Source organism: Bactrocera dorsalis, chromosome 2 (assembly GCF_023373825.1).
Source record: "Bactrocera dorsalis isolate Fly_Bdor chromosome 2, ASM2337382v1, whole genome shotgun sequence".
NCBI classification, from domain to species: domain Eukaryota; kingdom Metazoa; phylum Arthropoda; class Insecta; order Diptera; family Tephritidae; genus Bactrocera; species Bactrocera dorsalis.
The window spans coordinates 16,963,135-17,013,765 of NC_064304.1; the positions used below are offsets into that span (position 1 = coordinate 16,963,135).

At 38.0% G+C, this 50,631-nt stretch overlaps 1 long non-coding RNA gene across 1 annotated transcript; it reads right to left on the reverse strand.

Moving 5' to 3' along the window:
- Positions 1–5,852: 5,852 nt before the first annotated feature.
- Positions 5,853–6,491, reverse strand: LOC125776184 (uncharacterized). Its single transcript, XR_007421472.1, has 2 exons — positions 6,114–6,491; positions 5,853–6,057 (listed from the first exon to the last, which is right to left on the reverse strand). It is a non-coding gene; the product is annotated as an uncharacterized LOC125776184 (long non-coding RNA).
- Between the last annotated feature and the right edge of the window lie 44,140 nt (positions 6,492–50,631).

Sequence of the window (50,631 nt, forward strand, 5' to 3'; positions counted from 1 at the left end):
GGCAACATGGATGCTATACGACGCGACCTGCACAATTCCTTAGAATATCGACTCATAAGCCTTTGTTCATAAGTTTAAAATTCTTAATTTATCCTTCAAATTCTATTTCATCCTTCAAACTAATCCTTCTTGAACACAATACCCTTATGTCAACGTTTTTCCAATCCTCGAAAACAAATGTTACAGTAAAATTTCCGGAATAGCCTTCAATGCGCATAGTGATTCACGTATAATGTCTTCAATTGACTCAAAACGGTTTCTCCGAAGCGGCCGTTTGAGTTTGCTGAATAGCCAGAAGTCACACGGAGCTAAATCAGGCAAATACGATGCACGAAATTGGTTGAAAACTTGGCGAAAACTCACGAAGAATCAACGCAGTATGCGACGGTGCATTATCTTCGCATAACACTGAATTATTACTCGTTTTTATTTTGTTTGAGGTTAGAAATTTAATAAAGCCTACAGCTAAATTTTTATATTGAGGGATGCCACTTGTTTCAAAAATATGAAAAAACAAGTAAGGTTAAGTTCGGGTGCATCCGAACATTTTATACTTTTCTAACCTACTGGACCTGAGGACCGAAATCCAAGCATGTTTTATACACCAGGTTGTTCAATAAGAGAAGGCGTTACTACTAGCCCAAATTTTCTTTTGGTTTTGTTGGTACACTCTACATATGAACGTAAGTGAAGTTGCATTTCAGTCCGTCATTTCATTCTTTGTTTAGAAGCCATTTAGTGTTACCGTGTCACAGTATTTTTTTACAGTCGAAAAAATTTAATATGGTGCAGCAATAAAATTCTTATTTTTGGAAGGTGTAGCAACAAAAGAAATTCACGACCGAATGTTAAAATTGTTTAACGATTGTTCACCTAGAATAAAAACAGTAGAAATATGGGTTGCTGAATTTAAACGTGGTCGTACAAGCCTTGAAGACGATCCACTTGAAGGACGTCCAAAAAGCGCATCTACACCAGAAATCATAGCCAAAATACAGGATATGGTTTTGGAAGATCGTCGATTGACTGAGAGAGATTTAGTATAGGCTCTACACATCTCATTAAGCATATTTTAAGTGAAATTTTGGGTTCCAGAAAGCTGTGTGCACAATGGGTGTTAGATTCACTAACAATGAATCAAAAACACATTCGAATGCGACTTTCTCAGCAATATTTATAGCGTTTTAATCACTATAGATGAGACTTGGGTCTATCACCATGATCCTGAATCAAGACAAACTCTAAAGAATGGTGTGAACCTGGTTGTTCCGCTTCGAAACGAGTTCGTTTTCGAAAATTGGCCAAAAAGGTTATGGCATCAGTTTCTTGGGTTGCGAGGGCAAATTTGTTTGCGGGTTACTTGTAAACTCCTATAATAATTAATTCTAAATATTGTTGTAACCTTTTGGGCCAGTTGAAGAAAAAAAATCATGAGAAAAGACTCGGTTTGCCAAATAAAAAATTATTTTTCATCAGAAAAATGCACCGTGTCACAAGAGCATTTTGACACACATGCGTGGCAAGCGCTTTTCATCAAATGAAGAGGTCATAACGGCTTTAGAAGCGTAATTTGCAGACCTTCCGGATTCTCACTTCAGGGATGGGATCCACAGATTGGAGGATCGTTGGGGCAAGTGTATTAATGTTCAGGGAGATTATACTGAATAATAAAGTGCACATTGAACCATAAAATTGTGTTTTTATTATCAAACGACAAAACTTATTGAACAACCTGGTATAGTAATATTTTCAACAGGATCATCATTTCAGTTTTTCCACAAAAATCATACATATTCTGAAATGTGGTAAGTCAGCATGGCATGAAAATTAGAATCGTGAAGTGAGACGAGTCAACGGTGGTAACTTAAGTGGTTACATGGATTTACGGGTATTCGTATTTTTTATTGTCTTATTAAATTCTACATCACCTCTCGAATATTGTCCTAAATTCAAGTTCATCCGAGTAATAGTTTCGCAGATACAACTTTGAGAACTTGTGCGAAATTGTGCTTTTGAAGTCGGTTGGTCAGATTTCTCGAGAACTACTCAACCGATCTTCATTTTACACAGTTCTTTGAGATGCAGTTATTTTTTTTTTTCTTCGTGCAAGTTCTAGGTTTAGGTTTTAACTAAATAACGTTTTTTTCACTTTAGATGATCTTGTCAGGAGTTATCCTGTTAACGCGAGCGCATCTTTTTTACTAGGGGTTACCGGAAATGGCATCGAAATAGCCGAATTTAAAAATATTTTTTTTTCCAAACCTTTCAAAATTTCTTTGTTAACATTCTAAAAAAATATTGAAATTTTATATGAGAAAAAAAATGTTGAAGAATGGCTATTGCGTACTCGAGAAATCCATGTAATCCCTTAAAATTTTTTTCCAAAAAAGAAACCAAGTTTCTTAAAGAGAAGGCGGTGAGAATTGGCGAAAAAGGAAGTATGTGCACGATTTAGTTTATTATAAACATATTAAATGTTTTAAAGAGGCGCTTAGTAACTCATAAAAAGGAAATATATATTTTTTTACTCGTATTTGAGGTTAAGCTTAACAACATAACAAACTGGTGGGGATTAATGAGTTGGGAAAAGGTCGTTGCAAAAATTCGCTTGTTATTGAGCAATCAGCCTGCAATATGCGGTGAGCAAATCTCTTTCATTCCGAAGCGTCAGCATGGAGCCTAGTTAAGCCTTACACATACGGAGCGAAGTTGCGCACACACCCACACATAATATGAAGGCATGAATTTATGGGGAAGTGAGCTAAAAGTTTAAAGTGGATGAGAAGATGAACGAACAAACAGACGAATGAGTTTGCCATTATCTTATCAAGCCGAAATATCTGCGTAGAGACATTAACATTTTTTTACTGCAATCTCAATGTGTGATGTGATGAATGTGCCAGACTAACAGGCATTTGCCGAGGGGCTAAACGTGCAGCCGCACATACATATGTATAAGTGTGTGCGTGGGTGTTGTGTATGTGAAATTTTACATCTACGTGCTTTGTGGCTTTAAAACGTTTAAGGGATTTTATGTGTGTTTAAAATGCTTTAGTACTCCGAGCATCTCATTAAAATGCACTCATCTTGGCAATTTCAGACAGGCTTGTTTATACGTGTGTCTGTGCGCTGTTTGCACGCTTTGTGAGTCGGCATAGACGAATGCTGGTCTTACTTGATATCTTTATGTATAGATGTTGGAATTTAGTACGCACAACAAGGCACACACACGCACAAGCCCACACGGTTTGCGTGTGTATACAGCAAATTTAATATGGCAGACAGGCAAACGCACCTGAAAAAGAATTCCCTCTAAGCTGATAAACAAAGATGCGTGCAAAATGACACACACACTCATACATAAATATTTTTGAATGTACGTAGCGCTGTTGTATGTCATATATGCATGTATGTATATTTAGGTATATCAAGCAAGTAAAAACAACACAAGATTTCCAACACCTTTCCGTTGGGCAGCAAGGCAGCAACGCGTGTTCCTTAATAACTTTATTTGCTGCCCTTCAACGCCTACAAAAACACAAGCAAATACATGCGCACACATGTAAATAAGACGAAATAAAAATATTATAAATAACAGAAGTGATTACGCCGCAAAATTTCGCTTCGTTTTCAAAAATGAGTGTAGCGTTTGCATATAGCTAAAAACACGCTTCACCAAAGTTGTCGAGTAATCACCGAAGGGGAACACAAAAAACGTGGGAAAGGCATGCAGAAAGCTGGTCAAAGGCTGTGCCTGGTGTTGTGCGTTGCTTGGTGATACACGTGGCGCGATGTTAAACGCCGAAAAATTGCTTTGTTATGATTCAGGTGGAACGTGTCACACACTTGTATACACATATGTATGTATAATAATGGCATTTGCAAGTTGCTGATTGAGCAAAACCAAGACCAAGACCATAATACATATTTCACAGCAATCTGCAAGAGGTAGAATAAGTCAAATGGCTGAGAATATACAAAAAAAAAAACAAAAATATAGAAATGAAGTCATCAATGAATTTTGGTTATTTTCCTATGGCTATATAGTAAGCTTGTGTTATAACTCTGATTATTTTGCTTAAATTTTAAGCTTTGGACTGACTGGCTGATACAGAATTAAATAATTTCGTTCCCTTCTGTATAAATAATCATGCAGCTTTACTACTTTTATAATGCTATGTATAATGGTGGGATCTTTCCCGGCTGATTTCTAAATTTTTACAACAATAAAAATAACTATTTCATATTCAGTTTTAAACTTCAATACCTCACAGAAGCTAACTAAATTCTTTTTGTAGAAACAAAATCTATTTCTCTAATCGAAAGCATTATCTACACCCAAAATTATAAAATATTTTAAATGTGTTTTCGCCATGCTGACTTTATTACTTTCAGCGAAATGCCATTTGTTCATATATTTCCCCACACAAACACTTTTCCTCCGCATTGTTTTACCACACGCTGCTTTATGACTTTCACAATAAAAGCCACTCAATGAACCGTAATATCATTCATGCGCATACAACGGCCTACAGGGCGTATGAGTAATAATTGCATTTCCTGCAAATCATTCAAACCGCACTTTGCGGACGCAATGTGGACTCAAGCGTATAGGTAACAGTAGCCGAAAGGTATCCGAAGCAGACCAATAAATCTAAGCTCCAACCGATGCGTATGATATATGTATGCTCTATGTGCTGTATGTGAGATATTTTTAATATTCCTCGAATCTTCGATGCGAGCAAATATAGTATGAGTGCGCCTCATGAAGCCTCGGGGGTTGGCTAGCTTGCTGTGATTTGTACATTTTTCGGCGTTACTTATAAACAATATTATTATTCCTATTATTAATAATAATAACAACAACAAAATATATTTCTTTATTGATATTGAGATTTATGTGAAAACGACAATGGGGGGTAGTGCAGGTGGCGGTGGTCGTGGTAGTCAACAGACAGTAGCGGCGAAAGCGTGACACAACAATGCAGTTCATGGCAACGCACACATCCTAACAACAATGATTTACGCACTTTGTGGGCAAAATGCTGACTCAGCCGCAAGGAGATGCCAAAGAAAATGTGCGAAAATATTGGTAATTTTGCCAATACACACACACTCAAATACACAAATACATAGATGAAACACATGAAATAGACACCCACATATGTAAATATATATTTACCAGATCGTTATGGGCGACAGCAGCCGAAAGGAAGGAATAGCTTCGAAATTAATTACCTTTTTTGTCTGTAATGTTGCCGTTGTTGTTGGTGAGTGGCGCTTTTGAGTGGTTTGTGGCGCAATTCTGCAGTGCACATTATATGCCGAGTATTGGTTACTTTATGTAACATTGTTTCAATTTCGCAAATGAAATGTTGCCACGCGCCGCGAATTTTTCTTCTTCAATACACACAAAAGAGGTTTTAAAATGCAGTTAGGTGTGCCGCTACACGCAGGCATCGCAGCGGCGAAAACTAGCACTGAAAGGAAATTATGTGATGTATGGAAGCAGGGAATTTAATTTCCGTTAGAAAATGTACACCCCTATCACGCATTTCGACTTGGATTGAAATTTTCTCCGTTTGGCGACTTTGGTATCATGCGTTCCGTTCCCGTTCAGTTCAACTTCGAAATTTACAATTCTGCCTATCATGCATTTCGATCGTAGCTCCGTTTTGCTAAGTTGCAATTTTGTTGGCGGAGAACTTTTTGTGTTTTTATTTTGCTGAGAAAATTTTATTATTTGCGTGTTTTTTTTTTAATTTTCTAAAAATGTAAGTAAAACTTGTATTTAAGAGTTGTAAAACACACGATATTTCCAGTTTTAGTGATGTTTTTTGATATGCTTTCAGGTCAAAAACAACAACACCAGAGCAATATGGAAAATTGGCAGATATGATGGAGAGTAAGCTAGATATAGCCAACGGTTTCCACCAGCGTCCTAAGGAAGATGTGCAGGCTTTTTGGAAAGAGGTAGCATCAAATTTACTTGCCGTCGTTTCTTCCGCAAACGTATCTAGGACATGCGTCCTTATTCAGACGAAAGTTTTTCTGAATCTAAATAAGTAAACAAATTGTAAGAAAAATGTCTACTTTCACGTGCAATTACTTACAGCCCGTCATTCATCTGGAAGGGATCGCACATATCTCGTAATCTTCTTCTTTCAATTCTCATCCCAGCATTCTGAGATGCGCTGCTCTCCTCTTCAACCAGTAATATCGCCGCGGATAAAGATTCCATAGTTACGTTTAATAAAAATAATAACAATATAAAAATTTTACTTTTATTTATTTTCTTTGAACAGCAGTAATTTGTGCATTTTTGCTTTGTTATGTTCCAGTTTCACATATTTCAAAGCAAACAGCTGATTTCGAAAGAGTTATAGCTCTTCCTCTTCTTCTTTCAATCCAATCGTAACGCATGATACCTAATTTCGACTCCGGCGGAGCGTAGAGCGGGAACGTAATCGAAATGCATGATAGGGGTGGTAAACTGGAAATATTGGGTATCTCTAAAAATTTGAAACTATGTATTTGTAAATGAAACTGAGTATGACGTGTTTTACAAAAACATTCGAGTCATTACTTTCAAATTAAAGCAACTCAAGTGTGCGAGCAGAAAATATTTGAAATGAAGTATCTAAACAATACATCAGTTCATTTTGGTTGATAGGTGCCAGGTCTAAACATTGTTCTGCTGATACGAAGTACCTCAATTCCATTTTTTTCAATTTCGGTAGACTCTTTTCTTTTGATGCAATGCTTTTGCGAAGACTAACTGTGCGAAAGCATTCTACAGAAGCTAAAAAGCACCAAACGAAGTACCAAATTTCCAAATCTTTAGTCCTCAGAAGTGTATGTAAGTAACAAGTAGAAGATAAGGCTGAACAACGAACCATGCAGTCAAAAATCATATTCGTCAAAAAAAATAAGTGCATCAGTTTCCAACTGAAATAACCTGGCTAAAAAGGAATTAATAGAGAACTTATATAATCTTTGTCTGGAAAGTTAGTTTGGAAAGAGAACACTGAGTCAATAGGAAAATAAACGAATCGAAATCTTATAATCTGTATCTTGAAAGATCTTTATTCGTAAAACATTTGATTTCCTGTATGAAAAAAACTTAATATGCGTTTACGCTCACTTGTGAAATATTATACATCTGTTCTTAATCATAAACTCGACATCTTATAAAACCCTATACTTGAGAATACCTAACTTGAGCTGTTCTTATTATCGAAATTCGACATTATCATTACCAGAAAATTTTCTTTAGTTTCTGAAATAGAAAAAAGAAAAAACGTTAACTTCTGTTGGGCCGAAGCTGAAATACTCTTCATAAATAAAACAAGATTTCTTACAACAACTTGATATTGATCGACTTGTTTGTATCTGAATAATTCCTTCGGATATTGCACCGGGAAAATTCATTAGAAACTTAATATACCATAGATTGTCCATATATCCAAAACAAGTGGAAAAATTGATCGGATGTTCAGCAGCAAAGATCCGTAATGCAATAACGTATACAAATTAACAAGAAAACAGAGATCACAGGAAGATTTCTTCAGACGTTACCGAGCGAAATGCTGTCAGGTTTGCAAAAACTAGACCAATAATGATAGCTGTAAGGTTCCGGGACGAATTTAATTTAGTGTGTGGTGTTCATATTGTGCGAAAAAGGTTACAATATCATAATTTGTATGCTCGCATCTCTCGTAAGGGGAATCGCGTGGAACGATATCTTAGATTTGCATATAAGCATCAAATCAGGCCAATAGAAAAATGTAGGAACATTCTTTAGACTGAAAATTCGAAGGTTATTTTTTGTGGCAGGAAAGGGTTTGAAAGTATGTGTGATGTGCTCCTAATATAGAGTATAACCCACGATATACCACGAACGCTTTAAAAAAATATTTGGTCAGGTATAATGCTATAGGAATGTTTCTTGTACAGAGGCTTGGCTCGATCTATCGAATTGAAGGTATTTTATGGATCAGCACGCATATGCCAAGACTCTGCAAAATGGTATGCTTTCATTTACAGAAGATAATTCGCTCCTAAAGTTGGGGTTTCACTAGGATAATGATCCAAAATATACTGGTAGACAGCACAGAAATCGTTTTGAGTCAATGGAATTAGGTTTATGGAGCAGTCAGCTCTACCTGAAACATCGGATTAAATGGCCAAATGTGTTTGGAAGGCTACCTCTAAAAACAACAACGAGCGGTTGTCGGTAATAAAGAATGTATTGCGAACTATCTCCGAACAGGTGCGAAACACCTGTGGAGTCTATTAAGAAACGTTGCGTAGTTGTAAAAATTAAGAATAAAAAAAGGGAAAAAAATGTTTAAACTAGAGGTCGCAAAGAACCACTATCTTCAATACTCTGATGCACTTGTCGACAAATGTAGACAAATTTAATTTTTAATATAAAATTTAATTTCCTTTCCAAAATTGTTTAATAAAAAAGTTCTCATCTTTCAGATTAAATTTTTTTATTTTATTATCTAAAAACCTTGTGCGTCTTATTTAAATCGAATTCTTACGAGAAAAAAATCCTTTAGAAAATTTTCCAAATTGAATTTTCTGGCAAACTTAGTCAAGTTAAATACTTTGAGAAGACCATATATTGCCTTTGGCTAATCTATAAAATAGGCCAATTTAATTTAAGCTTGATCTTTTTATAGCAGATTTTAGTAAACGGCTTGTTAACAACAAAAGCTTATGCAAAGTCAAGAGTTGACTGCTTCAAGCGACATAACTCCAAAATCCTTACATGAAAATTTTTAATAAAACCAAAAATCTTTTAGTTTAGATTAAATCTATTCCCAGAAACAATTTATTAAATGCCATAAAAATGTATGATACACATATTTATGCAAACTATATATATGCATATGTATTTGCTTGTGAAAATATGCCTATGTGCATAAAAATGCTTTTAAAATTTAATTGTTACATGAGCTCACATGTCTTTTTGCAGCACATTGTTCTACACAAAAATTCCGCCCAAAAATGCCATATGGCTTTCTATAAAATCCGAAAGCAGAAAGAAAACTGGAAATGAATAGTATTGATGAATCGGCATTTTTGGTTCATGAAATGTTAAATAAACGAAGAATTAAAATAAATGCGGTATTTTAGGCAAACTGTAAAGGCCGAAACAAAGCAGAGCTTAAAATTAAATTACACGCCAGCATTGTTTGGCAACTACCTACAAGCGCATGCACACACACACATATATACATATATGTATGTACACTTGCGGGTTGTAATACGTGCGAGCATCTGCTTCTTGCAGCCAGTGCTCCAGTTGCTGCTACGCCTGCTGCGCCAGCTGTTTTCATCAATCAACATATCAATACTCGTAATTTTCAATAGTTTTGAAAACTTGATTAGAATTTCCATGCTGCGTCGGTGAAATTTAATTATAAAGCAGTTTGCCTGTCTACACATGTGTTTGTGTGCGGGTGTGTGTATATGTGTGCGTGTCTGTTGCGAAACAAAACAGCTGCAAACACGTTAGACATGCTGTTACATCGTCAACTTGCCTGGACACTTATACATAATTTAGCACGTAAGCTTGCATGTGTGTGTGTGAGTAAGAGTTTGGGTGTGTGTATTTGCTTGCGGGTCTTAAGTTCGACTCAGTTGTATTGTTTACCAAATCTGTATGTCTTAATTGAATCAACAATAAACCGAGAAGCAGCAGCATAACTAAGCATCTGAGTGTGTGGGAGTGTTATGGCATATGTGTGGGAGAGTGTTAAAGTCTATGTGAGTGTGTGTTCCAGTCTGTTTGTGTGGTTGCGTGTTGCTGCGTCTGTGCAAGCAATCATCCATATCGGTTGTCGTGTGTGGTTGAATGGCCAAAAGCCCAAACGTCAATTGCCGTGCAATCAATGGGAAAAGTTCAAGTAATGCTTAGGAAATGCTGTCCGAAAATTGTTATGTAAATATTATTTATTTGCTTGTTGCAAATGAAAGTGAAAAGTGTAGATTATGCAAACAACATAAGTAAACATTAATATATAAACAACCAGCAAATGTTTATGAATCATATTTATGTGCGTGTGTGTGTGTGAGCAAATGCAAATTCAATTAGATTTTGAAAAGTCTTAATTATGATTGAGGAGAAAAACAAAAGTGTTAAAATTCATTTGTTATATTTCAAGTAAATTTATGTATTTTCAATAAATTATAATTGCATGCAGTGCGGATGGTCGCATAATACAATGAAACAAAAATACAAATAAGTGCAATTTTGTCACGCAAATGTGCAAAATAAATATAATTTGTAATTGACGAGTTACCAGTGTGGAATTATAATGAAGAATAAAGCTTTTAAATTGGATTATTTGCATTAATCTCCGAAAATGTTTATGTATATGCACACATACTTTATTAGATAACATCTGCTATGATTAAAACATTGTTGAAAAAAAAATAAACAAAAGATTTCAGAATTAGTTTCCAAGCGTAATAGTTTCGATGTTATAGAATTATAATACTAAAGTGCAGCCAACATATGATTTTTCGGAATTGTTAGATATTTATTTCGAGAGTTCATAAATATGCTTCTATTTAGTTGCCAATTGTTTAATATTGTATTAGGTTAGGTTAATCTAGTAGGCCAATAAGTCACGCATAGACCAGTTTTGGTCCTTTGCGATACCAGATGCAGTTCAATTGCTAGGGTCAGGAGGAGTAGTCATTATTAAAGTTGCCTGCGCTTGACGCGAACTTTAATTGACTCTGCGACCTGATTATCGAAAACTCCTCCACTGTACCATACACCACATGCTTACAGCGTAGTCTTGCCAAAGCGGAACAGGCGCACAAGAGATGCTCCACTGTTTCTCTGGTGCCCTGTTCTAGACATTTCCTGTAATCTTCTCGATCTGTCAGATCTGTCATCCCCATCCTGCGGCCGTGTGATGCCTCCAGACAGTGACCAGTTAGTATTCTGATCATCTTCCTACAGTCGTCTATCGAGTGCCAATAGGAATTTTGTGTACTTCCGATCTATATGACTTTTGCAGTTTTGTATCCAGGTGCTATTTTTATCGGGTTTTAATTTTCTTTTCATATATTAAGTTTACGGATGTTAGCACTACACCACCAGGGCCAAGTCCGCGGTTTTCATCATAGCAAAGGCCTCAGCTTGAAATATGCTGCAGTGCTCTGGCAACTTAAAGGGTTGCCTTTTGCCTAACTCTGGACAGTATATTCCCGCATCAACTCCATCGTTCTTTTTCGAACTATCCGTATAGATCTTTAGAGTTTTGCACGTAGCTAACATACCTTTACGCCAGCCATCTTTTTCTACGTTTAATTTGGTTTTCAATAGGTGAATTTCCGTACGTCTGTCCGTCCGTACGTCTGTCCATCATACTACTGCACCGTAGAGCAGAATTGGTCTTGCAAAGCTGTATAGCACCAGTGCATGAGAGAGCTCCTAGGTTGTGCTGTGCATCTGCCTACACAGATATAAAGCATTGCTATTTTTTCTCACTCTTTCTTTCACGTTGTACTTCCACAGCAGTTTGATGTCGAAGACTACCCCAAGGTACTTGGTGCGGTCCTTGAGAGAGAGTTGCGTCCCATTTATCAAAGGGAAGGGAAAATCCATGGTGGAATTTTGTATTTTCTTGTGAACATAAGCAGATCCGTTTTCTACTTGTTCACCCCATATCCGATCACGATGATCAATTCTGGACTGTCTTGAGAGTGGTGGTCATAATACTGCTAATGGTCTGTAGACACCTATCCGTTTTTAAGATGGCAATATAATTCGCATATGCCACTATCTTAGGGGTTTTGCCTTCCAAGTTCTTAAGCAGTTTATTTACCGTTAATATCCATAGAAGCGGTCAATTTTAGCGTCGCTCCATTCTGCTCTTATCAGTAGGGACGTTGTTGAATGCTCCAGAAATGTCCAGGAATGCTTTGAGAGCGTATTCCTTATATTCTAGAGCCCTTTTGATGTTAAATACCAGTGTGTGGAGTGCGGTCTCTACTGATCTGCTCTTCGTATATGCGGGCAGCGCCTTGGACAAATTTCTAGGAGGCGTTGCGGACCTAAGGTGCGTGCCCAGGATTTTCTCTAGCGTTGTCTGCAGAAAGGAAGTTAAGCTTATTTTTTTAGTAGGGTTCTTTCTACCTGCCTTCGATATGAGAACTACCCTATCCCCTCTCCATGAGTGTGGCACATAGTTAAACTCCATGTATCTTCTAAAAATCGCTTTTAGCCATGGCACGGATGGACAGAGCGCATTCTATAGCATTGCAGGAATAATTCTGTCCGTACCAAGGGATTTGTATGGCTCGAATGAGTGAGTTGCATATCCATCTTATACCTCGTTAGTCTTTTTAAGTCTACTATAAAAATTTTTCCAAAAGTATTCTTTCTGTATACTTGTACATATGGGGAGGGCTAAATAGACTATGCCTGTCACGCTGATCATTTGTATATGTATATACCCTATTTTACAAGGTCTCTCATGTTTTCTTTTGAGTGTTACATACCCTAGGGAGTATAAACGCAGAGACTTCAGATATACATTTCTCGAATCGAAATGCAAGTGAAGCGCTAAATTTCAATTTGTGCAAAAAGGGAAGAAAGCCATAGAATCGGTGAAAGCTGATCTTTGTTTACTCGAATTTCGGTTCAAATCGACCAACGGGTTGTAATCAAAAATGAAAATAACTTCAAAAAGATGGAGAATTTTAGAGTCAATGCACAAAGTAAAAACTATCAGCAACGCCGGAGAAATACCACGCTTTTATAACGGAGTTGTTACCGTGAAATGGCAGTAAGGCTTTTGTGCAAGAAAACGGTGCAATCAATACAACAACATTGTTGGGAAAACACCGTTATCTGTGCGTGAAAACTCACAGAAACAAGTTACGTAACCGTAGGTAACGGCATTCGCGCACAAACAACACCAACAAAGCATAACCCTTGCTGCAAAATATGGTAATGTCAGGAGCGTTTACAAATAGTGCGAGTCGCCGCGGCCAGGAGCAGTTGAAAGGCCTCTGCCAAGTCGGCGCCAAGTGTGTGCGTGCCGTATGCAGTGACGGCGCGGCTGCGAATGCTCAAGCGGCGGCTGTGCGGCGAGCGCGGTTGCGACTGCGGTGTTAACGGTGGCGGCAGCAAAGATTGTATCTATTTACGTGCGAGTATCAAATTAATATGAGTGCGAATGCTACACTTTTTCCGGAAGTATTTTTTGCGCCACGCGGTTATGTTGCAGGCTGCGCTCAGCGGGCAAACCAAGAATGAAAAAAAAGAAAACAAACAACAACACTAGCAACAACATTGTAGGACTATGTAGCATTCATGCAGCTGGAATGGCAGCTGTAAAAACGCTAACAAATTGCAAATGTGTTTTTTTATCAGCGCGAACAGGCGAACAAATAAGTGCGGGGGCGGGTGGTGGTAGGTAGTTTGTAAATTTGAAAGCAACATGGAACATATCGCAAAGAAGATGCAAAACAGAAAAACAATATTTACAATTTGCGTGGCGCTGATGGTCGCTGGTGCGGAAGTGACTCGCTGGGAAGAGTATTGCAAGTCGAAAGTTGCAATATTCACCGTAACCAGTGGCATGCAACATGGTTGCGCACAGTGTTGGCTTGCAACGCTTGAATGCAACGAAGTTATGATTTTCAAAACTTATCAAATTAATGGCATTTGGAATGTTGTGCCACAGTTGTTTCTTAATTATTCGTAGCGCATACCGCATAGATGGATTATTTGTCGATTTTAGAGGCATTGCAATGCATTGGCAAACAATTCGATTTGTTAGAAGGTGAAAATTGAAAAAGATCTTATAAAATACACATAGTGCTCGAAATTTAAAAGTAGTCAAATAGTTGAAGCGAGCATAAATGGTTAGGAGAAGGATACTTTTAGCATTACTTTATATAAAAATTGAGAATTATAATGCCTAGGGATGCTTCTTCTTCTCTTTTACTGTCGTTTCTTCTTTTCCAATGCGGAGCCAATTAGAAATTTCAAGCGTAGCTAGGTCCTTCTCCACCTGGTCTTTCCAACGGAGTGAAGGTCTTCCTCTTCTTCTGCTTCTTCCGGCGAGTACTACATCGAATATTTGCAGAGCTAGAGTGCCTTCAAGTAGGGCCACCGTGTTTCTTTGACCTCTTCCTCTTTGACAAGTTACGTCCCATAAAATCTTTAGCCTCATCGCGTAAGTACGAGAGAGAGAGTGTTCAGTTAAGATGCTTATAATTGCGGTGATTGAGCTCGCGCGAAGCCCATAGATTCAGCTCATTCCCATTCCGATGGAATTTGGGTAGGGCTGCCTTGCAAGTTCATTTTTCGACGATTTCACTACGGCCAAGCACCCAGGCAAGTTCAGTATAGAAGTCGCTACTGCTATTGAGGCCATGAACTCTTTGACTGGCTATGACCTCAAGGTCAGCGAGCTCCAGGTTTGCAGAGCAGCTCTGCTATCGGAGTGGATACATACCTCACTAAAAGAAAGTTTCGGAGAAGTGCATCTGTTTCTGCCTTGGTCCCTGCCATTTCTGTGTGGAAGACACTACAATGGCCTAGCAGTCTGAAACAAGAGTTGATGGAAGGCTCCCAATAGAAGATTTCTTCTCCAACCTTCCTCTTGAATTTCGATCTATGCGCGAAAAAGCTCGCTGCGTTTCTTCTTCAGCGACTCCATACAGATGCCATGCAAATGAAGAGAGAGAATTTTGGAATATCACTGTCTTGGGTGTTTAATTTGTCCAGTTTCCTGGCATTGGTAATTTAAAAGAAAATCATACAAAATTCCGCTTATCTTAGTGGTTTTCTCACAACGAAAGAAATATCGTAAAGTCTTTGAGTTTAACGTTACATTGCGTTTTCATACACCAATAAGTCCTTAAGATGAACAATAGCTCTAAAAGAGTTATATCCTCTTTCGAGTAAACGCACAAAGGTCTTTCACTCTGATGAACTCCAGAATCCTGCTGGCCGATGTGATCACTATTTGTATATATACATCGAGGAGACTTGATCCGACGTCCAAGGATTGCTGTGCAGTCTTTTTAAAGAAGTATGTAGTTATAGTTACAAAGCGGAAGATGGAAAATTCCTGGGGACAATGGCATTGTATTTTAATCTATATTATTAAAATTTTTTTTTCGTTATTATGTTAACCGAAGACACTCTCGAGTTGCCATTTGAATTTCAGAACAAAATCGAAGGCCTCTTAACTCAGGAGCTGAGTTGTTTTGGTATTGAAGGGTATATATTCAAGGTCAATGAACAACTCGATCTTCGAAGTTAAAGTTGGAAGCCCAAAAAAATATGGATCCACGTTCTAGAATTATGAGAACGCTGCAGCTGATAAGACCAAGGAAATTGTTATATTTTCACGTTTCGGTTCGGACTTAGAGAAGATAAAGAGTGTTTTTAGGTCTTGAAATATGCAGTCTGAGTTTTTTCATTGAATCTAGCCTTGATTCAAATTGCAAACCTCTAGTCAAAATTTGAAAACGTCCCACTGTGCGAACCTATGACACCACCGGCAACAAATTCATCAATAATAATCAAAACGCAAACACTCATATAAATTTTAGAGTCGACAGTCTGGTGGACAAGGAAATCACCCACGATTCACCAACCGTGCGCGTGTAGCTTACCGATATAACACAGAGACACATATGTATGTGTATATGGTATAGGTTGGTGTGCGAACCTGAATCTTGTTTACAATCAATGGCTAAAGGGCACTTGACTTAGCTAAACGGGGAGAGAAAAGTATGAAACAAAATTTAGAAAACCACTTCCGCATCTGCGGCCATCAATGCCAATGTGATTTCAAGTGTAAATATCTACATAAGTACGAGCATATATACACCGCTGCATGCTACAAAAGGCTACGTAGTCTCTCCATTTAGGTGTATTTTCACTTTTCTCGGGTCCTTCCATGGAAGCGCGCGGACGTAGTGAAGCGGCAAGGTAGGCGAAAAATAATCACAACTCCGCTGCGAGCTTCGCCACTTGAAAAGTTATTGTAACACACAAGCGCGAAACTCCCATAAACCATTCAACAACAACATTCCGTTAAATGCTGTTTGAGTCTTGAAGCGCAGAGCGGCGAAACAACTTCCGCGCTATACTTTCAACCTTTCGGGTCCATTACGGCGACGCCACGTCAAATGAATATTAACGATACAACTATAAATACCGAAACTATGCATACAACAACAACAAAACTTTTTGCACAACAACAATCCTTTCGCACAACAACAAGAACAGTGCACTGCCAGTTGTAACGCTCAACTAAAAGCGTCTAAAATATTATATTTCCAAAAGCTGCTGCACATTCTCAACTCACCACTTCCGGCAAGAAGCGCTTTCTTCCAGCTTCGCCCTTCCTCCTACCAAAATTCACACATACACTCTCAGCTGACAGGAGTAAAGTGCGCTAAGCTGCCGACGATCACCGCCAAACACTCATACAAACTCCCACCAATTGCTTTCCGCTCTTCTCTCTTCCACCCACGCTGTGTGTGTGTGTGTTTGTGCGTTTTCGTTTCCTGTCATTGCGCACACCGCTGTTTTCTTTTCCAATTTCGCTGTCTGTCCAAAACTTGAGAACATAAAACAAACATTGACACTGGCTGGCTGGCTGGTCACCGCTTGCCGCTGACGTCCCGCATCGTTAAACTTCCACTAAACTTGTAAAGTTAAGTACACTCATGCCGTTAGAACGACCCCGCGCCTTCGTTCCGCGATCCACTTGCTGCCGTTACGTTGAAATTCACACCTCTTCATGTCGCGGCCGCAGCAGACGTGAGTGGAAATGCGGCGAACGCTTGAAAGGGTTTAAATGCATCAAGGCGCACAACAATAACGATTGCAAGGAGCTGCAAGAAAGGTTGAGAAATTGTGCAGTCGGTCTGGATAATCCCCATGCGTCTCTATTACCATTGATCAATGTGATGAACCGCAGCAAACTTCTGGTGGCGCACCGAGCGAAAGTAGTACAAAGAGTATCTAGAAGAAGAAAATAATGAAGCAAAAGTCGGTAAAGAATTCAAGTTGCTATGAGTTGTGTATAAATAAAAATGATTTGGTGTAACTTTCACGCTGCCGCTTGGATCTCTGCAGTTCAGCAGAGGTGCTTGACTAACAAACTTTGCAACGCTTTGGCGAAAGACCAAAAAAATTCGGCGCTCAGAGAGCAGTTTTAAGGTAGCATTGATATAATTTTGTGAAAATCTCAGCTTTCGGAAGCTGAAGATTTGTTTTTGGAGTACTTAAAACATGTGTGTTGTTTAGAAAAAGATACTAAATACAACAACAGTGATTGAGTTTCAAAACCAAAAAATGTTCGATTTCTTCCTTAGCTTACCTTCCAACGGATGTTGTTGGCTACCCAGAGGATACGTGGTCTAAAACCGCAAGTCGTGAACTGCTTTAGCCATATATAAAATAATAATTTCGGGTCATTCCCAAGTGTATGATGCTCGCAGAACTTTTCTCATGACGTGAACTTCTACACGTGACTCCATCTTTCGACTTGGTTTTTTGATTTAGGAAAGATCTGTGACACTCAAAAATATTTGTGTCAAGTAGTCTGGTAATTTATATCTTGAAATCATTTTTACGTTAGGTTAAGTTATTGTAGCTGATCATAAATTGGAAATCACACTAAGAGAGTTAAGAATAATGTGATATTGGTGGCTATAAATGCTGAATCTAAGTTATTATATATTGGTCTTAGCCCAGAGAGAGTTAGTTCTAATGGATACAAAAAGCTCTCAGAATCATATGATCGGGGTAATACTAGCTATTTTGAAGTTTATACAGGGTTTGTCCGGAAAGTAATTGGACTTAGTCGATTTAAAAGAATTTATTGAACCAATCGTTACAATTCTTTAAAATCTTTGAAAATAGGTTGTCAGCGTTAAGCATTGAAGCCGGCACGGAAGGCATTCTACGGAATAGGCTTTAGGGCCGAGGTGCATGCTGCTTGGAACCCCTCTGTCATCTCAAAATGCTTGTCTTTCATCGGCCTTTCTAGGCTATAGTGCGGCTGCAAGAGAATTGGGATGCCGGCCTTGGTTAGATGGCTGTTTACAAGAAAGGTGGTATACGCCAGGGCGTTGTCGTGGTGTAACTTCCAATCGGCTGCGATGTCTTGTCGGACCCGATTGACCCTTCGTATGAGTCTCTTGAGGACTTTCCGTTGAATTTGGCGTTGACGCTTTGTCCAGAAAGAACAAATTTATGGTGAATGATGCCTTTGATGTCAAAAAAGCCAATGGGCATTGTTTTCACTCTGGATTTCGTCATTCTTCCCTTTTTTTGGGCGAGGAGACGACGGAATGTGAAACTAGGAAGATTGTCTATTTATCTCGGGATCATACTTAAAGATTCATGACTCGTCACCTGTGAACCACTCGGTTGTAACTTGCTGCCGTGTGAATGCGAGTGCAGGCTTAGTCAATCAAAACTCATAATATTTTTCAAATTCCAATTTTGATGTGAAATGAAGTATTCCTACATATACATTTTTTTGTTCAATAAAATTTCCAAGGGTTAAGTGAAATATTGGTATTTTCGTGAACAATTTGTCTTTTACTGTGTGTGTATATTTATTTTTCTCCAAATTCCTTCAGTCGGTTTTGAGTTGGCCTCAGAGCTCTGGTCAGCAGCAATTGCATTTCAACATTTCCAGCAATTTTGATTTGCTTCACTTAAATCTTTGGCTTCGACAATTCTTGTCTCCTTGGGCATATAAGAATATACAACTGTATATATGTATACGTATGTATATATATTTGCGTTATTTTTTCACTTGGAGCTTGTTTGCCTAAATGCGAATATTCATCAGCAACTGCATAAATATTCCAATTAAAATCTATCTTGCGGTTATTGTCTTTTAATGTGAGTGTGAATATTGGATATGTTAATTTGTAGAGGTGTGCCTCGTGGGCGTGTCCCTAGCCCAGCATGCGGGCATACACTTTACACGGTACGCAAACAAATAACAAACAACAATGGGCTTATGTGAATTTATCCATTCGTATATTGACTTACATATATACATATGTATGTATGTATGTATGTTTGTTTAAATGCTTGTGTATATAGTAGGCAATATTGAACTTAATATCTGCCAAAATATGCCACATATTTGAGGTGCAGACGAAGGCTAGGCTAAAATTTATTTTGTACATTTCTTCTTTGATATATGAACATTTATTTTATGGTATATTGCTAGTAAAGTAAAAGGTACAACAATAGAGATCAATCGAGAGTTCAGTCGAAACAAAATTCAGTATCGAAGAGTTTCGAGTTTCGCTTTAAGCTTCAATGAGATGCTACAAAGTCAACCTATGAGGCCAATAGTTGAATTATAATTAACGACAAAACGACCTGAATCTATCATAAATCTGCTTAGGTGTTTTTTTCTATTTTCGCTATTTCCAAGGAAACTAGAAATCCGAGGTGCTTTTGCCTTAATCTGGCAACAGCGAGACATTCGAGAAGCAAATGTTGAAATTCTTTCATCTAATCTTCTTCCAAACAGCTGGCATAATGTTAAATTTTACCACGTTAGTCCCGGTTGGACAGTATCTACTTCGAACTACTACGACTATTGAAATGTGGGCCTTGCTGAGAGCGAAGAGCTTCCTAGATCTCTTCCGATTTACCCTAGGGCAGAAGAACCTTGCCGCTGCACAGCTACTGGTTGTTGATCAACGCCTGCTGAAGAGTCCAGTAGTAAACCTCAAGAAGCCAACAGAGCTCTTACTCGTTCACAATCCGCAGGTACTGAGACTAAAGTACTTGCTAACCCAGCAGCTTTGCAGTTTCCTGCAATAAAAAAACATTTGGGTACCGCTGTGGGCAGGCACCCAAACCAGTCTAATCGTAAAATAGCTCAATGCTAGACATAAGGAGCCCAGATATCTTCTCACTAGCCTTGTGTGCTCAGTCTGCGAACTCAAGACTGATATCGCCAGCGCATAAAGCGATCATTGTGAACGAGTCTTTGAACAAAAATTCAACAAATATCATCGAATAACCACCGTTTTTTCCAGTTATGGGCCCGTGTGACTTTTTCCTGTTTCCAAAACTCAACCACTGCGTGGAATCCGTTTTGAGAGCATTGAAGCCATCAAAACTAATTCGCAACGAGAACTGAAGGATTGATTGGATTGTTCGTTGGAAGAACTGTATTGCCTCAGAAAGGGCCTAATTTGAAGGAGATATAATCATAAATTTAGATGATTGATAAATTGTTTGTGTTTTAGTTCAAATTTCCGTGTACTTATTTGACAGAATATAAGTCTAATTGGAGCTGATGGAAAATATGTCACAAATATTTTATTATTTCTGAAGAATTGCTCCTTTGGAGCTCAGGAAAGCTACGCCTTTTGAACAATACTTTCAAAACCCTAAATGACATATACATGATGTTACCACATTTTATATTCTAGAATAACCTATTGAAACTCCCATTAACTGCCCATCAAATGGTAAATACACAAACTCACTAATATATGTATGTATTTATGTAAATCTACGAGTCAAAATATGTGCGTTTGAGTTCATTTGCAGTTGAAGAAGATTACTTAGCATTAATATTTCCCAAATGGTATATGCAACAGCAACACACATCACACAGTATCAGTGAGCGAGCATTTGATATAGTATCTCTGTCTGTATGTATATGTTGTACACATATACGTTTATAAATGCACGTGTCTGCAGTTGGCAATTAGTTTTTACCAAAGTTATTATGCGGAGATTTGCATTGGAAAGTCTCAATTTTAGTTAAGGTTTTGCCGACTTTGCAAACTTGCGTGTTAAAACGAAACAAATAATGCTGCAGCACAGGCATATACATATATGCGCATGCATGTATGTGTGTAGTATGAGCAATGCATTGGCCAAGTTATGTGAACATTAAATTTTTATTTATTTGCAAACCAAACAAACAAACTGAGAAAAACACAAAACTTGGTCGGAGTTCATTTTGGACAAATTTTATTTTCATATTTGCCGAAATAGGCGCTTAATTAATTTCCCAATGACATAAGTCCGTTTTATTCTGACAGATTACATTCTTCGGTTTTATATAGGTTTGCGATGAAAGTTTAGCTTAGTTTTTGAGCTTTTTTTCCTCAAGCTGCCTAAATTGCAAGGATTAAGAAATCTCAGAGATATTTGTCCGATTTACCGTTATCTTGGAAGCATGCCCCGCATCATCCTGAATTAAGTATTTGGTGACGGTGAGATTGACGTTGATCTTATAATGATTCCTAACATAGTACTGAGTTTAGTTTTTGTTAAAAGTACTAGCTTACTGGCCTAAAGAAGATTCTCGATATCTCTAAATAATTTTGGTTTTGCTTATCGATTGAGTGCTCTTTCTTTAGCATCTCTTACTGTTATTATTAAGTAACGTTTGAATGATCTGAACAAACTTGGGTATAGGCTTGTCAGGCATTTTTTATCATGAAAAAATTGAACTTTGAGTTTCCTTGAAGTTGTTGTAATGAAATGTAAACTCAGGAATCATTGAAAATGTTGCAGAGGTATTTTGGAGAAACTGCTGTATTCCGAACACAAGTATTCCAGTGGCACAAAGTATTCGGAACGCTTGAAAATCGTAATGTTGCCATCAGAAAGATTGCAGAGAATCTCCACATCTCTTATGAATCGATTCACAATATGTTGATTAATGTTAATAGTCTAAAGAGTGTCAGCAGCATTGGTATGGTAGCCACCTATAAAAAAAGAATACAGCATCAGAAAATTAAATGGAATACAAAGAGCAGCATGTGTAGGTGTTACTGCTGCAATCAAGTCATGTCCGACTGACACGCTTAATGTGATCCTGCATCAACTACCCATAGACATCTATAAAACAGTGGCATGTTCTGCAATAAGAATACAAGAATTGGGTGGTTAGAAGCAGAAGAACTATAGACGAAGTGATATTCTAAATCAACTCAGTGTAAACGTCAATAAAATAGACTAAATCATTCTTCGAATGCTGGATTTCAATAGATACTTCCATAATAGTGGAGGAAGATACCATCGCAATCTAACCGACGGACCGAAAATGGACTGCGGAGTAGCCACGAGAGTATATTCCGATGATCTGGACTATCCGTAATCTTCAAATAGGAAGTACTGTGCATAGAGAAGGCCTGCAAAGCTCTATTGAATAACTATGAGAGGATATATTAAGCAACAATATACACGGATAGCCAGGCGTTGTAGTCGCCAATGATTAATTCCAGCATAGTCCTTAACTGCAAAAAGGCACTGCGCTCACTAGAAGACAAGATCCACCTTTATTTGATCTGAACTCATCGTTTCAACATTCGCGGTTGTCAATGCGCAAAGGATCATAAATCTTCTGTAGAGCCTTTCTCTCGCACACTACTAAGGCCAACTCAGGTAGGATGGGAATAATGAACGACGTGAAGAGTTTGGTTTTCTTTCACTGAGAAAAGTCCTCTCCTTCCTTTTAATTTGCTATTCAGTCCAAAGTAGCTCCTGTCGGCAAGAGGAATCCAAATCCCGAGTGCGACGACTGTTTGTTTGATTACAGCATATATTTCGTTTTACCCTCGTTCACTAATCTTATAGAGAGAGCTTGTTGATACTATTCTCCAAAGTTCAACCCATTGAAAAGTCTTCAAATGAGAGGCAGTCTACAAATGCCCAAAACCCTGTTCAATTATCAAGCGCTGTACAAATTTCGAAGTAATATAGCAAAAATACAGAATATTCCGTATTTTGCCTGATTTTGTTTGGCATTAAAGTTTTGTGCTTTAAAGTTATCTCTCTATGTATGTTTTCATAATATTTATACATTTCCTTTTCCACTTTTGTTGTAAGAAGAACAGCATCGCACAAATGCCATACATATGTATAGTATACTCACCATTTTCTACTTTGGCGCATTCAAGGCTGCTCCTCTAGTATAAATTTATGGCTTTCGAATTTGTTTATAATTGTTTTTAATTATGAGAAATTTATGCAGAAAGCAAAGTCAACTTAAATACGAAAAATGGTTAAAATAGTCACATAACTGCACGGCAGGAAATGGCAAGAGCAGCGGCGCACTGACCAGCCACATGACCTAAAATCTTTCTTTGTATGACTGTTGGCAGGACCAACTGTAGTTGGTTGGCCAGTGTTGTTGTTGCAACATGAAATTTACTTAACAAATCAACACTTTCCTCCTGCGCATTAAAAATTATTCATTCAGAAGATAAACACACGCACACAAACAATGCAAAGCGTTTATATACATACACACACCAACACATGAAGGAAGTAGTTAATGGCTAACAAATGTATAGAGGCTGTTTGGAGAGGTGTACAAGTTGACAGGTTGACAGGCTCACAGTTCGGCCGAGTGTCGAGCTGAGCAATATGAAATGGACAACTTGAATTGCCCGACTGTAGCTGGTGTCTACAGCAGACTCTTAGTATTTGTTCACTTCTAGTTCGGCTTAGTTGGAAAATGTGGCAAAAACTTTTCTTTCAACCAAAGATGCACATGGAATTGCTGCACAGCCGCACACTTACAAAAATCTGTGAGTCAAGAGCCGTACATGTGTGTATGGGTGTTTGAGCGCCAGTGGATGTGAGTGTGTGTATGTGTGAGCTCGCATGTATTTTGCAAAGAACATGCCTCAAGCATGATTCGCCCACATACATGTCTGACTGCCAAAGAGTGCAAGGGGGCTATGAGCGGACAATTTACATAACAAACGAAGCGTTTTTGGCAATAAGAACAACAACCAACTACCACTCGCCAGCTCAAGCTTATTGTGCGCTGCAAGCAACTGCTGCCTCGAAAGCGAAATTATCCTTTGCTTTTTAAATAAAAAGCAAATAAATCAGAAAATTCATTTCATTAAATGCAATGCAACGCCGAAAAATACAAGAATACTCTTCTCTGGCTTCTTTGTTGGCGAGCGGAGCACAAGTGGGTGGCCACCCGGGCGTATGAGTGATGCGACTATGCCAGCGGCTCTTCCTTGCATTCTTTCTGCAGCCTTCATTCCGTTCCATTTCCATTCACTGCATCGCTATGCGAAAAATGCAACATTGTGTTGCACAGAATGCTGCAGCCTTTGGCTTCAATTTGCAAATCACAGATTTATCTCAATTCTTATTATTAGCAGAGATTGTGCGACTTGGCTCTTCAATCAGTGAAAATGCATGAAATATTGTATGATAACTTATTGTTTGCATTGTAGTTCTTGTTATTATTGCTCTTAACTAGATTTGTTTATGCTTTATAAATTTGGCAAATATTCGCAAATGAACTCAATAATTTTGTTTAATTCGGTTTATTATGGTTCTGTACGTTGGTGCGTTGAGTGAATGGTTTTGAATTCAAACTAAGTAGAGGAAACGTATCGTGTGCCGAATAATAGCAGCCATAACAACGGAATTCGAGAACTCGAAAATTTTCTCATAATTTTCACAATAAGTTTGCTTCATTGCATTATTAATAAGCCAGAATTTTGATTCGTTTAAATGAAATGTCATGAATATCCGTATAAATATATATTCTTAAATAAAAACAACATATATGTACATATGACTTTTATGAAACAAATTTACCCATCGTTCCTTCCATTTATTTAGTGTAAATACGGTATTAAAATGCTGCCACCTTTTTTATAAAATATTTGTAAAAGCAAGAAAAATTGATAACTAATTGGAGTTGGAAACTTAACTGGGCAACAGCTAGCAAGCGACATTTTGCAGTTCTTTCTACCTTCTTACCACGCAGTTTGAAACTCCTATAAAGAACCTTCAAGTCGAATTGAGGTTACTTAATAAGGAAAAAGGTCTTTAATGAAGATTTGTAACTTGATTTTGATTGGTCATAATTAAGAATTTCTTCGTAAATTGTGCAGTTATTTTTCTTATAACGGCTTTTGATCTATCAGCTTGTATGACAGCTTTAAGGTTCCGATCTGAACAATTTTTTCGACAGTTGTAATTGCCTTAGAGAATAATTAAAGAAAAACTTCATGAGGATATCTTATCAAATACTACTGCGGAAAAAAATAGTCAGACTTAAATTTCGCGAAAACAAATTAGTCGAAAGGCTTTTTTTTGGTTGGTATGGCTATTAGGGACATCATTTAGTATACGTTTGTCTTTTAGAAGTATACAAAGTAATTTCGGCAATTTTTACGATGAGTGAAATACTTCAACAAAGGATAATTTTTGTTTGCGAAATTAAAACGTCCAGAGCGTTGGAAAATGCCTTCGGTGACAATTATTTGTTGCAAGTTGTTGTGTTGTTTTTTTTTTGACTGGTACAAGTTATTCAAAGAGGATCGAGAACGCTCCGCCTGGTTTAACACCGTGTGACTTCTGGCTATTCAGCAACTTCAAACGATCACTCCGTGGAAACCGTTTTGACTCAATTGAAGACATTAAATTGAATCGCTACGCGCATTGAAGGCTATTTCAGAAAATGACTTAACAACCATTTCGAGGATTGGAAAGAAACGTTGGCACAAGTGTATTGGGGCCATGGCTTATTAGTTTGAGGAGGGGCGACATGGATTTTGAAGAATAAATTAAGAATTCTAAAATTATGAGCAAAGTCTTACAATTTTTTTCTCATAGTAGTATAAGAGTTTTCCATACAATCGATCACTTTGAATGGCAGTTACATCCTACAATATTCCGATATTGGTGTTTCCTATAAATGAGCGGCTTCCTTGGGAAAAAAGAGAGTTACTAAATATTCGATGGATATCTTAAAAACTAAGCGTATAGACAGACGGGCCTGGGTAAATCTTATACATATTCTTTATAGGGTCTCTGGCGTTTCCTTTTGGGTATAAATTCCTTTAATATAGGGTATAAATACAGAACCAATCTTAGCATCTATGTACAAGACGTCCCAAAATTAACTCAATACATAAATTTGTCCTTCTTTAGATGAAATCATATATCGTCTTTGATAACTGCGGAGAGTTACACATTATTTCAATCATAAGTGACACTCCGCGAAAAAAGGACTTTGAGTTGCAAATACAAAATTCTTCTCCCCAAAATTCTATTCTGGATCCGCCCCTGTATGTATATATATATGCAAGCAATGTACAAACAAGTTATTCACAAAAGCACAATATCCACTCACCTTCAAAATGACCTAAACAATCACGTCTAAGCTGCCGCGCTATTATTGTGTAAACAATGCAAAACTCCAGCTCTCTAGATCTGATCCGCTTTGAGGCCATCTAATACCGACATTTACAAACTAACATTGCACAATTACCGCAATTCGATAAATTTCAGTAGGAGTTAATCTGCATTGGGGATGAGCACATACACAAACAAAGCATATAAATTCCGCACAATCAACAGATACAACTGAAATACGCTTACTATAAATAGCCAATAAGCGCGGACCAACACTGACACATGGTAAATGCCGTACATATTATATATAATACTTTGTAGTATTAAGGTGGATCCACTGAGGTGTAAAAAGGTTAATATATCGTTTAAAATGAGTAATACTTGCAGAAACAGCCACCTAAGTGTATTGAAAAAGGCGTAACTTGCGAGTAAACAAGAGAAAGGGAGGCATTGGTATATAAACAGAGTGCTCCAAATTCCTATTGAGAGGAATGACGATTTATATAGGGCTGCTAGAATGTAACCAATTCACTAACAATAAAAATAGGTCAGCTCGCAGAGGTAATGCTACTGAAATACAAGATATACAAGGTGCGTTCCAAAGTAAACAAAACTTTTTGAGTCTAGCGCCCCTGGTGGCGCCATCTATATGTCGATTGGTGCGTTAGAATCTGCTATCTTTGTCGATTTTCTAGTAAGAATTTCATGACATTTCATTGATTGGAAGTGAAGTTATTGTGTTTTAAGTGTCAGTATGTTTGTGTTATCGGTGCGTGTGTGACCTTCGAATAAAGAACCAACAACAAATTTTATTTTAAAATTGGTAAAACTTTTACCGATACGTTTCAATTGATGAAACACGTTTATGGCGATGATTGTCTATCGCGTAGCAGAGTAGTTTCAACGTTTTCAAAGTGGTCGTGAGGACATACAAGTAAATGGCGATCAACATGTGGGCCAATCAAAATCCTTGATCACCGGAAATTCCATCGAATCTGTGCGTGAATTTATCAAAAATCAGCCGAAATCATCATTGAAATTCATGGAAACGGAATTAAACATCTCCAAAACATCGATTTATCGCATTTTGACCGAACATTTGGGTTTACGAAAGGTGTGTGCACGGTTTGTTCCGCATAAATTGACTGACGACCAAAAATTGCTCAGAATCTAACATTTGAAGAGTGCTGAGTGGAAGGCACCGGACGACCCGAAACCCGAAAAATCGTACATGGAGAAATGAAAAGTGAAGACAGTGCTGATTTGTTTTTATCATTCCAAGGGTATTGTTCACAAAGCTATTCGCAAGACATAAGCCCAGTGGAACTTAGGGTCTTCATAGACGTGATATTTGACCGGAATACATTATGAAAAAAAAAAATACCCGGAAATTGTAAATAAAAAGCAAAATTCATCGATATTTATGCCAACGATTTTTCTAGCATATTATTTTCCACTAAGAAGTGGACCGCCTCTAATAATGCAAATAGAGTTTACCTGCCGTCGCATGCATAAGTATAAATATTAACATAACAATGCGAAATACTTATATAAATTGCTTGGTGAAAACACACTCACACACAAATGTATGTGTGCGTGTCGAAAACCATTCGCATGTTGATGAGCACCGAATTGGGGGTGATCAAATGGCTTATCGACGTTCGTCACTACCAGCACGAAATTCTGTTGAAATCGCTTTATGCAATTGTGCTGAGGTTACAAATGTGTATGTGTGTATAATTTTAGGCCGCCACAAAACATTGACTACGCCTGCGCGCTCGCATTGACACCGGTTGCTCGTTGTAACCTGCTTGTACTTTGCGACAAAATCAGTTAATTTAAACGTCACACACACATGTACGCATGCCCATATCTATGATTGCGAACATGAAAATATATGTATATGTACTTTATATATATAATATACTTAATATGTATTAACCCAATTCCTTGAATTTGTACGCTGGTGTGTTGTGTGGAATTCCTGTGCAGGTGTGAGTGTAATATATACTTTTTAGAGAAACTGTGGCAGCATTGTGACCCAAAAACCTTAAAAATATAAATATAATAGAGGTACATTTTTCTAACAGTCTTTCTTTAACAGATAGCGCTTGGGTAGTGTCAAGCTGTCATTTTATTTTTAGTCAGTATTGTTTGGTACTTCATCATGGAAAGACTTATTACTGAAAAACGTTTACAAATTTTTCAATTTTATAATGCACGCTTTACAAATAATGCATTTCGCGCGCTTCGCTTAAATTATGGTCAACATAATCGGCCTACTGAGCGTACTATTCGTAACACAATCACTCATCGTGAGACCCAGCATTCGTTATTGGATAATATTCGACCGAATAGACTACGTCCAGCACGCAGTAAAGAAAATATAGCAGTCATAGCTGAGAATGTACACGAAGAGCATGAAGAGTCGATTCGCAGCAACTCGAAGTGACGTATGGAATGACTGGACGCATTTTATGTCGAGATCTTAAACTGAAAGCGTACAAAATACAACTTGTGCAAGAACCCATGCTGCTCGACCTTCTCAAGCAATTTCGCATCTATGGGCTCTTGAAAAGTTCCAAGAAAATCCCACGTTTTTGAACCAAATTTTGTTCAGCGACGTGAACCATTGGCAAAATTGCCGCATTTGGGACGAAGAGCAAGCTGAAGAGATTCAAGTGGTGCCATTTCACTCAGAAGAAACAACGGTTTGTAGATCGGTGGAAACATCGGTTCATAATTCTTCAAAAATGATCCCGACGACATTTGGTTTCAATAAGACGGCGCCACTTTCCACACATCGCACCAATCAATGGATTTAATAAGAGAACCCTTCGGTGAGCAGGCAATTTCATGTCTTGGGCCGGTCGATTGACCACCAAAATCATGTGATATCACACCGTTACACTTTTTCCTATGTAGATATATAAAGACTAAAGATTAGGCGGATGAGCCCGCTTCGATTCAGGCCTTGGAGCAAAACATTACGGGTACCATTCGCCAGTTACCAATCGATATACTCGAACGAGTAATCGAGAATTGAATGGATCGACCATCTGAGACATGGCGGCGGCCTACATTTGAAGGAGATAATCTTCAAAAAAGAAATGCCACGGAATGTTATTTCTTATGATAATTAATTTTGAAGTTTATTGGGTTTCTTCTTTAAACAAAAATAGGGAACCTCGATATGTATCATCTCTTAATTATACAAAAATTTCAATCAGAAAACGGTACTCAACGCCGTTCCGTTAATAAATATTTCGTGAAGAAAATGACCTGCGCCACCTGCCAATACGAGATCATGACGACATATTTTTCCGCAGGCAACAAAGAATTACGAGTCCCCGTTGGGTAGGCTACTGAAGCTTCGATGGTAGCGCGTGGGGCCGTCAAATAATTAAAACTTCATATATGACACTCCGATGATATAAAAGGATCTGGTATTAACAACTAGGAGTTTTGGGAATCACAAAGGACCAGCTTTCCAATTTCCAAGCGTCACCTTTGGTGCGAAGATTGGCTCTACGACTAAATGCAATCCAACCTAACCTAAATATCGAAGAAACTTTTCTCAACCACCAGCTTGAGTTTAAGCTAACTTAACTTTACACAACACTGCATTAAACTGTCTTCAGCCGCACTCTTCGAGCAATTTATCAACTCATAACCGAAACTTAATTTCTCTAGTATGTCCTGTGGAAAATATTATATAATAAACTGGTATAAAATAAATTTCCAATTTACTGTTGCATATTTTCCGCATTGTTGTTAACAGAAATTTTCCGCTATATTTGACACATACAAATATGTCAACTTACATATGTATGCATTTGCCACAACAACGGCAACACTCACCACAAAGCGCACCGCATTCGCCACAAAAATACAAAAACAAAACACAAAAGATAAAAAAAAAACAAAAAAAAAAATAAGGCAATCCGCTATATTAACTTGACACAATGACATTAATAACAATGGTGAAAACTGACATAAATACTCGACTGTGCGGCGCGCGAGTGACCAGTGTGACTGGCAATATTGTGCACATCATCCGCAGCAGCTGAAGCAGTAATTTCCAACAAAAGCAACAACAATAAAGATGGTCAAAAAAGCGAACAACAACAAAGCAAGTGACAGGAGCAGCAGCGACCGCAGCTTCCAAAGCAAAGTGACAATGACCGACACAAGAAATCGGACGGAGCAGTAATCAAGACAAGAATGGGGTGATCGTAATGACAGTAACAAGTACATAAACAACAACAACAACACGTAACGATGACAGTGGAGTGAATTTGATATGACAGCAGCAATGTCGCGCTTATTAGTTGCGTGAATGTTGAAAGTTTTTAATTGAATTATGTTCTCACAGCGACTAGCAGACGATGAACAACGACGAAGCACGGCGAAAGACACACGGACCAATGTGGGGGCATGCTAGCGAGCTCGTGGCTGGTGTATCAGTTGTTTTGCAACAATTTGCTCGAGTTGGTGCTGCTCTTTCATGTAGTTGTCCAGCTGCCAGCTCAATCAGCGTTGATGAAGCGCAAAAGTTTCGGTGAGAAAACTAAAAAGTATCGGATAAGTGTCTAAGCTTTGGCGCTGGTAAACAGTTTTATACCCAGCGAATGTTGTTTCTTGATCAAAATTGAAATGTGAGGTTAAGATCCATACGCACTCCTTTGGTATCAGCTGGGAGTTTACGTTGTTGGTTAGTTACTCATATAACCACATACAATACAAAATATTCGAGAATCTTCAGTAGTTTCTTGGTTTTACTAAAGTAACGTTTTCCAAATACCTAGTGCTTCTTTTAGTGTAAAAGCTTACTGCTTGCTTTGTATAGACAGAAATCAGCAAGCTATAACGGTGTTTTCAAGAAGAGCGCCCCTTTTGGAAAATTAATAAAATTCTGTATTCCTGTAAAAGTACATTCGATGTTTTTATGTGTGGAACTCGATTTCTTTTACATGGTCAGAATGGGCACTCTTGGAAAAGTCCACTGAACCCAGTCGACGGTTTTCAAGCATAAATCGGCCGATACTTCTGCAATTTCACGTTATTCGTACGAAGTTCATTAAACGTTGCTGGCTAGTTGGCATAAGCCATAGACCAGACGTAGTCCCACAGGAAATACTCTAACGGCATCAAATCGTTGGGTCCACATATTGTTCAAGTCCATATCATCCAATTCGGGCCAAAAATGTTCGGCTATCATTGAACGGTAGCGATTTCCATTGACAGTAACGTGCCGGTCTCGACTCCGGTCCATAAACCGCACCAGCTCAGCCCAATTCGCAAACAACGATTCTGGAGGTCAAGCAACTTCAGTTCATTTCATTCAATTTGAGATTGTAAGGATGTAGGCCAAGATCGCAAAATTCGAAACAACGACGTCACAGAGATGCCCAACGCTTGAGAACGACGTGCGAGAGACTAGTTTGGGACCTACTCAATTGATGCGCTAGGATCAGCAATATTCTCGACGGTACGGGTATTTCTTTATCTCACTGGCACGGGAACATTTTATACTGTGGCTGTGGATTGAGACTTATCCCCTAGACGCCAATTTGTTGATCGGACAGGACGATTATGACGACCAAAAATTGCACGTAGTGTCGTTGTTGGATTGTATATCCTTCCATGATGAAATGGAAAACCTTACTGAAGAGAAATGTCAAAAGAGCGTTGACTTTCTAGTCTCGCTTAGTAAGTGCCATGTTCAAAAGAGGTTATTTCTGAGCATCAGCAAGATCACCTAACAACCTATTTTGCGTTTCCAAAGTATGTGAGAAAGAAGAGAGAAAAAGGTGATCTGCATCACTATCAAATTATTAAAAGCTCTAATTTGAGAGAAAAATGAGAGAGTTTCGTATCATGCCATCCCTGTCATGTATAAAGTTTCTTCGGGCAAATGAACGTGTTGTTTAATGGTATGAACTGAGTGAATAAAGTTCTCAACGCAGATATATTTGGCCTCTGAATCATTTTATCTATTACCAAAATAATGGTTGAATTCGCGTGACGCATCGTAAGACACTTTTGTACAGCGATAAAGCGCACTTTTGGTCCAAGAAGCCAAAATGTTATAGTCAATGGGGAACGTTATAGAATCCTGCTTAATGACTTTTTCGTGCCTGAATTTGAGGTTGATATTGATGTGGACGACCTTTGATTCCAGCTACATGGCGCTATATGCCACACAGCTAACGAAACTATCAATTTATTGCAGGAAACTTTTGGCGAGCGCATAATGGAGTGTCGTAGACCTAAAAGATCGTGGGACTTCGTATCCGCTCAAACTCTATTAATGGATTGAAATTTGCAAGAACAAGGTATTTGGTCATATTTATAATGACAAGAAATTTCATTTTGTGGTCTCCGCGCCCAATTCGCAAGTTTAAAAGTCAAAGGTCCTGTACTTGCTCCGAAACATTGGTTTTATATATCCGTCATTATTTTGAAATATCTCAAAATATATAAACAGTAGTGATGCGTTGGGTGTGAAAGGTAGCGCTAAGCCGAGGAAGTGTATTAAACATGGAGAGGTATGAACTTCGTATTGTTGCTGACTGCCCCTAGTGAAGTAAGGGAAGTGGCTAAAACCATTAATTGTTGCGCTAATGTTCAACTGAACTCGTTTGCTTTCTCAGAAGTTGAAACAAATTAGCAGCCGGATGTTGTCAACAAGTAGATTACACAGATCCTCATATAAAGTATATGTACGTATATGCGTAAGGACTGTTGTAAATTGTGGCACGTGTATAATTGTAGGAATTTTTACTTTTGCAAGCAAGCAAAGTTAAGTCGGTCGTAGCGATTCTTAGATATTTTAGAATAACAAATTTTATTTTCCCTGAAAGCAATATTTTTTTGTTTAATCTAAAAATAAATAAATAAATATTTATTGAATTCTATAGCTACATATGAGCATGAAAAATAGTTCGGTTTCCAAACGCTAAACTATGCTGAAATTATTTTTATTAATTCCTGTGTTTAAAACGACCACAGTTACTTTCTTCTCCCCCAACAAACAATTCACCACAGTTATTTTTCTTATAGAATTTAAATTTGTAAAATTTTGCAAAACTCCATTGCACAAACGCTCTTCCACAGTTATGTGTCATGCATACAATACTCGTAGTAGTATATATATACATATATACATTTTAATATAAATATGTATATATATTTATACATACTCTCAAGAGCACATAAATATGTTTTACCAAAGTTTTTGTCTAAGTTATGCAAACAGTTTTCCCCCCACAACAGCCATAAATTAGAATAAATGCAATAAAGGGAGATCGAAGCACACACACGCACACAGAGCCAAAGACAAGCTCTTCAAAAGTGTGTTGAGTCAAGGGAGTAAAATGCTGGGAAATGTCAATTGTTTAAGATAGCAGAAATATCACAGGAAATGTCATAATTTTGGTTAAAAATATATTTCGCTTTGATTTTGACTAAATGGAAGAGTGTAAACTTTTAAAAATATTTGAATATTTTATCAAGAGTGCATAAATTACAAATGTATATAAATTAAAGATTTGTTTCATAGCGTTAAAACTCTAGAGAAATTTATCTGCTTTAAAATTGTGTATTAAGATTTGGTAAGCTAAGGTTTTTTCAATGTTTGTGGGGGAGTTGTGGTTTTTATCTTTGGATAAAAGTGACATTTTGATGAACTACTTTGTTTCTAAAAGACAATATGAAATAATTTACTATCTTTAAGACTTTAATCAAAATATTATTAAAGTGACTAATAGCAATTGAAGCTAGACAAAGAAATAGCTTCAGCTGCACCGAAGCTACAATAGCTTCAGGGGTGTATTTTTATAGCATGAAAGAGAGTAAAATGATTTTTACCTTGATTCATTTAGTTTATATGACAGCTACATCATTAATAGTTCGATCTAGAAATTTGTATAGTAAGCCATGTCAAATTTGATGAAGATAATTTCTTGAACATAAAAGTTTTCTTTATAAGAAACTGATTTTGATGGTTCAGTTTTTAACATTAGGCAGCTATAGTGATGCCATATTGGTGGTTTCGAAAATAAACAGCTTCTTCGGTTGAAAAGAAAGAAAGAAAGCGGCGATGGCCGACCGTGTCGTTATTCAATTTTCGAGATCCTAGCTATACTTTTTAAAGAGTTATCAATGTTGAGAATTCGATGTCTAGTTTGTGATAGAGCTGAGCAATCATAGAGGAAGTGAAGAATTATGTTCTTACTTCCTTCGAGTTTATAGTTGAAGGCATTCCCATTTTAGCACAGGTTCTCAGATTCTCAAAATTGTGACTGAAAGTCTGGCTATATTTTTCCTGGTTAAATGTAATAAGTTCTTAGTTTTTGTGTTATACTATTTTGGCAATAATTTCTGTTATGCAAATCTGAATTTATAGATTACCATCTGCTCTGAGCTAGTTGTTCAAATTACGTATTGAGCTCCCATTGGATTGTTCCTAGGGGCACGATATTATCTCTGCCTCGGATGATGATTAAGATGAGAGCCGAGCTTGGTATACGGTTGAGAGAGTAATATCGACCGAAGTCCATTTTCAACTCGTCGGTATAACTTGAGATAGTATCCTCCCCACTACGGTACTAAACCTCTTCCCCATTTACGCCTAGCGGAAACTCTTACCTGCTTGGTTGTTAACTTTAATAAATATCAATGGTGTGCCTAAATAATGGCTAAAATTATATTGTTTGACCTATATAAGTCTAAAGTAATTAATAGAACTACTAATTACCCTTAGTATTGGATTTGGGATACTTACGCCTAATTATAGGCAACGCTGATGAGAAATTGTTTCACAGTTTTGTTGGGAAATTTTGTCTCGTTAAGGTTTTTACCTATATAAAAGCTCCTTACAGAAGTAAAAAAAAAATGGTGAGTTCTAGCTTGTTTTGATATGGTACAAGAGAATGGCAAAAAAATTCTTCAAAATATTAGCTGATTGTTAACGTGAGTAAATATCTATGATATGCCCAAATATAGGCATCAGTGTTGCCTTAACTTTACTTTATAAAATTTTTTTCCCTTTCACAGATTAGTAATAATACTGGCATCAATTATTAAACTAAAAATGTGTTGCCTCTTAGTATCGTGCTATTATTCATAAAGCTTGAAAGGGAGTAAAAGAATGCTTGCTGAAAGTGATGTGCACATACGAATCATTGAGTTTTGAATCATAATCCTATTAGTTGCTTTAATCGTGGCGATTTAACTAAGGCAACTTCCAATATGTATTACAATCCAAAAACTTTCACATATGTGTGGTACATCAGCACACAACAAAAGAAAGGTACACTTATAATATTCTAAACACAAATAAGTGTATGTATGTATGTTAGTGTTTGTGTGTGTGTGTTTTCTTCGAATAATAAATGTTGTAGAGTATTCAAAGTGAATGTGCAATAATATTGAAGTGTATCTTTTGTGAATTGTTCAACTGTGAAAGTAGTGACCGGAACGTATTCTATATGGCTCACACACACATATATATACACAAATAAATTCTATTTCATACAGAAGGAGCGTATTCTATGGACTGGGTTTTGCAAATATAAATAACTTTATTTATTATGAATGTGCATACATATATATGTACGGATGTATATGTAGAAGGACACCCAGGATGTCACTCACAATGCGCTTTGTGTGACTATAAATCGGAGCTTAGAAGAGTACCAAACATTTATGTTAAAGTGTTCGTGCAATAAACGTTTCTATTTGCTGCACATCTATTGAATGGTTTTGTAAGGCGAATTGTCAAAAAGGTAGCTATAATACTAGAAAATGTCATATAATTATGAGAAATAATTTAGTAATCATAAATTTCTGTGCAATGATCAAATTCTATTAACCCTTTCCTTCGGCAACTGTTTTGATAGCTATCAGCCAATAAAAATTATTTTAAAAAATTAACGCCAGATCTTAAATATAAATAAGACGAAGCTTAATGCTTCGTTCCTCTTTGCAAGGGAGGGTTAAAAATGTCATTTTAGCTTGTAGCATGCCTCATATATTCACAATATTTTCTTGTAATAATATTGTACATCATTTTAGTATTTTTTCTTAACTTTCGAGCGCAAAGAGACCAAATATTATAAGACTTTTTCCGAAAACCTCTAAAAAAATTCCATTTTTATACTCACATCCCATAAAGCAGAAATGTTCATCATACGCCATGTATCACACAGCTCTAATTGCTTATATCAACAAATTTGCAGTGAAAATAATTCCATATGCCTTTGTTGTCTTCGCAAAAGCTCATTACATGGCATAACTGTATAATATTTACACAACTGCAACAAAAAAACAGAACCTAACGACATTTTTTTTGTTTTCATTTTTGAAGAGCCACTACTAGCAGACGCTTATGCCTTTCATGCTCAACACCGACTAAAAAATATGTACAAATAAGTAGGTGTGCATTTATGCTGACTTTCTCTCCAACAGGCTGCAAAATTAGCATGGAGTTTCTGCATGTAATGCGAAGCACTGGCGAATGAAGCAGAAAATCCATGCATTTTACTTACAATTTCATTTATGTGCTTGTATTTGTGAGCCTTAAGCTTTATGCATTTATATTTTCGATTGTGTTGTTATGTGCGCATATATATATATTTTACTGCAACCTGCACTATTTATGGAGTGTATATGGAGTTGTGAAATAGTAAAATTTTCATGAGCATACATCAGCAGGTATCTCCACCAGACAACAATGAGTTGTTGAGCGGAGATTTCCATTTGAATGTCTGTCTGTTTGTATTTTCCGCATCATTTTTCGTTGGAATTTTAAATTTCACCATTAAATTACAAGCTATTATGTACGTTTTAGAAATATGTGACTGAAAGTGTCGGTCGGTGTTTTTATTTGGAAGTTTTCGTCAGCCGGTATGCTTAGGATTCTATGAAAGAGTTCTAGATAGTGATGATACAGCTAGTTGAATGGTAAATAATGGCGGATTAATACTAACTGCATATGAAATGCCGATATAAATAACAGCAGTCTCGCGAAGGCTTCAACTGCAAATGTCTGTGTAAATTCAATAAAGGACTAACCCTAATGTAAAGACCATGTGACCGATTTATTGCAGAAACAAAGCTCTTTTGAATGTAATTTAGAAATAAAAGCTGAGCACCTTGAATTAACGGTAAATTAGAGTTTTTTATTTTCATACCTTTGATCTTACTTATACACATACATAAATCTATAATGAAGAAGAAATAGGAGTTAATGAAGTTGAAGTTTTTGTGAGTATTGTTAAATCAACTCAACCAGTCACAATTTTTTCCCATCTTTCTAGCAAAGTTTGAACACCATTACAGTAAAACTGTTAATCTTGTGATCCTATCCAAGAATCAAGTAATTTTTCGGTGTCGTCTAGTGAGTGGAACTGCTTCTGATGCAGGCCACGTGCCATCGAACGGAACAAATAATAATTGTATGGTGCAATGTCTGAGAAACATAGCGAATGGGGTAGGACTTCCCATTAAAGTGTGTCCAGGTAGGTTTTTACGGATTTGGCAACGTTGTCATGCGGCAAAATCACTTTTTCGTTCCTCTCCTGGTATTGTCCTGGCCAAGTTTCTTGTTTCTGAATCATTCCCAGTATTTGTAGTCGCTCTAATATGGTTATGTTGGTCACGTTTTGGATATATCAGAATCGATCGTCACTAATTGCTGGAACCATTTATTGACAAACAGCGCGAACTTAGTTGAGCACCTAATAAAGTTAAAGTTATCGAAATTATGTCGTGTTAAAAACTTGCTTTTTTTCATATGAAGTGACACTTCTCTGGGGGGCAATCAAACTTTTTCTGAGACGCTTCAGAGTAAAGCTGTTTTGCCGAAATCGCCGATATATGAGTGCTATGGTATATAGCTGAAGTACAAAATGATCCAACAAAAACAAAGGCTTGTATGGAAAGCTATTCTATTTGCTATGGATTTCAAACTATGCGTTTGTTAAGTTCACAGACTCAGTCATACATATATGTAGCAGCAATAAGAAATGCACCATGGAGGGTATTTTACTACACAACTCACGTTATTAACTTCTTCTTGGAAGCTCCAGAATTGCAAACTTCCAGTGGCCTTGTAAAATGAGTAGCAATACTTAAACAAAGCTCAAGATAGGGCTAATGCAGGCAGTGGTGGCATACTAGTCCACATGTGTTATTATATTCATTAAAATGTGCGACTGGGCTTTGGTGACTATCTTTACTCCAGCAAAAAGTGGTTTCAGACATTTCAAAATGATTAGTAGTGTCAAATAAATACCCAAAAGGATATTTGCTCAAGTTAATTTACCTTGAAAAACAAATAAATTATTGTCAACTACACTGCTAATGCCATTCATTATTGAGTAGTAACGAACCACAAATTACTCAAAATGGATCTTAACTTAATTAACCACAACATTCATAATAATTCACCACAATTATTCATATTGAGTTGGATTTATGTAAATAAATATAATTATTTTGCTTCGATGACTCACAGTACTTGTTGTTACTAAGCAACTTGTAAGTTTTCAGTGAAATGCAAAAATAAAAGTAAGTGTGTGTGTGCTCAGTGTAAACACATTTATCTTTCACTGTTTGTCGCTAACGCTTTTTAGCTGTGCACAGTGGCCACATAATTTCTGCCAAATTGTCAAATTACTGTCCGAATTCATCTCGATATATCTTTATGCTTGCAACTACGTGTGGCTTTGTTTGTGTGCATGTATGTGTATGGCTGCGCTGTTGCCAATGTAGATGCTGCCACATGCCACGTGCCACAAACTACATATTGCATTCTGGCCAAGTATTGAATATGTATGTATATTTTGTTGTTGTTGCTGCTGCTACTACTGGCTCGGTTATTATGTATGCAACAACAACAGCAACCACAAACTAAGCCAGACTTGGAATTATTTCATTAGAGAATATAATTTTTGAGATCATTAAGCAGAGCTGGTCGACTATAGGCGGAAGGCGGTAACTACAAGGGTTACATTGTCAGTTGACAACAACGACAATAACAACATATTGAGTACCAAAGTGTTGGCGCTACAAATCTCTTGCAGAACAATACAAATGTATAATAATAACAAACACTTATGCTATGGCAATATAAATTATTGATACACACACCCAAACAAACACACACATACTCCGAAACAGTCGCTTAACTCTACACGAACACATAAACAAACATTGAACAACAACAAAAGTGATAATTAAAACAGCAGCTCTGCCTGTGGCACCGCCTGTGCTTAGTCGCCCCCTGGTCTTCTCGTCTTTATTGTTCCGTGCAAGCATTTGCGGATGAGTCTCTGTGCCGATATCTGGGATATTTATTTATGCCTGCATGTTCACTGAGCTGCTACATCGTTGTCATCTGCCCATGCCTCTGCACTTTGCTTGCCATTTGTTGCTCCACTTAATTGATGTGACAAGTGTCTGGAAAATGTCCACCCTCACTTGGCTTCGCAGCGCCGCTATCGGTCCTCAGTTTTCATTTGCTCATTCTTCACCGCTGCAGCTTCTCTCACACTTGGACGCCGTACAGAGACATTTTTAGTCAATAATTCAAGTTGACTCTCGAAGTCCAACTGTAGAAGGATAAGTGTGCGCCCGAGTGTTGAACGTGCCGCCGAGTCCATATCGCCTAATTCGTAATGCTTTGCCGTCGCTTGCTCTCTCTCTCTCTACTACGTCTCACCTCTAGCGGCCATTGTTGCTGTGGGCGACAATTGACCGAAAAATAGTGTCATTGTTGGGCAACCAAGTGCAGACAATGGATTGCAGTGCATTGAATAAATAGAGAGTGTTTGTATATGTATGTGTGTGTGTCGAGATGTGTTGCCTAAGTATGTCCCATAGGCGGCAAGTGTCGGCAGTAAGTTGCCACTTAGATTGTTCTATTGATTTCTCAGCCGATTGCTCACTTTCGTTGTCATTATTGCCACAAAGCTTTGTATAACCATTATCATTGCTTTTGTTTTATATTATATATAATACTAAGTATATATATGGTAACAAATTAGGTGCTGATTGCCGAGTCGTTCAATAGCCTCCCTATTTCACACCATTTCGAAACATTATGCTTAGCAAAGACAATCGCCACTTGGTTCCTTTGGCAATGGTTTCAAACGGCTGGAGTAGAGTCTGTTTTCTAGATTTCCTTAGCAAATAGCGGGAGTAGGTCCATGAATTACATTGTCATATACGCGGGTTACTAAATTAGAGGTAAATAGGAGAGAGTGCTGCTTTTCGAGATTAATTTAGTTGGCAGTGCCATTTTGATACACTATCGTAGGACCTTATCTTCATATCACGTTCCATTGTTGTATTCAAAACATTTGTTTCCTCAATGAAACTTTTTATCTCCGTTATGCTTTTTGTAGATAGACATTCAAGGTTTGGTATCTGATCGATTCCAAAAATTCGATGTGTGATTTCTGAGGTCATAGAGGAAGTTATTCGCTCAAACATGTTAATGTCGTCGTATAGCTCATACAGCTCGTCGTTCCATCGTCTGCGACATTCGCTGTCTCCAATGTTGAAAGGACCATAAATCTTTCGCTTTCGTTCGACGAGGGAAGACTTCACTTTTCAATTTCTTACTCACTCCAAAGTTGCACCTGCTGGTCAGAGCGGTTCTGTGTCGAATTTTAATACTGGCATTGTTGGTATTGTTGATGCTGGTTTTAGGGTAAACGAAATTATATACAGCTTCAAAGTTGTGACTGTCAACAGAGACGTAGGAGTACAGACGCGCTGATGATTGTTTGATGATAAGAGACCGTTGAGAAGGTATTGACTTTATTGGTCTTATCAACACCGTCGTTAGTCTGGTGGTGAAAGAGAATTATTCCGCGTTGTTCTGCCGGGTTGGAAAGACCATTAATATCAATATCCCCCCAACGATTATGTCGGCAAAATCCGCCTTAATAAATTTGCGAAAAGCTCAAAGTTCTTCGTTAATCCAAGGGAGTCTTTTGAAGATTTTATCAGTTATGATCTTTTCAAAGTATACGCCCGCATCGGCTTTGGGGCTGCCGTTCAGCTTCTGTAAGAGTTCGTAGAGGAGGCCTGTGATGTAAAAGGAACAGCTTAGGTCTTGGAATGACACAAATACAGAGCATCCAAATGCTTCTATCCTTAGGAAAGGTAAAATTCAGTAACATGTTAGAGGTCCTAATGTAGAGCAATTAGTATCCCTCAGTATTAAAATCTAACTTAGTTAGCTGGAAGTATTGCTTTTCTCCACTTATATAGTTAATGCCCGGGTTTACGTGTTTGGCATCCAACCATAGGAAAACGTTTTCTTAAAATTTAAATTATACCAACACAAAACATTTCTAAGAGGATCAAGACTATAACGGGGTTTTCAATAAGAGCGCTACAAAAATTTGTTTAAATAAGGCAAAAACGGTTGGGCATGAAAGTCCAGACACTGAAACCAATTTTCGACGGTTTTCCAGCATAAATCGGCCGAAACTGCTGCAATTTCACCCTCAATATTCTTACGAAGTTTATCAGTCGTCGCTGGCTTGTTGACATTGACTATAGGCTAGACGGCGTGAACTCGCACAACCGATAAAACCAATTGACTGGACCATTTTCGTGAGTTGACACGTTCACCAAACTTGGTTTTCAATAAATCGATTGTGTCATTCACTGTGTGGCTTGTGGAGCCGTCCTGTTGCAGCCACATATTGTCCAAGTCCGTATTATCCGATCCGGACCAAAAATATTCAGTTATCATTGAGCGGTAGCGATCTTCATTCACAGTAACGTGCCGGTTTTGACCATCACGGAAGAAGTACGGCCCAATGAAGCCGCCGTCCCATAAATCGCACTAAAACGTAATTTTTTCGGGATGTAATGGTGACTCATGGAGTACGTGTGGATTGATGAATGAGTCCCTATCATTTTCAAGTTGTTTCTCAGCCCAATTCACGAACATACGACGATTCTGGTGGTCAAGTGACCTCAGTTCTTGCGTCAGTTTGATCTTGTACGGATATACTCGTAGGTCAAGATCTTTTCACAAAATTCGCCATAACAACGTCACAGAGATGCCCAACGCTTAAAAACGACGTGTGAGAGACTGATTTGGGTCTTCCTCAATTGATGCGACAGCGCCAGCAATATTTTCGACAGACGCTCAATTGTTGATCTGATAGGGCGATTATGAGACCATAAATTGGACGTAGAAGTATGAAATGTTTCATCTGATGTTTGATGCATTACAATTATTTGATTAGACGCAGCTAAGTGCAAGTGTCGTAGGCTGTGGAATTCAGTAGTGGTAGTACTATACCGTAGTCTTTCGTTGCAATGAAAATTTGAAGAATAATTTCGTGTAATTTGCAAATTATAGTATGTTTGAAAGCAGACTTATGTCCCAAAAATCGGAAATGAAATGAGAATTGAAGACACATCATAATCTCCACGATAGAGACTCGAGCCCTTAGTTGAGTTTAAAGCCAAAACTATGTCATTTCCAATGTAATGTTCTACACCTACATTTTAGCCCAACCATTTTTAGGGGGTCATCATACTACTAGAGCAAGAAAATAACGAAATCAAATATTATTTTGACATCTATGAAAATAGATTTATTGGAATAGATAAAATCAACTTTACTACACAAATTACGAGAATAAATGCATTTATGGATTTTTGCTTTTATAGCCCACACACACACACATGCACGACATTTATAGAATTCTAACTACAGTTGCGTATACATATATGCATTATTCACCAGCATAATCATGTGTGCGTGAGTGCGCTTGTGTGTGTGTGCGATAATTTATACACTTTCGAGATTTTTTGCTATTCACTGCTCTATCGCGCCACAAACGCTGACGACAATAAATCTGCTGAAAAATAACATTTAATGCCAATTTGTTGTAGATTGGGATCAGCAACATTGGGTTGACCAAAAATTCAGTGCTGTCTGCCACCGCCGTCTCAACGCCTCAGCTCGATTGCAGTGCACATTCAGACACATATCACATATACATCCACACACACATACATAAATAAATAACTATGTATAAGTGCATATATAATATAACGGAGTGAATTCGGACAGTCGTTCTGCCTTCCGGCGAAAAAGAAACTTTTATGCGCGCTTGAGTGTGTGTGTGTTTGTGTGCGCTCACATGTGCTTACTACATTTTTATGTGTGTGTGTGTGCGTGTCTGTTTTGCTCGGCGAACGGAAATTTGGTATTACTGACCGGAAGACGTACGCTGCCCATAAACCGATTAGCATTAGAAAATCAAATAAAATGCAAACTTTGCATAATTAACTAAAAGTGTTCGAGCAAAAGCAAAAATTACTCCGCTGCACGTGTGTACACATATGTATATGTGTATTTGTGGCATGGTGAAAGGCCGGCATTAATTTAGCTGTTTTCATTTGTAATTTTCACTCCACAAGTAAGTAATATTCAGTGTAGTCGGTGGCTCATAAATTTACGTCCCATTTGGTTGATTTGGAGCCATCATTGGCTTCCTGTTATGTGTATGTGCTTGTTTGTAGATGTACGTATATATTTTCTTTGTTACCACTGTTGCAAATATTCAGCAAAGCGCTTAATACGTGCACCAAACAAGTACACACGCATTTGTTTTGCAACTAGGAGGCCCAATAAGCCGAGAAAGTTTTTTTCGTTTATTTTTTTTAGCGTGATTTCTATATTGCTTAACAGTTTTTGTCCAACCCAAAATATTAGGTTTTCTGAAATTCTCTTTTTATACCCTGAACGGGGTAAACTATATTATATATGTCCAGATGGAAGCATCAGTGACCCTATAAATGTACCGTTATGAAGTGTATTTTATTATGGCAGGTTATTTGATCAAACAACGAGTCGAAATTATTAAAATTTACTACCGGAATTCGGAGTCAGCGGTCTCAACTTTAAGAGCGCTACATTCAATTCACGGTTGTCATAATCGTGCTTTCAGACGATTTTGTCCTCTGAGCGTCTAGTGTAAAAATTTGAATCCACAGCCACAGTGCAAAATGTTCCTGTGCTATTGAGACAAAGAAGTGTCGAGAGTATTGCTGCCGCTAGTGCATCAATTGAGGAGGACTCAAATCACGTCGTTCTCAAGCGTTGGGCATCTCTGTGACGTCGTTGTGGCGAATTTTGCCAAAAAATCTTGGTCTTCATCCTTATAAGATCAAATTGATGCAAAAACGGGCGCCGCTTGACTTGAACTTAAGACTTCTGAAGTCTTCTGCGCCAATTATGAGACATCTTTCAAAAGTACACAGTTTCATCGAACTGCCCTCGTAATGACGCATCTAGCACTTGCCTTTGTTCTCCCAAACTCTCACACTCACTCACACTTATTCAAGGTATTCACATAAATGTTCCCTCTTTCCTTTCTCCTTTAGTAGTCAGACACTTTTTACTGGCATTTTTTTTCCATAAACATTTCTGACTCCTTTTTTCGGACAGATTTATGGAATTTCTTTCATAATAAATTCCAACTTGCGAATTAAGCAGAGCCCTGGGAGGGTTGTGCCTTTTTTCCTCATGGCGGTCATTCGCAGCTAACACGCCATGGCTCGTGCATATCTCGTCGTTCCTGTTACTCACACTGACGGACCTACTTCTGCGGCGAGAGGTAAAAGCCAGCGCATTTGTACGCATTTTATGACGTGGCGCTTATTCACTTTTATTATCCTGCTGATCCTGTCGATTGTTTTTTTCTACGTATCTTTAGTTTTTGTTTTTTGATCTCTCATCCCGTTTTGGCGCCACCTATGTGTTTGTTTGTTTTGCCTAGCGGTGAGCTGGTCAGCTGGTTTTATGGTGAAGTCGAAGCAAATAAATGCGTTTGCACATTGCGACTAGCGGGAATGGTGTTGTGTTCCGCAGAGAGACCTGGTTTGTATAATTTTCCTTTTGCTACTTTCGCGGCAAGTTTTAATTAATGTGTCTGGTCTGAAAATCGGCTTGAACAGAGTCTAAAATTGCGGAATAATATTTGCTCAACAAGATCAGCTCTCATAATCGGCACTGCAAACTGGTGCTCAGGTTGCAAGAAGTACATTTGACATTGAAGCTTTCCATAGAATTTCATGGGCACGCTCAAATAGAATCGAAAAAAAATACCCTGTAAATGCTTAGCCAGAGAACGGCTTCTTATAGCGTATATTTTCGGTCATAGCATTGACTGCATATGATATCTCATCTAATTAAATGAATGTCACTTTAGAAACTCAGGGACTAAACTATTTTAAGGTGAGGTCAGATGTAAGTTCCAACGAAAGGCGGAAAGCTAAAAGTTTCTGTTGTTGTTCAAATTTTTACTTTTTTTCGAGCCAAAAAGATGTTAATCGGAGTCTTATAGATGATATAGGGTTATATTAAGCTCCCAGAGTCATCTGACTGGAAGTAGAAAAGGAAACTCTGTGCTTTGACGAATATTAAGCGGCGGTAGTTCTTTAAAAGATGAAGGATAGAGCCACGTGTAGAAGTTCACGCAAGTGAGGAAAGTTCTTTGAGCGCTATTCACTTAGGAACCGGTCCGGTCTTAGACCAATTATCCTCTGGGTAGCCAAAAAACATCCGTTTGAAAGCGAGCTAATTGAAAAAGCAAAACATCCGTCCCCAGGGTTGTGCGCTGGATTTGGGTTCGTAAAAAAACCCCTCCAATGAAAAGATCCAAACTGCCTCGGAAGAGAAACCGTCCGTCCTTTTGATCCAATACCACAAGTCACTTATCATTCCCGTCCTGCTATATGGTGCAGAGGCAAGGACGATGGCAGCATCTGATTAGTTGGCGTTACGAATTTGCGATAAAAAGGTTCTACGGAAGATTTTTGGTTCTATGCACATTGGCACGGCGAATACGCAGTCGCTGGAACGATGGGCTGTACGAGATCTACGACAACATTGATATACATAGGTCAGCTATGTATGCTCACAAAAAAGAAGTTCGTTAAAACTGAGCTCTACATAGATATTTATACACACTGATATATGGAAAAAGGTCAATAATAATTTTCATTTAAGTGGTATGATTTCTTATCACAGAATACCGAAAAAAATTCTAAGTATAGTTCAGATAATAGAATCACGATTACGCTCGTTTTGTCCATTATACTATACTTTGGAATGTGTTGTGTCAATCCTCACGATAATTTACTAATGAAATTAAAGATGGCCTCGTTCGCATTGGATGTCATTGAAGCGAGTTTATGTGGTCGCTGCATGAGACCAACTTCTTGGTTGCACCACTCCTACTTTCTTATCACTTCTCCAGCAACATCTACAAAAAAAAAAAAAAATAAATAAAAGCCCGACAGGCGCGTATGTCGCCACAAGCCGCTTGTCACAGACGCAAATTCGCCGCTGCACCAATTGAATTATTGATGTGCACACGACGATCGTTTTATATGCCCGCACCACACTCACCCCTCGCCGCACGCCGCACATTCCGCTGCAACTTGCGACCACAAGTTGCAATTAAATTTAATGCGATTTTCTGCAAGCAGCTGCGCGTGCAAAGGCGAAAAATGTGGTCGGACAGGAATGCGGTGGAGCCTCTCTGCGGTAGAGAGCTGGTGAGAGGGGGGTGGATGCTTATCGGCAAATGTGACTTTTGTACATTAGTGTTGTATGTCTGTGTGCACGCGCATGTGGCGCGTCGTCTCGGAGACGCGAAATTTTTGTGACTTCGCTGTGAACTCGCAACGTCAGCCAAAATAAGGAGAAAAGCGTAAATTGAATAAAAGAAATGTAACAATGAGCAATGTGCAGGGCAAGGCAACCGAAATTAAAATGGCTGAAATGTAACACAAATCGTGAAGCAACAATAGCATCGGCAGTGGTATTAACCTATGGGGATGGTTTCGTAGGAGTCGCCTGGTATTTTGTTGATTCACAGATGCTAAAAGTCTTATGGTCTCGTTTGAGATATCTTTCTAACCAATCTTTCCAGCCAGGGCTTGGTATAACCTTACTTAATAGTGAAATGTTAGGTATCATGTATTTTTATCAATTGCTCTACGTGCATCGCTATCGAAACCGATGTCTCTTGAGATATTCGGGCTGTGTTGTAAACCGAATTAAAAGCGATATCAGCGGAGATAAGTTCAAGAATATCGGAAAAGAAGAATAAACTAAATAATAAATGGCTTCTCTTTTCCATAAAAACATGCTACTCTAGTCCAGGTTTAGCTAAGGAGAGGTCAAACTAAAGTGGAGTGCGTGAAATACTTGTGTGTTTTAGATGGATAGATAGGACAGTTGAGGCTTTGCACTGCGACTTATGGTCGACAATGCAGACGACGTAAATAGAAACTGTTTCATTCTGTTTGAATAGTCGACCTAGTAGAACTCTTATAAGGGCTGGGTACGTATAGGAAGCCTTGAAACGCCAGGCATGAAACTTTCAGGCAAAAATGGAAAAATGTAAGCTAACGCAAGCAACAAAAAAATGTTCTGAATTAAAATTTATATGCGTCACTGTATAATGTACAATGAAGACACAGAACCTCAAATTAAATGTAAGAACACGGTATTTCGCTCTCTGCCCAGCTCTAATTGCTGGCAGCGTAAAACCGTAGCTAAGGAGCAAGACAATGCAGCCAAAAAAAAGAAGAAGAACAACGAAATGATGAAAGCAACGGTTTCCAGCTCCGACACGGATCTGGCGGCTGCCAATGTGACTGGCTGGCTGGCTAGCACGCTGGATGAATTATGCTGTTATCGTCGGCTAGCGTCATAAAAGCAGATGAGAATGAGCGCAGTGTTGACCAAGCAAAAGGCGACTGGCGCGCTGACAAATCGACAGACACGAATTTTAAATGCAGTAACAAAAAGTATGACAACAACAACAACCACAGCACTCAGCGCCGTAAGAACAATAGCAAGACGCGTTGTAAGCACTGCTATTGCGCATTTTAATTACGAGAAATCAACAGCAGTAGCAGCGGGAAAAAAGCAAAAACAACAACAACATCACCGCTTTGGTTACTGCAGATTTACTATGTGCAACGCAAGGCTGTTGTTTGAGGCGGCCGCATCTGCAGCGACGTGCCTTCACAAATTTACTTACACACATTTGCCGATTCGCCCCTGCGTGCCTTATTGTCTTAGCATGCCTGCCGCCCGCCCGCTGCATTCCAGGCGCACGTTGGTGGCTTGTTTAGCTTTTCTTACGCTGTTGTTCTTTGCCACTTTGACGCTGTTGACTGTTGTTCTCCTTTCTGCTTAGCGGTTGCTCTTGTAGCCTGCTGGTTTTGTTGTTGTTGTCACCTTCTTAATTGTTGCTGTTGCTGTTGTCGCTAGCATGCAGTTGACGCTGTGCTGCCCTAGCAGCTTTTCTATGTATTGCATTTGCCACCTCCCTACAGGCGTAGCCAAATGCATGCTAAAGCGTGTGTGTGTGTGTCTACTGTAAGTTTATGTGTGTGTGTGTGTATGTGCATGTCAGTGGCACAACGCGTACTTATGCAGCACATTTGGCCCCATTATTATGGCTTTGTTGCTTTTGTTTTCCACTTTCACAGCCATTGTTTTTGTTGTTGATGTTGTGGCTGTAGCTGTTGTTGTTGTTGTCGTCAAGCTATGGGTCACTTGGTGGATTTGTTTGTTTTTCCTATTATTATGCATTGTTAAAGCGGCTTTTTGTTGTCGTCATACAACTCACCGTGTTGACCTGGATTTTGCGTAAGCGCTCCGCGAAAATAATTCACTTTGTGATTTAAACACAAATTTCTGCTAATAAATTTAATTTTCATCTTTCCATAAATATTTTATGCTAGCGAGCGGATAGAATTTCGCCGGTGTTTATCAAAGGATTTTTATTTTATTAAATTAAGCTCAAGCGCAGCAATAGTTGAAGGGAGTTGCTAGCTTCATACAATTAACTTCAACTATTTGGTGGCATGTTGAAGCAAGCCTTTGGCATATTACTTCAATTTGAAATTGTTTTTTTGTATAAACGATTGTGAATAAGTTAACTGTTATGCCGTTTTTCTATTAACTAAGTTTACATACTATATACCCTCTGATCATATATGAACCGGACTATAAAAAGCGATATTTTCATAAATATAAATCTTTAATACCACCTTCCAAATAGGCACCTGAGAAAATTCAACATAGGAACCGCTTGATTCAATGTTTAATAAACTGTTCTAAGCCTAGACTTATCCCCTTTGCTTTGGGTTTTTTTCGGTTTCGGCTCAGTGCCCAGTCGATTATCAGACAGTATCGATGCCCGCATTCGCGACTGGCGTGTGAGGCCGTCATTATTAACAGTCATATCTTTGAAGTCTTAGACAATTTCGTCTATTTTGGAACCAGTATCAACACCAACAACAATGTCAGCCGTGAAACGCAACGTAAACAAAGGTTGTTGCCCTGGCTAAATGTAAACTAAGGTTTTGAAATAGACTGAATATAAACAAAGGTGTAATTGATCTCATGAAACGTAAACAAAAGGAGTCTATGACCCCTACAAAGTATAAACAAGAGGGTTATGCCTTTATAATGTAAGTAAAGAACCCTCTTACCCTTGTAAACCCAAATGTGAACTTGGCTAAAAGGTTATTGACTTCGGAAAAATGTAAACAAAAGGACATTGATAATCCTACAATGTCAAGAAAGAGTTCATTGACTCCATAAAATGTAAACAAAAGGCTTAATGACCCCAAATATAAACAAAGGTTGTTGTCTTAGATAAATATAAACTGTGGTTGTGAACTTGGATATATGTAAACAAAAGTGTAGTTGACCTGGCAAAATGTAAATAAAGGGGTCATTGATTTTGGAAAAATTCAGACACAAGAGACATTGGTATCATAATGTAAACAAAGGTTTAAATACTTGTATGTTTGAAAGATACACCAGATTTACAGAACACATCGCGGTCGAAGAATCCACCACTTTTACGAGCTTTCTACGAGCCGTTTTAGTTTGCACTTTTTATACCCTGAACAGAGTATATTAAGTTTGCCACGAAGCTTATAACATCCCGAAGAAAACGTCAGAGGCTTAATGAAATATTGCTATACACGACCGCGTCGCTTTGCGCTTATATAGATCCAGATGGTAGTTCAGTGAATCAAGAGGCAGCGCCTGTGCTAGCTGGGTCATGCTGTCCAGATAGTAGAGAACACTCCAGCTTTGAAGTGTTTCGATTCAGTATTGCCAGGGAAGCAGAGGAAGAGGAAGACCTCCACTCCAGTGGAGAGATCAGGTGGGGAAGTACCTGACTGAAATTGGTATCTCGAATAGGCGCTAAATAGCGAAAAGAAGAAACCACTGGCGCGCTGCTGTTAACTCAGCTATAACCGCGTATGCTGTGTGTACGCCTGTAAAGAAGAAGAAGAATCACAACAATATTATATTCGACAAATACTATTAAAATATTATTTAGAAGGCACCTTGG